Source organism: Benincasa hispida, chromosome 9 (assembly GCF_027475165.1).
Source record: "Benincasa hispida cultivar pf3 chromosome 9, pf3_genome.v1.1, whole genome shotgun sequence".
In the NCBI taxonomy this organism is placed as follows: domain Eukaryota; kingdom Viridiplantae; phylum Streptophyta; class Magnoliopsida; order Cucurbitales; family Cucurbitaceae; genus Benincasa; species Benincasa hispida.
In genome coordinates, this window is record NC_143486.1 from 89,090,569 (window position 1) to 89,162,657 (window position 72,089).

The window sequence follows — 72,089 nt, forward strand, 5'->3', positions numbered from 1 at the left end:
CTTCTTTTTATCTCTCGCTCTCGCTTGGAACAATACCTCTCGTTGTCGCTGTGCACGCCAAGCCAATCGTCTACCAAATCTCACTGTCGCTCACCACCGAATGGTCTTCTACATGAACACGCAGCAAGAAGGACACTACTACTCAGTAACCTCGGTATTCTCAGAGTGAGATTCCAGGAGGTGTGGGCTTTATTGGATTTGGTAGAGGGGAGGAGGAAACTACGATCGTATTCAACGACCAAGCAAGTAGGAGATATTTGGAGTCTATCATATAGATGGGTGCTTGATCGTTTAGAAACAGGTGCACGATCATTTAGTAAATCGAGTCTAATCGTTTAGGTAATATCGCTCTCGCGTGTGATCATTTAGTAAAACATTACACGATTGTTTAGGTCGACTACGCGTGTACACAATTGTTTAGGAAAACTTGAGCTATCCTGTAGGCTTTCGTTAACTATACAATGGGCAGTGTACAAATCTGAAGCGATTGTCCGATCTCTATGCAAAATGAAAACTATTTTCATTTTATCCTTCAGTTATGAAAATTGAATGCAACCTCCCATTTTCACATACGGTTATGGAGAAAACCACCAACAATTATCTCATAATTGTTTAATTATAAATAAATATAATAACTAACTTATCATATTATATTTATAACCTATAGTTTTAATATCACATCATATACAACATATAAACCATAGTCATTTTCTCCTCCACTAGATATAAATCATATTTATATCATTTTCCTCCAATTAATGTATCTCATACATCATGTCAATTATATCATATATAATTGACCAGTTTAATCATATTATATATAATCAAACCCCCTCTTGTCAATTTGAACATTTCAAACAAACCCAAAAACTGATTCTCAACTTGAATCCATTAAGCTACCAAGGGGACCTTATGGACCTGTGGCTTGAAGCTCCAACGGTATGTGAATAGCTGATTAAACTCTTTAGCCACGAGATCCACCATCCGTTAACTACCAAGCACTCCACTAAAGACTGACAGTTGCACTCTTCTCACCACAGATATATTTATGTGTCCATCGGATATAACCAGTCAACAGTATTATAACCCTTCACAGATGCTCCTAAGTACAGTTGGGCCAATTTATTGTTTTGTCCCTGTAGTTATATCTAACTCCTTAAGTACCACTAATCCCTTTAATAAACAATACAACATAGTCCTACTATGTGTGGACACCTCTGGGGCCATGAGAAGGTGTGTGGCACCACATCGTTCAAGCCCTGAAATCAGCCCTTAAGGGAGAAATCTATCTACTTACCCCTGCTCCGCGAAAGGAGTAAATTCCATCTTGTGTAGTTGAGTTCCCAGCTCCTCAATCAGACGAATCCCCAAAGTGGTTGAGTCGGCAATCTGGCCACTCGCACCCATGCAAATCAAAGAACTGCCCTCAAAGGCAGGAGTTCCCAACTCACTCAGGATTAAGTCATGTTACCTATGGTCATCCTAGTGAAGTGAAGTCTCTGTCATGAACAATGTTATATAACGAGACTATAACACTTCGTGGTCCGGTCTTATACAAACTCCTTTGTATAGGACGCCCCCGCTCGCATGTCTTCACATGAATGATCAAGATCAGACCATCTGTAGCAAGTCATAATACTTGTAACTTTTCTACAAAGCGGGCCGCATCTGTAGTGTCACCAGGATAAGGTGTCCCTTCTATATCCATATACTACAGACCATTTTGGTTATCACTTAAGGCATGATCCACCTATATGTCTCCACATACATACTTAATTTACAACGACAACCAGGGATCTTAGTTTATTGGTTTGTGGTAAAGCAAATAAAATATCTCATGTTTCATAGACAACTGTGAAGAAAAATATTATATATTAATACATCACAAGCGTTTGTTCAATATAATGTTTACAAACTACAGGACCCAACGAGAGTTTAGGGCATCATCCCCAACATATTATGTACCTAAAATGAAAAGGAACTTAATCTTTGTATCTTGTTTGCTGGAACATATGTATAAAGTCACTTTTGATATAAATGAAGTGTTCATTACTTCAAAAAGTTTTCAAATGTGTACAGCTAAACTTGAAAATAACTTGTATGTGTTAAAACCAACTGAGGCAGAAACCATTTTAAATATAGAGATGTTCAAAACAACAAAAACTCAAAATAGGAAAAGAAAGATTTCTCCTAATACCTATCTTTGGCACTTAAAACTTGGTCACATAAATCTCAATAGAATTGAGAGATTGATAAAGAATGGTCATCTAAACCAGTTAGAAGACAGATCTTTACCTCCATGTGAATCATGCCTTGAGGGAAAATGACTAAAAGACCTTTTTCAGAAAAAGGTCTCAAAGCTAAAGAACCTCTAGAACTTATGCATTCAAACCTTTGTGGTCTGATGAATGTCAAAGCTCGGGGAGGATCTGAATATTATGCCAGTTTCGTTGATAATTATTCTAGACATGACTATGTTTACCTAATGCATCAAAAGTCTGAAACTCTTGAAAAGTTCAAAGAATATAAGACTGAGGTTGAGAACCTATTAGGTAAAAGGATAAAAACACTTTGATCAGATCGAGGTGGTGAGTATATGGATTTACAATTCCAGAACTATGTAGTAGAACAAGGAGTTCAATTCCAACTCACAGCACCTGGTACACCACAGCAGAATCGTGTAGCAAAAAGGAGAAATCGAACCTTGGTAGACATGGTTCGTTCAATGATGAGTTATGTCCAATTACCTCACTCCTTTTGGGGGTATGCAGTACAAGTTGTTGTACATATATTGAACATGGTTCCCTCAAAAAGTGTTTCAAAAACACCGTATGAGCTATGGAGAAGACGTAAAGGTAGTTTATGTCACTTCAGAATTTGGGGATGCCCAACACGCCTGTTGTTGCAAAACCTTAAGAAGTTGAAACGACATTAAAAAATATGCCTATTTGTAAGATACCCTAAAAAAACAAAAGGTGGGTTATTTTATGATCCTCAAGAAAATAAGGTATTTATATCAACAAATGCTACATTCTTAGAAGAAGATCACATAAAAAAATCATCAACCTCGTAGTAAACTAGTATTAGATGAGATGTCTAGAGAATCTACAGATAATTCAACAAAAGTTGTTGATCAAGCTGGTCCTTCAACAAGAATTGTTGCTCCATCACATCCTTCTCGTGAGATCAGAATGCCTCGACGTAGTGGGAGGATTGTTCAATAGCCTGATCGCTATATGGGTTTAGCAGAAACTCTTGTCTTCATATATGATGATGCCTCAAAGGATCCATTAACCTTTAGATAGGCAATGGAAGATGTAGATAGAGATCGATGGACTAAAGCCATTGACCTAGAAATGGAGTCGATGTACTTCAATTATGTCTGAAAATTTGTAGATCAATCAGATGGGGTTAAACCTATTGGTTGTAAGTGAATTTACAAGAGAAAATGAGGCCAAACTGGTAAGGTGAAAACCTATAAAGCCAGAATCATGGCAAAAGGTTTTACCCAAAGAGATGAGGTAAACTATGAAGAAACCTTGTCCTATTATCATGATTAAATCGATTAGAATACTTTTATCTATTGCTGCCTTCTATGATTATGAAATCTGGCAAATGGATGTCAAGACCACCTTTTTGAATGGTCATCTTGACGAAAGTATTTACATGTCTTAACCAAAAGGGTTTATTGAACAATGTCAAGAGCAAAAGGTTTGCAAGCTTAATATATCCTTTATGGATTGAAACAGGCATCTCGACCCTAGAATATAAGGTTTGACACTGTAATCAAATCTGATGGCTTTGAACAGAATGTTGACGAACCTTGTGTTTACAAGAAAATGGCCAACAAAACTATATCTTTCTTGGTCCTTTATGTTAATGATATCCTGCTCATTGGGAATGAGATAGGATTCCTTGCTAACATAAAGAGATGGCTAGCATCGCAATTTCAAACGAAATATTTGGGAGATGCATAATATGTTCTTGGAATCCAAATTGTTCAGTTGCAGAATAATGGAATGCTAGCACTATCTCAAACATCTTATATTGACAAGATGTTGTCAAGATATAACATGCAAAATTCCAAAAAGAATATGCTACCTTTTAGACACGGAATTCATTTTTCTAAGGAACAGTGTCCTAAGACACCTCAAGAAGTTAAGGAAATGAAAAGAATTCCTTATACATCAACAGTCGGGAGCTTAATGTACGCTATGTTATATATACATCCCGACATATGCTTTGCAGTTGGAATCGTTAGCAGGTTTTAGTCCAACCCTAGATAAAACCATTGGACTGCTATTAAGAACATCCTCAAGTATCTTCGAAGAACGAGGAACTATAAGCTCATGTATGGGCCTAAGGATTTGATCTTTACGAGATATACTGATTCTGATTTTTAGACGGATGTAGATTCTAAGAAATATACTTCAGGATCAGTATTTACTCTTAACGGAGGAGCAATAGTGTGGAGAAACATCAAACAAAGTTGTATTACTGATTCCATGATGGAGGCTGAATATATAGCTGCATGTGAAGCAGCAAAAGAAGCAGTATAGCTCATAAAGTTCCTGATAGATTTGGAAGTAGTTCCAAATATGCATCTGTCGATCACCCTGTATTGTGGTAACAATGGAGCTGTTGCTAACTCAAAGGAACCGAGGAGCCATAAAGCTGGAAACACATCAAGAGAAAGTACCATCTCATCCGGAAGATAGTACATAGAGGAGAAGTGATAGTCACGAAAATAGCCTCTGAAGATAATCATGCTAATCTGTTTATAAAGGCCCTTACGATTAAAGTCTTTTAGGGTCACCTGGTCGGACTAGGACTACGAGCTTTATAAATCTAGAGCAAGTGGGAGAATGTAAAGGGTATATAGATGCCCTAGTTTATTGTATTTTCTCTTTTCTCAATAGTATATATATGTATATATTGTAACCCACTGAAGTTTAAGTCCAAGTTGGAGATTGTTGAGAATGTCCTAAAACTCGTAGTTCGTAATCATGGAAACATATTCTATTTATCAATAAAAGTATTGTTGAAGCATTTATTCAATGAAAGTGTTATAAAATTGCATTATGTAATAAAAATCCAATAAACGAATCCATAGCTATAATATGAATACTGTAACTTTATGTAGACACATAAAAGTGGATCAAGTTATAGTATATAGCCAAAAAGGTCTACAAGTATATGGATGAGATTGGATACCTTGTCCTGAGAAACTATGGATGTGGTCTACTTTGTATATTGATAAAAGTGACGTGATCTTGAAATTGTTCACATGGAGACATGCGAGTAGAGGCATCCTATGCGAAAGAGTTTTGCATAAAATCGGACCACGAAATAGTCACTGTTTCTTTATACAACTGCTTACTGTTAAAACTGACTATTTCAATTTGATGACCTAGGGTAACTAGATCTTAATCCTGAGCTAACCATGAACTCCTATTTATTTCGGATTATCCTTTAATCTGCATATGTGAGAGTAGTTCAACAATGCTGCTCAACAAGCCTCCAATTTTGGGGATAAAACCGGATAGATAGTTGGGGACATAGTCCTGCAAGATGGAATTCACTCCTACCTATTTTAAGGTTAGCAGATAGGTTGTTTTCTTAAGTACTAATTCATGGTCTTGAACAAATGGGCCCCGCCTTCTCATGGTCGAGAGGGACATAGTTTATAAAATGATAATTTTGACCCAGCTATAAATATGAACAACATGTGAAGGATCGACTTACTGATTATGGTTAAATCAAGTGGATAAAAATATATCTACAGTGAGGAAAGTACAACCATCGAGCTATAGTGGTATGTCTTAGTAGTTAACGAATATTGATTAACTCAGATTAAAGAGTTTAACTGATTAATCTCGAATCGTTGGAGCTCATGATCTGTAGGTCCATAAGGTTCTCCACTAGCTCATAAAACATTACACTTTGGATAGAAAATTGAGTGAATTTGAAGTGTTCAAATTCAAAATTAGGGCTTTGAATTTGAAATGTTCAAATTCAATTTTAAGTTTTGGATAATTATATATTCGATATAATTAATGTTTAAATTTATCGAAATTAAACGTAAATTGGAGAGTTGAAAATATTTAAATATTGATTACATAAATAAGATTCATGTCTAAATTAGGTGTTTTATTAATTTAATATTTGATATTAAATTATTATTATTTATTTAAATAAAATTAATTTCAAATTTAATAAATTTAGTTTTAGAAATTGAGTTTATTATATAAATTAATTAATGAAATTTTAATTTTAATTTAGTCAGTGGAATTATCCCATTTTTTTTCACATTTTGACACCTTGAACACTCACTTAGTGCTAGTTGAGGTGTCAATGGCTTAATGTTTGAGTGCTTGCATGTTACAACTTGTTAAATACTTCATCATTCAGAATTTTGAAAGCATGCATTATGAAATTTGATGAAATTTCTTTAAAAATTCTTGAGCTCTAAAACTCTATCCAATCCCTTGCCCAATCTATCTCAATCTTGAGTTTCCACTACTCAATCCAAGGCTGAAAATAGTAGAGAAGACTCTTTTGGTAGTCTACTAGAGTTTTAGAGAACTAATTCATGGAATTCAATAATATTTGAAGTGATTCTACAAAGGTATACTTTCATGAAACCCTCTTTTTGTAAAATTATTTTTAATATGCTTTTGTAACTCAAATTAAGTGTAATTAAAGTGCCTAATGATTCTGTTAGCTTGTGTTTTATGCTTGTTCATGCTATCAGTATCTTGAACATTGATCCCTGTATGTCTCCACATACAATTCAAGATTCATAATGTAACACTCCAAATTTTTATTATTTATGTAATTTCAGTAATTTTTATTAATTGAGGGCATTTTTGGAATTTTTGGACTTACGTGTAATTGTGGGAATTTAATTATTGACGTTGAAATTATTCAATTTGAAAATTAATGGCAGGAATTAATTTCAATTTGGGAAGGAAATGAATTTAATAAAATAAAGTATAATAAGGAAAATAATGAAATACAAGGTTTATTTTATTTCCTTTTAAGTTGTTATTATTATTATTATTATACAAAACAAAACCATTTTCTTCTTTTTCCTCACGTCACCCGAGACCTCAACTCCCTTCTATTTTCATTTTCTCTAGCACCCTCACCGAAGCATTACCTCCAGCCACCGTTGACGCAACTTCGTGACCGCGCCGCTCGCCGTCGCATCGACCCCACCCCCTTCAGCCGATCTTCTCCACACGTCTCGCCTAACGGTTCCGTCCGCGAGCAACGCGTGCCACCAGTCGCCCCAACCGTGCGATCTCTCCCTTCTCAGTCGCATGTTCGTGCCTCTCCTCGTCGCCGACTCTACGCACTAGAGTTTTGCACTCCTCCGCTCACATCGCGTTGGTCGCAGTTGACTCCCAATCATCCGCAGGTTCTAGATTTAAAGTCACGCGCGTCTTTCGCCGTTCATGGGTTATGTGTTGTTGCCAAATCTGTCCAGCCGTCTACTGCCGCTTCTCCGTCTGGCCAGCCGTCGATACGATCTTCGCCGTCATTCCATGGGGTTTTTGCCAGAAACTTGGAATCTGGGGTAAGATCTAAAGTTTGTGTTTTATTGGATGGGTTTGGTCACCTATTGAGTTTAGATTTAATTTACTTATACTGATTATGTTGTGAAACTTAGATTGAAGTTTCAAGGTGTTAAGAACCGCTGTTTAGTAAGATTACAGTTCAGCTTTAGGGAATTTTGGAGCGTGATTGGTAAGTAATGTGAATTTGAAGCTCTTTGGAAGGGGTTAATATGCTGGAAATTTTGTTTTAAATTTCTAATTATGGGTTATGAATAGATTGGTATCTCCGTGCTAAGCTTAGAACAAATTTCTGGATCAACACATATTTTTAGGAAAGTTGTTTGTGGAGTTTGCGGTATTTTTGTATTTGAAATTTAGTCCTAAATGTCGGACTTAATTTTGACTATTGATTCAGGGTGTGATTCAAAAATTTTACTAAGTTAAAGGAGGGTGTGGATTACTTTTTGTTAGACTTGTCATCGAGGTAAGTAATCTTATTACCGGAACTGTCCACGGGCCGACACTAGATGTATGCTAGCATGATAGATGAATATTATGACAGAACCATAGCATGATAGATGGATAGTATAGTATAACCGATGTATGTTCTTGTATGAGGATCTGAAAGATTATTTGTGCATGTAGATACTTGAATGCTAGCATGAGATGATATTTGATTCCATAAGGTTGTATTTGATATGAGGTTATTGAGGCACATATGTATGTTGTAGAGTCATGATATTGAGGTGTATATATATGTTATAAAACCATGTTGTGATACTTGTGATGTTGAGATTGTGATAGTGTCCTCACTGATTAGTTAGATGCCCACTAGATGTTGTGTTTCCTTCGGGATTCACTAGAGGTGGTGTTATCCTTCGGGATTCACTAGAGGCTGTGTTTCCTTTAAGATTCACCAGAGGTTGTGTTTCCTTCGAGATTCACCAGAGGTTGTGTCTCCTTCGGGATTCACCAGAGGTTGTGTCTCCTTCGGGATTCACCAGAGGTTGTGTCTCCTTCGGGATTCACCAGAGATTGTGTCTCCTTCGGGATTCACTAAATGTGGTGTTATCCTTTGAGATTCACCAGAGGTTGTGTTTCCTTTGGGATTCACCAGAGATTGTGTTTCTTCCAGGATTCACTAGAGGTTGTGTTTCCTTTAGGATTCACTAGAGGTGGTGGTTTCCTTCGGGATCCACCAAAGGTTGTGTTTCTTTCGGGATTCACCAAAGGTTGTGGGTCCTACGAGACTTATTAGAGGTAGTGGGCATACTTAACTACAGTAGAATAAGAATTAGTTTTTCATGTATGTATGTGTCTCATGAGGACTAGAGAAGTTTATATGTTTCCACTAGAGGTAGGCATCTAGAGGACATATATGCCTAGCCTGACCCCAATAGTAGGGTTACTTACTGAGTATTTTATACTCATGTTGTTGTTTCAGGTAAAGGTAGAAAAGCACCGGCGATTAACAAGCAGAATCCATGATCGAGCCACTGAGACCAGTTTTATACTTCCGCTCATGATATTTAGATTTCTTTCCCTGTTTTTCAACTTTCAATTTAATGTTTGAAACTTACTATTAAGATTTATGTTCAGACCTATTTATTATCATTTATGGGTACCCTATCGTCTATTTTTAATATTTGAATTTAATGAAGGTCTTTTGAGTTCAACTTATTTATTTAGCATTTATTTCACTATAAAAATGGTGTCGTTTTAAGTTCCATGCATGCATGTGTTTAGTAACGACCTAACTTGAGTGCTAGGGGGTCGGGTCGTTACACATAAGACAGTCTAGGATGTTAGTTTATCGGATTTAGGGTTATTAAGACAAAATAAAATACAACACTGTCAATAAAATTTATTGAAATTGTTGGGTTTATGTCCTAAAACTCATGGTTTGTAAACAATAAAACTTATTCTGAAAATTTAATAAGTGGTTATTGAATATAGGGGTGTTCAAAAAACCCGATGACCCGAAAAAATCAATCAACCCAACTTAATCCGTGCGGTTTGGGTTGGGTTATCAACTCATTTGGGTTTGGTTGGGTTCAAATAAATGAAAATTGTATGGGTTGGGTTGGTTCACGGGTTTATCTAATATAACCCAAACCAACCCGAATTTATTATTAACTTTAAAATATTTTTTTTTAACTTATAACACAATTATTTATACATATATTGATTTTAATTTTATTTAATTCCAATATTTTTTGAATAATTTATTCTTCAACAACTCTTAGAAGTAGTTTCTTTACACTTTAAAAAGAAAATTTTCACTATATAAATTGAAATTGAGTTGTTAATCTTAATTCAATATATGAAAATAATTAAATTAGACTTTTACATATTTATGTTTTGCTTATTTTTAGAATAAAATTTTAAATAAATGACCCGATCAACCCAAAGGTTGGGTTGGGTTGGGTTGGGTTCATTTTTTAATAAAGGTTATTTGGGTTGAAAAAATTTACAACCCGAACAATTGAATTGGGTCTAAAAAACCTTTCAACCCAACCCATGAATACCCCTTCAGACATTATAGTCTTACTTATGGGTTTTGTAGATGTAACATCCTGATTTTTATTTTGTAATTAAGTTTTTTTTTTATTGGCTACTTGGATAAATTATATGAGATTTATGTTTTTTTTTTACCAAGCTAAAATATGATTTAATTGTTTGGAATTAATTGAGTTTTATTTTGGCTTGTATTTTGGGAGATTTGGTTATCTATGGAGATATTTAAATGTGTATATTAGATTTTTTTTTTGGAAAGGAAAATATATATATAAGTATATATATTTTTGGGGAGATAATTAAGGAATTTGTTTTTTTAATGGAAAAGGAAGAGTTTAATTTGGTTATATATATATATTTGTGGAAAGGGTTAAAGGAATGAAAAAAAAAAAAAGAAGAAAAAAAAAGTAAATAAAATTTACTTTTCTCTCTCTCTCCTCAACCCGCATGCACGTTTTTTTCCTTCCTTCTTCTTCTTTTCCTTCCAGCCCTAGCCGCCAACACCGTCCGCCGTCTGCCTTCCAGCCCTCACTTGTCGTTCCGTCGAAGCCGCGAGCAGCGCCGCCAGTCTCACCTTATCGTTCCGTCGATGCCAGCCTTACCTTGTCGTTCCGTCGACGCTGCGAGCAGCGCCATCAGCCTCGCCGTTCCGTCTCCACTGCAAGCACCGCTGTCTCGCCGCTCTCCTCGCCAACGTCAGCCCCGCCGTCTAGTTTTGCTTCTGCCACCGTTCGCCCGCCACTGCCTTTTTTAGATTGGGTAAGATTGGATTGTTTTGGGCAAGGTTTGGTGTTGAGTCTTTTTTTTAAGTGCCTCTTGGTGTTGGAAACGATTTTAGTGTTACCCATTGTGTCGACTTTCAGGATTTGGATTTCGAGGCGTTGCTAACAAAGAAAGGACCATTCTCTTCATCGAAGAGTTTTAGTTTTGGTAAGTTTTGTGTAAACTGGTTGGTCATTCTTTTGGATTGAGAGTAATAGTGGAAAAAAATAAGTTATTGATTTTGGAATTAATTCTTAATCAGATTGGCTACTTGAATCAAGTTTTGGAATTTGTCTTGGATCAAGCCACAACTTTGGGTTGATTCAAGTTTTTCAAAGGTTTTAAAGAATTATTTGCGTGGACTTTTGTGACCAAGTTGAGGTAAGTGATACTATTACTGGTGTCTTCGTGCCAGACGATCTAGATTAGACTTATGAAGTTACTTGGTTGACTCTAGAGCATGATTTTGTTTGATATTATGTTTTGCTAGTTGCATGGTGGTTACAAGTATTATGAGCATGTTAAAATTATAATCAATACTGATATTATGTATGTGATACATGAATAGACCAGTAGAGCAGTTTATTGTCTTGCCTTGACATGTGTTATTACTATGTTTGACGGTGTGCCTATGGGCTGCTAGACATGCGTGAACTGACAGGATAACGTTCATGTTATTATCATGTTTGACGGTGTGCCTACGGGCCGCTAGATATGCATGAATCGACAGGTTTACGTTCATGTTACTTTTATTTTCATGTTTCATGTTTTGACGGTGTGCCTACGGGCCGCTAGACATGCGTTTCAAGGCAAGATAGTACGTCTTTTGGTTTTCCTTTCGTCATCAAAAATCGATGTAACTGTATGAGCCACGGGCTAATTTTATTTTTTCTTTCTTTGCTCATTGATGCATAGTCTGATCCCGGTAATGGGATCACTTACTGAGTAGTTTATACTCAACCTTTATCCTTATTTTTTTTCAGGTAAGGGCAAGGACACTCGGGTGACTAACAAGAGGAATCCGTGAAAGTGCCAAAGGAACCAGAATTCGCTTTCGCATTTGACTGTTTATGTTTTCGCATGTTTTGTTTTTATCCATTCATGGATTTATCATAATTTAATTAAGTAATTTAACTATTTATTTATTCATTTTTTTTTTATAAATTGTTTCTTGTTAAAAGGGATGCACGAGTTGAACAATTTAAGATTTTGAGATATGTTAGAATATTTTTTGTATATACTTAATGTTGTTTAAGATTATGATTATTTTCTTCAATGAGAATATTTATGCATGCATGCAGTAGCGATTCCCTTTTTAATAGTCCTAGAAAGTGGGGTTGTTACAATAGACATTTGAAAATATTGTTGCCTATATTTTGAATTTTGTAGACATTATGGTCTTTCTTGTGAATTTTGGAGACTTGTTTGTTATAATAGATTTTGGATATCGTTCTTGGATTGTGGAATCTTATGTGTTTTTTATTGGTGATTCCAAGTTTTTTTTTTTTAAGGGAACCGATGGAACCAAACTAACCCAACCCATTTTTTATGGGTTGGTTTGGTTCAGGTTCATAATTTAGCAAGGGTTAGTTTGGGTTAGAAAAATATACAAACCAAACCATAGGGTTGGGCCTAAAATATCCCTAAACCCAACCCAACCCAACCCACAAACACCCCTAATTGAATATATGAATTGTTTATTTCATTTTATAAATAAATCCAATAAACTAAAATGACTATTACATGAATACTTGAACTTTATGTGGAGACATAAAAGTGGATCAGGTTCGAGTAAATGGTTAAAATGGTCTATAGTATATGAATAAGGTTGGGTGCCTTATTCTGGTAACACTATCGGATGCGGCCCACTCCGTAGTTTTTACAAAGAGTTGTAAAGTGCTACATACAAAGTGATCCTGATTCGTACATGTCAGACATGAGGAGTGAGGGCGTCCTGTGCAATGAGTTTGCACAAGATCGGACCACGAAATAAGTCACTTTTACTTTATAACTCTGTTTACTATTTAAGACTGACTATTTCAAAGCAATGACTTAGGTAACTTAACCTTAACCCCGAGTTAACTATGAAATCCTGTTTATTCGGGATTATCCTTAGATTTACATAGGTGAGGGTTGGCTCAACAACGCCGGTTCAATAAATCTCCATTTCAGAGGTAAGACCGGGTAGATAGCTGGGGACATAGGGTGCAAGATGAAATTCACTCCTACCTGCTTTTCAGGGATAGTAGAGAGGTTGTTCCTTTAAGTGTTGACTCTGGGTCTTGAACAAGGGGCTCCACCCTCTTGTTGACTCTAGGTCGGTCGGTCTACGATTTTTATATAACAAATTTGGAAAACCGATCGACCGATCGATATATATATGTGTGTATAAAATCAAGCTCACTTCCATCAATCCAAGTCCAAGTCTACTGCCTTTGTATTGATTTATTATTTTCTTTTTTATGTTGGCATAATTTTCAAACTCACTACCTGATTGATTTTAATTTTTTAATAAAAAAGTATTGATCTAAATTTTTTCATAAAAAAATGATTGATTTAAATTTTTAAAAGTTGCAAAGTATGTTAATCCAACGATAATACTTCATAAATTATCTTTCCTTTTCGTTCACTTTGGCTTTACATGAAAAAAACCACAAAACTACACAATTCCAATTTTTTGGTCGGTTTTCGGTGCTAGTTTTCTCCCAATACCGAAACCGACAAACCGTTGTACACTTGTACTACTTGTATCATCAATATCTTTGGAAAAAAGAATTAATATATTTTTTTCTAAATCATAATTTATGTTTAAAACACAAACTCGCGGTCAAAGACAGCTTGCAAAAGGATTGACCGGCGAACGGTGGCTCCGACCGTTGGAGGCCATTATATAACGATCGGCGAATGTGAATTATGCACAATTCCAATTCTAAGGGGTTAATTCCGGAACGTGGTAAATAATTTTTAGCCGCCGAAAACCCCTCTTTCAATCTCTAATCCGTACTCTCAATCAGTTTCCAAACCCTAAAAACTCAATCGAACCCACCGTGATCCGACCACTCCGGTTCCTTTCCCGCTACCAGTATTGGTTTTGGCGCCACCATTCTCCCACCGCTACTTCAAACAACAACCCTAACTGTGAGTAATCTATTTCTCTCTTTTTCTTTAGGCTCTTTAGTGCATTGGATTCTGCATCGTCCATCTAGTTTCCGATAAACAATCGGGCAAAGGGAATGGATTTGAAAAAGAAACGTTTAACGAGGAGGTGGGTTCTTCATAAGTATTGAAATTTGTTTATATTCTTAAAGATAACCGCGGGTTATCTCAAGGAAGTGAAGTCTAGTGGAAGAAAGGATTCGGGTTTGCAGAAGCATCGAGGAGCTAATTGGATTCTCCGCCACTCATTTGATAGGAAACTTATGTCCCTTGGGAATCGGTCTGTCATTGTTCGACCGTGTCCCTCGTCTTGAAATCTCCATCATGCCAATTTTCTGGTTATACGGTATTATTGTGGCTTCTTGGAGATTGTTAATCTTGAGAGTGAAGGGTGCGGTGATATTCTCACTCGTGCCGCATGCGGTCGGTGTATTTCCTCACACCTTGTTATGAAATTTGGAGGTTTAGGATGTATAGGAAACAAGAAGGATGACGGGACGGGATATATGTTCCATTGTTTACTTGCTTCTTCATGAATTTAGACCGTCTAACCGTTGTTCATTTCCATGCCTAACCATACGGGCGTTTGCGTCATAAATGACGTATTGAGACGTTCAGTTGTACGAAAATTTGACATAATTCTAAGTTCTCTTGCCGCCGTCTTTAATACTTTCGTAGGGCACGTTGAATGACATTTTGTGATTTACTGGCATGCAATGTAGATTACTTTAGCCACCCAGTCATGGGTGGAGTATGAAGTTGACAAGTTGGCTAAGATCCGATTCCATCGTCCAGGAAACTACCCTTTGAAAATTGAAATTAGACATTTTTTTTATTGGACATACGTTGGGATCCAATTAGTTATTTATTAGCTAACGTTTCTAAGTTGTTTGCAGTTTCGTCTCTGTTTCTTGCTTTTGGTGGACTTCATCTGGGAGTTAGCAACCTGATCTGTTGGTTTTGTGAACTCTAGTTACCTTTTTTATGCTCAAAGCTTGACGCTCGGTTATGCTCTGAAATGGAAAATCTGTCTCAGTCCTCAGGTGGACAGGTAACAGAACTCTCTCTTAGTTCTCAGTTCTCACTAGGCATCTCTGATTTTAGCTCGTTATATGTATGTATGTGTGTTTATATATAGAAGTACTTGTATACGTTTTATTGCTTACACTTGCTGCCTTGAGATCAAACATTTAGTTCGTTTGTTCAATTATTATCATAATTTTACAAATTCCTGGGACTGTTTCCCTTCCTTCTTGGCATATTAGTGTTTGGCTCTTTTGGTTATTTCCATTGGTGTTCATACTATAAAATTCTAGTTCACTGATTCTTGCCGGGTTTTATTTGGTTTTTTCTATTTGTTATGATATTTGGTGAAGTCTATGTTCTATTTTACGTCTGTAGAGTTGATCTGAGTCTCTGAGATTTTTCTGCTGCAGTATCGACCAATTAACCCTGCACAACCAGGCCAGACATTCATTTCATCATCTGCCCAACAGTTCCAGTTAGCAGGGCAGAATATATCTTCATCAAATGTTGGAGGGCCAGCTGGTCAAGTCCAGCCACATCAATATCCTCAATCAATGCCGCAGTTAGTGCCAAGACCCGGCCATCCTAGCTATGTCACTCCTTCGTCCCAGGCTATACAAATGCCTTATGTTCAGACAAGGCCGCTTACTTCTGTCCCGCCTCAGTCCCAGCAAAATGTGCCTGCACCAAATAATCATATGCATGGCTTGGGTGCTCATGGACTACCTCTTTCTTCACCATATACTGTAATCCTCACTTTCATTACGTTGTCTACTTGCTTTTCTGTTAATTCGAGAAGACAGTATTTTATTTTATTTTCTGTCTAGTATATTCTTTGTCCATTTTTGACTGACACCGAATGATGTTGGTTTCATTTCTCAGTTCCAGCCAATGTCACAAATGCATGCACCTGTTGGTGTTGCTAATAGCCAACCTTGGATGTCTTCTGCAAGCCAGGCTACAAACCTTATCTCACCAATCGATCAAGCTAACCAGCATTCTTCTGTTTCTGCTTTAAACCCAGTATGATCTGCTTTTCCTGTTTACTTTTGTCTGCTTCATTGATTGGAGGGGTGATATAGGTTTTGTATGAAAACATGCAGGAGATGGACTTCAATTTATTGTTTCTATTCTTTTCATTGTAATTTGTAATTGTCATTTCTCTTCTTTTAGCACATTTCAAGTGTTGGCTTATTTATCAGGGCCTTGATAAATGGTCTTAGGAAAGGATGGATGAAGGTAGGGATGTATATGATAAGTTGGGGAAAGTTTTGACCCCGAGTGAGTATTTGTGGAGACAACTAGAGATTGCATGGGCGGAGAAGTGGGGGGGGGGGGGGTGTTGGCCTAATTAATTGGTGCTTAATATGGTTTACACACAACGTGTGTGATTTATGGCTTTTGAGGACTCCGTAGAAACTGCTGAAAATTTGTCTCCCAAAGCTGCATTGCTTTATGAATAGTATCATATGTTTTGGGAGAAGTGAGCCCCATAGTAGATTTCAGGCAGTTTCATAGTGCGCTTGTTTCATTGACTTTTTCATTGCCTTTATTATTTATGCTTGAATTAAACGTATGAAATTTTCAGTAATGATAGGTTTTTGATAGGATGTACATATAAATCTTAGAATCCTCCTTGTTATTCTTTTTGACAACTAGTTGCTTTTCAGTCATTGATACAAAAGAAGGGCTGAAATTCTTTGTTTTAGTGTCATAAAAGCAATTATTTATGGTCTGTGATACGAGAAGGAAAGAGTGAGTGCTTTCGCTAAATTACATTATTCTTCTTGGTGTTCCCCTTCAAAATCTTCATGTAATTACTATAGGTCTGTAATTAGTTCAAAATGGTAGCTCTTTTATAAGCCTGTAAGGCGCACACACTTCTATATGTAACGTCCACATTGGGCAAAAAGTAAAGGTCTATTTTTCTTAAAAGAGGACTAACACAATATTTTTCTTTGAGAAATTAAGACAGATTTCTAATGTTAACTCCTCAGTGCTATTAAGATGCTGATCTCTGAATCCTGATGGGTTTTTTTTCATGCCATTTGTAACATCAGGCTGCCAATGCTCCAGTCTTCAATCAGCAGTCGTCATCTGATTGGCAAGAGCATACATCGACTGATGGAAGAAGGTGATGTTGTATTTATCACCATGGTTATAGCTTTTAGATTTCTTAAAATCCAAGTTTAAGTATTTGTCAACTTGATGTTGTGGCTACACAGTTAATTTATTAATAGTCATTCTGCAGGTTGTATGTATAATTTTTCCACTGTTTCTAGCACTTTGCAATTTTCTTGATTTCTCTTGCGAAAATGATTTTCTATCCAGATATTATTACAACAAAAAAACCAAACAGTCTAGTTGGGAGAAACCATTGGAACTTATGACACCACTTGAGGTAATCGTCATTTTTTTTAATCATCTGTTATTTGTACCTATAATGTTGAAGAAAGGGCTTCTCTAGACAAAATTCACGGTCATAGATATTCTCTTCTAATATTTTCTTTTCATTCATATTCAATATCTTGGGATGTATAGTGGCTCTGTCACTCCGTGGAATAATATTCTTTGGGGTTGGGATGTATAATTTGAAATCATGACTTTTTGGAACTTCTGTTAATCCAGGAATCATGTATGATCTTTCTAGGTATGTGTTTATATCAGTTATTGGTTTAGCTTCTTTCGGTTTATTTCTGTATATATATTCTCTAATAAGGTGTAAAGGTTTTCTTTATTGGATATTTTGTTTGACTATTGTTTTTTATTGTCCTCTTTTGTATTCTATAATTGGTATTATATCTTTACAACTCTGTATTTTCCTAGTCGTACAACTAGCTCAAATATCTTTTCCCAAGAAACTATAACCGTGTTTAAGATTCGAATAATTGTTACAGAGGGCTGATGCATCAACTGTCTGGAAGGAATTTACTGCTCCAGATGGAAGAAAGTGGGTTCTTTTGTCTCTGTCCTCAGCTCCTATATTTCCAGTTTTTCATTAGCATTGTCGCGTTCACATATTCAAGTTTTTTTTGGTGTGTTTCATACTTTGATCTTCATGATTAAGCTTGCACTCAAATTGTTTACCATGGAGTTGGAATAGGTACTATTACAATAAGGTGACGAAGGAATCGAAGTGGACCATGCCAGAAGAATTGAAGGTTGAAACCATGGGTTACAACTTTCATATCTCTTTCTCATTTTTTCTTTCAAAAGGATTTCTTGGCTTTCAATCTAACTTCGTAGATTTGCTCGCAGTTGGCTCGTGAGCAGGCTCAGAAAGAAGCTGCCCAAGGAACACAAACAGATATAGCTGTTACGACACCTCAACCTACACCTGCTGCTGGTCTCTCCCAAGCTGAAATACCAGCAATTTCTTCTGTTAACTCTAGCATTTCTCCAACGGTCCCTGGGGTTGCAATGAGTCCAGTTCCAGTCACTCCTTTTGTTTCTGTATCCAATTCTCCTTCAGTGGCGGTTTCTGGATCATCAGCTATTACCAGCACACCCATTGCTTCATCAACTAGTGTGATTGGAACAGTTTCTTCTCAACCTGTTGCTGCTTCTGGAGGTACTGGTCCTCCTGCTGTGGTCCATGCCAATGCTTCGTCAGTGTATGCACTAGTCTTGCTGATATAGTTTCCACATCCACTCTTCCTTTGGATAGCAGCTTCAAGTGCGAGTATTATACAAATTTAGTTCTGCTCATTGTTGACTGTGTTATTTGTTTTTTTTTTCTTTTTTCTTTTTTTTTTAATAGGCCTCCTTTTGAAAGTCTTGCATCTCAAGATGTCAAAAATAATGTTGATGGGACTTCCACGGAAGACGTTGAGGTAATTTCTAGGAGATTAAAATCTAGAACATCTTGCCTGATAAGTGATATTGATTTATTTTCTTTTCTGAAACTTTATTTTAAGTAAGATCTTTCTACTTCTAAATTTGAATAAATAAGCTAGGTTAAGTTGGTTAGTTCATCTACCAACTATTTTCACCTTCCTGAATTTGGCTCATAGTTGTCTACTAGCTTTCAGTATAATTTTTTGGAGTCATGATAGGAAGCAAGGAAGGGAATGGCAGTTGCAGGAAAAGTTAATGAGACCGTTTTAGAGGAAAAATCTGCTGATGATGAACCGTTAGTATTTGCCAACAAGCAGGTACTTTCTGAAAAACATGTTCTCTTGTCATACTTTTAGATAAACAAAAATTGACTGCCCCGTGGGTGTAATAGTGAAGATGTATTTTTTTTCATTATTAGTGTATTTATTCTCTTAAAAATATATTTTTTAACATTAGGAGGCAAAGAATGCATTTAAAGCTCTTCTGGAATCTGTAAATGTTCAGTCTGATTGGACGTGGGAGCAGGTTTGTTTGGTTTAGACTTCTTTCAAGTTTAATGGTACATTTTTTCAATTTTTATCTTATTGCATGCTAATTCAATCTGATCAGGCTATGCGAGAAATAATTAATGACAAAAGATATGGCGCCTTGAAAACTCTTGGTGAGCGGAAGCAAGCATTCCATGAGGTATTGATATGATTGGACTATAATGAAGTTTTATTGAAATGACTGAGATGAAATAGTGCTCTGGTGCTCTGGTTCACCCTTTTCCCCAGCAGTTTTTCTTTGCAACAAAGGCAGACCATACCTTATGATTATTTTGATGAGTTTTATGTTTTTAGTATTTGGGACATAGGAAAAAATTGGATGCTGAAGAAAGACGCATAAGACAAAAAAAAGCTCGTGAGGAGTTCACTAAGATGTTGGAAGTAAGTTTGTGCATACAATTTCTTCTGTCATGTCCTTTCTATTCTTATATAATATTGTTAAAGATGCTGATTTTTGCTTTCATATTCATTTATCTCTCAGGAGTCCAAGGAACTCACATCGTCTACCAGATGGAGGTTGGTTGCATAGTTATTATTTTTTGTTGTCATTATTTATCTATCTTACTACTTGTAAAGTCTGTTTGACTTTATAGTTTTTCCTTTGAATTTTTTGTGGGACAGCAAAGCTGTTAGTATGTTTGAGAATGATGAGCGGTTCAAAGCTGTTGAACGTTCTAGAGACCGAGAGGATCTTTTCGAAAGCTACATAGTGGAACTTGAGAGGAAGGTAGGAATCATTTAGTTATTCATGCACGTGCATGTGCACCATTCAATGAGAAATTTCCCTTATGTAGGGAGGCTTGTATGTGAGTCGGTGGTAGTGTAGGGAAACTAAAAAGTGACAAAGAATTTTGCTTTTAATAAAAAAAATTGAAATTGTATTGACTGCATGAAGAACTTACCAAAAATGGCGAATAGCTGAACTGGAAAAACATGTTTCTTAGCTTGATAACCTGATACTATAACCTCTTTTACGTAGAAAGTCTATGAAATTACCCTTCTCCAGATAATGGAACATTCACATTGACATTCTCTCTTAAATTCAGGAAAAAGAAAGGGCTGCAGAGGAGCACAAGAAAAATATTGCTGAATATAGGAAATTTCTCGAGTCATGTGATTACATAAAGGTATTTTCCTCAAGGATTTGGGATGTACAAAATTAAATTTACCTGTTCCTTATTATGCGTGTTCTCTTGATTGTCTTCTGGTGTTCAGGTGAGCAGCCAGTGGCGGAAAGTACAAGATCGGTTGGAAGATGACGAAAGATGCTCACGTCTTGAGAAACTTGATCGCTTGCTTATTTTCCAGGTATGTCTTTCTTTTTTATTTGATTTGATTTGCTGGTTGTGTATTCGAACTTAAATTCTATGCCAAATTTGGTTGGGACAGGACTATATACGTGACTTGGAAAAGGAGGAGGAGGAGCAGAAGAAGATACAAAAGGTCTTACTGTACAAGTCATTTTATCATTTATGATAGTTGCGCCCTTGTTAAGTGCATAAGACACTGACATTCATGTTTAACCACTTGAAGGAACGCGTGCGGCGAATTGAAAGAAAAAACCGTGACGAGTTCCGCAAACTCATGGAAGAACACATTACTGCCGGTGTTCTTACAGCTAAAACTTTCTGGCGTGATTACTGTATGAAGGTACAGAACTTCTTAATCTGCTGCAGAGCGTGAAAATTTCGATAGGAATCTTTCCACCCCTTCCTCATTTTTCTTTTCTTTTTTTTGCTAGGTTAAGGAGTTGCCTCAGTATCAAGCCGTTGCATCAAATATATCTGGCTCAACACCAAAGGACTTATTTGAGGATGTTATAGAGGAATTAGAGAATAAGGTTATTATCTTATATTACTGTTTTGCTGTTTTTTCTCCTCCCTTTTCCACACTCAATTTCCTTTGCAACTTTCTTCCATGGAATATATTTTCCAGTATCTAACGCTTATATACAAAAAAATAATTAACATACTGTGTGAGTAAATATACCAGGAAATGCACTGTGAATAAAGGTATTTAGCATGTCTTTTGTCCTCGAGTCTTTTCCCTGGTAGAAATTCTTTTGATGATTGAGAATAACATGAGACCACCAACTTCCTAAAGCCATAGAGCATTTTCCTTTTAGAGGTGTGATTTTCGTCGAAAGGCCTCTGCTGACCTTTTAATGTCTAGTTTCCAACATTTTAACTTGCAGCAACTTTAGCATTCAAGAAGTAACATCTTCGGATCTTCCCATCTAATCAAAACAATGAATGAAAACTTTGGTCTATATAATTGAGTAATGGTGCTTGCTATGCATACATAACTACGTTGTGAAATTGTATCAAATGAAGTTGGCTACAGACTTCTTGGCTGGCAAATTAAATACATTGAATCCAGATTTATGGTAATTCAGTTGTTTTTTTTTTGACAGCAAGTTCCTAGTCTAACTGATCTTAGTTTTCCTCTGATAGAAACGACTGTTCTCATTGATAAAGAATGAAAGGATACAAGCGCATACAAAATAAACTAAGCCCACAAAGACCTCATTAGAGAAAGGGGGACCAACTGTTAAACTTAGCTGATGATAGGAGTTATTGCATTTACAAATTTTGTTGCTCAGTGAATTTTCCTCTGTTCATCAGCTTGAATCCTCTTGAAGGTACATGTTAACCTGAAAAGAATATTCCAAGACCGCCGCATTCTTGTTACTCCCAACAAATAGTTTCAAAGTGCATTGACGGATTTCTCATTTTATTTCCGTAATTTGGCACATCTTTATGTCTTAGTTCAAATGTTTGCGGTTGTATTATTGTTGAATCCTAGTTGGTTTTGAAATTTCACTCTCAAGCTCACATTTACGACCCATCTGTCCAAACTTGCAGTATCATGAAGAAAAAACTCAGATAAAAGATGTGGTGAAGGCAGCGAAGGTAGTATAATCACAATCTTTATTAACAGTTTCTGCTGCTGAATCCATTTGTAATTTTAAGGGAATGCTTTTCAGATAACCATTACTTCATCATGGACATTTGATGACTTTAAGGCTGCCATTGAAGAGGGTGGTTCTCTTGCAGTTTCAGATATAAATTTTAAGGTACCACTTAACCCTTCTATCCACTAACTATACCTCTCTCTCCCTCCGATTATATGGTTTTACTTAAAGATTTACGACATTCTTAACTTTAGCTGTTGTACTAGTGTCATGTATAATATTTTTGTATTGTTTCATTTTTCTATTTTCCTGAAACAAAATTTGCATTCTGATCTCATAAGTTGAGATAACTACGATGCTCATAATATCTGACTAGGATGTCAATATTTGATCCTATAAATATATGGTTGTTTTGTCCCTTTGGAGACATCCGATAAAATTGGAATGATACAGAGAAGATTAGCATGGTCCCTATGCAGGGATGACACGTCCAAAATAAACATCGGGTTGTTTTTAAATTAGTCCTGGAAAGCCGAACGCTGAGTTTGCGTCTGTGAATGCATTCCTACTCCCAAATTCCCGTTGTTGACTCTAGGCCCATAAATCCTCCTCTCTGAAAAACTTCATTGCCTTGTCTGTATCTTTAATTTTGCATCCTTTGGTTTGTATTGGCAATCATCATATAAGTGAACATGATGTGTGTTTTGGGATATTAATAATACCCTTCCTACCGTGTTGAAGCTTGTATATGAGGACTTACTAGAACGAGCCAAAGAGAAGGAGGAGAAAGAAGTCAAAAGGCGCCAACGTCTAGCTGATGACTTCTCAGGACTGCTCCAGTCATTCAAGGTATTTTAAACTGTTGATGAGATGTGAGCCCAATTTTGGCTGATTATTTTCTCTACAGCAAGCTGACCTACAATGGTTGTATTTGTGATGCAGGAGATTACAACTTCTTCCAACTGGGAGGATAGCAAACAGCTTTTTGAAGAGAGTGAAGAGTATAGGTAGCTCTTAAAGATTTCTGTTATTTATTATAATGGCGTTTTTAAGTACTCAAATCTCTGTTCTATTTGGACTTTCTTTTTCTTCTGTTGTGGATTAGATCAATTGGGGAAGAGAGCTTCGCGAAGGAAGTTTTTGAGGAATACATCATGCATTTACAAGAAAAGGCAAAAGAGAAGGAACGTAAGCGTGAGGAGGAGAAGGTGTAGTACATTTCCTCTTATTCTCGATAAGTTTGAAGGTCCTACTTTTGAGTCGTTGGGTGAAGGCTTTTTAGTGTATTTGCTTAGAGATGTCTTTTGGACGATGCCTTTTGGTTTGTATGGTTGTTATAGCTTAGATTTTATTTATTTAATTTTATATAAGAAACCAAGTTTCCTTAAATGAAAGAAATGGTGACCGTTCTTTTTCCTTCGAATAAGTTTCTAACAAAAAAGTTATGACTGTTATTTGGATTGGAATTATTATTATTTTTGAAGTCAAAGTCCTCGGTAATTATTTATTTAAAAAAAAAGAAGTACGTGGTAATCCAATTCCTCTGTTAAAGTAGATGGGTTCTTTGACAACTTTAACAAATGTGTAATGATCAACTGTTTGGAAGTTTTTCTCCTCCTGAGAAGAGAACTATTTTCACAGGCTAAAAAGGAAAAAGAACGAGAGGAAAAGGAGAAGCGGAAGGAAAAAGAGCGGAAGGAGAAGGACAGGGAGCGTGAAAAAGAAAAGGGCCGGGTCAAGAAGGATGAAACAGATAGTGAAAATGTAGATATGAGTGATACTCATGTCTACAGAGAAGACAAGAAAAGGGACAAAGACAAAGATAGGAAACATCGGAAGCGACATCATAGTGCCACTGATGATGGTGCTTCTGATAAAGATGAGAGAGAGGAGTCTAAGAAGTCCCGCAAACATGGCAGTGACCGAAAAAAATCAAGGAAGGCACGTGAATGACCTTGTAGATGCTTGTGACTTTGTTTTTTTTAATGATAACATAAATTAAATCTCTCTATGTTTCTTGGCAGCATGCATATTCACCTGAATCAGACAGTGAGAGTAGGCACAGAAGGCACAAGAGAGATCATCGAGACAGTTCCCGTAGAAATCATGATGAACTTGAAGACGGGGAGCTTGGCGAGGATGGTGAAATTCAATAGTCCTTTGTTCTCGATATCGGGAATTTCCTTCGACGTTTCGGAGGGGTCAGCTGTCCACCGGCATGATCAATGTGATTATAAGAGCCAGTGGTGGTGGTGGTGATAAACTTCCGGAAAAGGATTCTTTTGAAGAGGAGATGAAGGGTGGCCCAGTTATCATTCTTCCATTGTCTGTTAGTGGATACATACTTTTGTAGTTTTCCTTATAGGAGTTAGTGACGTATATGATGAACCAGCCATTTGATTGGAAGCCATTTTATTTATTTTGCGAGCTGGTTTTGTAAGTCAGCATCTTCCCTTAACATCTTTTGTAATTCTGTTAGAGAGTAAATCCATATGCTGCAAATTTGCGGTTCTTTTTACAGACAGAAGTTCGATTATTGAGGCTATCTTAAAGATGATTTTACAGCAGGAATCGTAACCAGAATGAAAACAATAGGAAGAGTGTACTAATTTGTGACATCGTTCGTCAAAATTGTGTTTACAGCACATTGTGGTTGATATAACTTAATACTTTTCTTTTTTTTTTTTTGGTCAGAGTTTCAACCTTTTTTGTCGATAATTTTTAACATTTTGTACCTGTCTGGTCTTTCTAAAAGCAAAAGATGAAAGACAAATGAATTGCTTGATGGATTACTGTACCTGAAATGGACAACGGGAGGAATCACTTTATGCCGACAATCCTATTGAATAGACATCTCAGGTCGTGCAACGTGTCTTCTATTTGAAATGATTTAGTTAATATCTGAATAGGTGGTTTTGTAGTATTCAAGAGATATTAACGAGCTTGTAAAATGGTTTTGGCTTTTTTTTTTTCCGAAAAGCAGTAGGTTCATGAAATGATTTGAGAGATCCAAATTCATTTAAGATTGCCTATTGATTAGTATCTCCTCTCTTCCTAAAGTGTAAATTTCTGTCCCTACGTGGTTGAGTGAAGCTTCTAGGATGTGAGTATACACACGCATATGCATGTGTCAAATGTGTCATGGATATAGATCTCAACTGCTGCATTACATATTGATATCTGATAGCAATCAACAAATCAGTATTTTGGCTAGCAGATGTCATACGCGTCAATCTGAGTTTAGCTTAGTGGATAAGACACTAATTTACCTCATGATTGTTGGACCCAAAATAGATGTTGCCATATACGCTCTCTTCTTTTTTTGGCTAGAACATTGGGAAACTTCTATATACTAAATGATGTAGAATGCTTCTTGTTTTGTCTTTTCTTCTTTTTTGGCATGTTTAATCTGGAGAATATATGCATTGAAATCTTGGTTTAGCTGAAGACAGAGGGTTGTTGGTCATAGATTATCGGTTAGTTCAGTTACAACTTCATTAATGATCTCTTTGAGAATGAATTCTCCAATCTCTGTTCCTATAAGCTGCTTTTGCGGCTTGAAATCCCTCCATTCTGCTGCTGACAAGAAGTAATCTGAGAAGAGTAAATTTGATAAGTTTGCTTCTTTCCCAATGGCTTCCTTCTCACAGATGATCCTCCTAGCTTCTTCAGAACCCATTCGACTGCCTTGCTTGGAATGGGCCTTCACCACTTCCCTTACACAGTTAAAAAGTAGCTGCTTTGTTTGATGTATTACTCTTTTTGATATCAGGAGCTGAGATGCAGGATTGGATGTTACAAGTTCCTGCAGTTCTGCAGTCTCCATGTCACTTGTTTTCTCCGTTGCTGCAGAGTAAAGAAGTAATTCCCAGAGAGTGGCTGACAGAATTGAGTCTTCTGGAACTTTCTTCTGTAGAGGAATGCCATTGCATAATCGATCATCGTTTGGTCTTGCTTGAATTAGACTCCGCTTCCCTGTTTTCATGTCCTAAACAAGTTCAGATCATTCAGTTACAGCTGCTTTTTTTTCTTGGGGAAGGGGGTAATGAGATAATATTGGATGGATTCATGTTCGTTCATTGTTCATTCGTGTTGAAGTATTGAAAGACATTAGAGGCTCTGTATATGTATATAGGGTGGTAACTTCATGGACATGGAAGATGAAAATCATTGTCTAATCCAGGTCTGAGTTGCTTACTTGGTTTCATACTCCTAGATACCAGCTCTTTTCCTGCCGCAGCCTGTTTGGTGTCGTTAGTTCAAATGAAAACTAAATTTCCTCAAGAACTGTAGAAATGTTATATGGTTCATTCATGTTTACAGAAAGTTGTAAATGATAGACTGCTCATTTTGTATTTCTGTTAATGTACATATGATCCAAAAATGCCTCGCAGTTCAAATAGATTTGATGAATTTGGTGTCTTGGACAAGTTGCCATAATTTAATCTGAAAACTATGTGAACAGATTTGGACCGAGACTCAAGGAGAATGGCCGTACCTTCAGTACTTGAAAGTTGCAGGGTTCTGGAGCTTGGAAAGTGTTTGAAGTTGATGAATTAGCATGTTGTCTTCTTGTCGGAGGCGATGTTTCTTCATTATCTTTTTCAGAAACGGAACAGACCATCTTTTGGGAGCTACAGGGAGAAGAAAAGTTGTCTGATTCTGCAACTCTCTTGCAGCCAACACTAAAAATCCAACCATTTTTTCCCAAATCCTTAGTTTGCTGCTTCTTATTGATGGAAACAAGCTTCTTACACGAATTCTTCAGCATCTTATTAATCTCTACAAGTCCCTTTCCAAACCTCATAATGCTGTCCAATTTTCCACCGCTGCAGGCAAAACCACTGCCGCTACTCAAGCTCTTTCTCGAGTAGTAGTCTCTCTCAAAAAGGTAATCCTCCAACTCGAAAGGTTCTTGTTGCTCTTGCAGAAGTTGTCTCAATGGTGATCTTGGTGTCATGGATGCTATGGAAAAGAGAGGTTGAAATGCAAGTGGAGAGTAGAAGAACAACATATAACAATTAGAGAAGGCAATTCACTTTTAGTTGGAAGATAGAATTATGTGGTGCAGATTAATAAATCATGGATAGATCAGAAAAAGCTTATCTGTCAGAATCTGATTTATCAAAACCTTGAAACTGACTAAGAAAAGATTGACCATTAATGATAGCTGATACTGAGGAGCAACTATTACTAGGTAAATATTTCCATTTAACTGCTAAGGACTGCTGCCACCATGTAATGTTATTGCCTTAGCTGTTTTTTTGTAGACATTTTGTTTTCTTGTACATTTTTCTGTCTAATCATTGCTTGCCTTTACCTGTGGGCTTCTCAATCTTTACTCCTTTCATTGTACATGAAAACAGAGATATACGGAAGATCTCATTACAGCAATGCAGGTGCCTCAGCTCCATTTGGTCAATGATTAACTGACCATTTGATCAACTGATATAAGAAAGAAAGAAAGAAAAAGGTACAGTAGTATTAGTTTTTGTAAGAAAGGCTACAGAGAACTTATCTATTTTGTGTCTGGTCCAAAAGCCATTGGTGGATTTTTGAAGTCTGTGTTTCTTCTTGATTATGAGAGTTCTGTTTGAGATTGATAAGTTCTGTCATGCCTATCATGAATCTGAGATTTCTTTCAGGCCATGGTGTTGCCTTTTAGAAGTAAAGCTATTGGGGAATGGAAGAGATATCAAATCTTCAATCTAGCGTTGACATTTGGTTCAGGTAAGGAATCTCATTTAACATGGAAATCTGAAGAAATCTTTTGGTACTCTTAGTTTTTCAAGATAATGAATGGCTATAAGAACAAATTTCCTTTTGTGGTGTAATTTTGAAGTTTAATTTTCAGTTCAGTCATAAAGTGGAAAAGGATGGGAGTTTGTTTCTATCACCACCTCTCCTTCTGGGCCTGACCCCATTTTTGGATTTCTTTTCGACTCTACTAAGATCCTATATTCTGAGACATTATTTTCCTACGAATACAACAAAATTATCTTAGAAGTTACCATTAACTTGAATGGAGAAATAAATACTAAAAGGCAGCATTTCAACATTTTGATTCAGAAAAGACTAAGTAATAACATTTTGTTAGGGAAAAGGATATATATCGAATTAAATACACTAACAAACTGATTACACCTCAATTATTAGAAATAATACACTCAATGTATAATATTCAAACTCCAACAAAAGTCAGATGGTGTGACAATGCTTAGATATGAAAATAACAAAAATCCTAAAATAACCTACAAATCTTTTGAGACTCAAACCGTAGTTGAGACACCCTTGTAATAAGCGTTATCCTGAAAACAATCATTTGTTCTGTACGGGCTGCAAACAGACTATAACGGTCGTCTCAACAGGATACAACAACTAACTTCAATAGAATTGCAACTTCGAACAACACGGATCTGGCAAAACTTTTGGGTACTTACTCCAACTCAACTCAAGAACCGAAGAAAGGAAGGAGAGAACTCTTCACTTTGGAATGAGATGCTATCAATGAAGAACCAAGTTGTTATTTATAGGCTAGCAACTTAATAACTCTAAAAAATACAAAATCAAATCAAATAAATACAAAAATTGAAATATTTGTTAATTTTAACTCAATTGCGTTGTTACTTGACAAAAATCAAATATAACTCATTCAAATTGAAGAAGTTACAAATTTAACTTTTATACATATTAAATTTGTACATAAAACATCATTTTAATTTGAAATTTCAATCCAATTTGAAAGTTCCTAAATAATAAATTTAATCTATACAATTAAATTTATTTTTATATTTTAAAATTTAATGGTTTCACTTTCTTCCACTATATATATCCAACACATTTAAACCAAACAACTATGAAAAATCTAACGAAGTTCGTAAAGGTAGTGAAGATGAATGGTACTAAATTGGATAGTAGTAAGATTTATGAAATAAAATAATGTATAGTTGAATTACACGTCAAATGGTGAATGAAAAGAGCAGTATTATAATACTTAAAATCGAGAAGAAGAGGAAATGATGAGATGAATATCTTGTTCACACTATCAGTGTGTACTTTGAGATGCCTTTTAAGTGTAATATATCTTTTGCATAATCCTTTCTTTTAAAAAAAACACAATTAAGTGCATCATGGAACTTTTTTTTTCGTAGGTCCATAGTGTGTGTATATATTTTCTTTCATCCTGTAAATCTGTCTCATTTAGGTTTTATTTGGTAACTATTTTATTTTGTATTTTTTTTTAAAAAAAATCAAGTTTATAAACATTACTTCCACCTCCAAATTTTTTTCTTTCTTATCAACTTTTCACCCATGGTTTAAAAAATCAAGCAGAGAACTAAAAAAAAAAGTGGCTTTCAAAAAGTCAACATGCTTAATTTTTAGAAATAAAAATTTAAAATTAAATGGTTACCAAACAGGGCTTTAGTTTTTAGTTTTTGTTTTTGAAAATTAAGTCTATAAACACTACTCCCGCCCCCTCCAAATTTCATAATTTGTTATCTACTTTATCGATTGTTTAAAAAACAAGCCAAATTTCAAAACTAAAAATAGTAGTTTTTAAAAATTTATTCTTACTTTTGGAATTTGGCTAAGAATTTAACCATTGTACTTAAGAAAGATGAAAATCATGGTAAGAAATATGGATGAAAAAGGTTTAATTTTCAAAAACCAAAAATAAAAAATGAAATGGTTACCAAACGATGTCTTAATACTATTGATTTCACATCATTCTTAAATTCCATCAGGTGTAGTTGAGAATAAAGGACATGACATATTTGGAATGCTTTTGGAATAATCGAAATCACTTTTGACATGCTTAAAATCATTTTTCTTCTAAATTTGTGATGTTTGGAAATGATAAAAAAGTGATTTTGAAAACATTGAAAATCACTTAGAGGCCCGTTTGTTTTTTTGGGGAATGTAGGTAACCAAAGTCTTTAAATGTCTAAAATTACAAATGTTCGATATCTTAAGACAACAATTTTTGTTTTGCAGAAATATTTTTAAAGATATATGAAAATACATAGATAACATATGTTGAATTTGTAAGATTTATATAATGTTCCAAGAACGTTTTTGTGATAATTAATTTAATATAATTTGAAGTTATATATCATATTTGTTAGAAGAATGAGTGGTTTTCTTTTTTAAAAGACCATTATTTCATATTTAAAAACCATCCTTCTATTCCACTTTATTTTGTCTAACTTTTAGAAAACCTGTATTTTTTAATAAAAAGTTTGTCCACATTTATCTTTATTTCTTCTAATTTTTACCCTCTCCATGATTTTATTTTTTTAAAAGTTTATCTCTAGTTTTATTTTATTTTTTTTAAAAAATTAATCATTTTCCTCACCTTTTTCCTCTCCAATATATATTTTTTAGCTCTATCTAGTTTTTTCTCTACATGTTTGTCTTTTACCCCTTTTTCTTTACCTCTTTCTATGAGTTTTTTCCCTCCATTCTAAGTTTTTTTTCTTTCTTTAAAAAAAATCCTTTTAACCCCTAAATTTTAAGATATATGCATTTTTTTCAATTTGGCCTATTTAAGCTTTTAATTTTGAATTATAGATTTAAAAGATCTCTTTTCATTAATTATATTATTTTTATTATTTTAACCTTTTCTCCAATTAAAAAAATATTTAGGTTAATTCCTACAAAATATGAATAGGAAAATCAATTGCCTACAAAACAATTACTTTATTAGCTAATTTGAATAGGAAAATATGCTATAATTCACTAAAGTAGGGGAGGAAAAACAGAAACTACAAGAAAAACAAAAACGTTTCTCATCATTTTCTCTCTATCAGGGCCATTTTGCTTAAGCCACACCACATTTTTCATTAAAGTTACCAAAGTTTAGTCATTTTCTTTTTGAGGGAATTATCTAAACAATCCATGAATTTCGTATGAATTGGAGATAAATCTAATTTCATTTGAGTTGGTGATAAATCTTGACGATTTCATTTAGATTTGTCTTGGTTGCGATGAATTTAACCATTGCTCCAGTTGTCAACACTAGAATTAACTAAATTGTTTTTTAATTGAAAATGATATTAATAAGATAGGAGAATGAGGAAGAAGAGGACGAGAGAGGGGGAAAAGGTTACGACAATCGGGGCTTGGTTAGGGAGAGGAGAGAGAGAATATTTTTTTTCTTTCTTTTTAATTACTATTTTAATAATTATTATTTCATTTAAAAAATAAAAATAATCTAATTAATGGAAAGATGACATTTTAAACCTATTATTCAAAATTGAGGGATTAAATTGACCCTTTAAAAACCCAGAGACCAAATGCATCTATTTCTTAAAATTGAAGGACTTATATTTTTTCTTTTTTTCTCTCTCTTCAAAGTTATTCTCCATAATTGTTTTCTCATTCCTCCCTACTTTTTTTTATGTCTGTAATTTTATTTCTTTATCTTCAAATTTTCACTCTTTCTGTTAAATTTCTCTCTCTAATTTTTTCCTTAATGTTTAACACTTTTTTCTCTTTGAAACTAGTTTCTAGCTCTCTAGTTTCTCTCTCGAACTTTTACTTTTCAATATATAATTTTCTCTGTCTCTATTTTTTTTTTTCAATCTGAAATCAAATTTTTTTAAAAGATATTTTGATGATTCTAAAACTACCCTTAAAACAAACATTAACCATTTAAAACAAGTTTAATTAAAATTAAATAACATTTACAAGTATGAAACTAAATATTAATGTGATATATCACACTTTTACAAAAACTAATTATAGTTAAATAATCGAGCTCAAATATAATTGTGGTGCTATACACAATACTGTTTAGATGGAGGTTGTGTGTGCTGAGTTAAGATAATATTGCATACCTTCATAATATAATCGAATGGTTATGATATTTATAGAGTTGATTACCTTCTTTTGGCAGATGTCGTACTTGACGTGGTAGCGTAGATCTATGACCAGATTCTTGTGGTGGACGGAAAAATGGAATTGTTGAGAGTCTTTTCCAAACAATTCAAATAAAATTTATGATACCAATCTACACAATTTATGCTAATGAGTAATATAAGTGACAATACCTGGTCGATATGTAGGAAAGTATGAAAATTAGTTTCACAAAGCCAATTATTTAGTGAAAATGATAAATATGGAGTTTGATTTGAAATCGAATTAAGTGAGATAAAATATAAGCAATTGATTCTTCAACTTAACCGATAATACTGTATTAAGTGTCCTAAACTATTAATCAATATATGCATCCTAATTTAAACTATGTACCAACTAATAAGAATGTAATGCATCTCAAAATCAACCAAAAACATGCATTAAGTTTTAGGGTTAAATCATGATGATAGTTAGCGATATTGCCGGTCAACTACTTGATTTATTCTCTAGTTCTAAGCCACTCAAGACAATTATGTGACTCCAAAAATGCCACAAGACCGCACACCCACGAGATGAATCTTGCTACTTTTTGTAACCAACACATAATGATTATGGATTACATGTTAAGTCTAGAGCAATTAACATGCATAAACGATTTGATTTGTCACTCCTAACCATTCAAACAGACTAAAGAATACAAGCAACAAATAGAGATGCTTGTGAAATATAAAAATATGCATTAAACTTAGGATCCTCACATAATTACAAGTGGATTCATCCAAAATTTCTTATACTAAAACATAACTGGCCAAGAATACATATCGAAAGGAAGTAGTCAATACGTGTTGACATTGAGCTGGCATATACAATCAAAGGAATACAATCTGAAACTAAGAAAAGACTGAAAAGAATTAAAAATGACCTAAAGGAGGCTCCATAGCTTGGGTGGAAACTGTTGGGATTGGTGCCTTAGATCTTGTGGGTCTTGTAGTTTGTAAAATTTATACTCGAATTATTTATTTAATAAAATAAGAAGTTATTTTATTCGACACTTAGTTTGCATTAACCCAATCTAATATACTAAGATCCAAGATTATGTTATGTAATTTAAACATGTATGTGGTTGATATATGGGTGGATCATGTTTAAGTAATAACCTAAATGGTTTGTAGTATATGGATAAGGTTGGGTGCCTTATCTTGGTGATACTACGGATACAACCTACTTTGTAACTGTTACAATAATTGTAAAGTGTTACAAATGATGTGATCCTAATCGTTCATGTGGAGACGTGTGAGTGGAGGTATCTTCTACAAAGAGTTTTTATAAGACCGAACCGTGAAATGATTAGTCTCTCTTTATAATATCTTACTTGAAGAGATTAATATTTTAATAGGATGACCATCACCTTAATCCTGAGTGAGTTGTGAACATTTGTCTGTGGGAGCGATCCTTTGATCTGTATGGATGAGAGTGGCCAGATTCTCGATTCAATAAATTTATCATTTTGGGAATTTTTCAGAGTAGGAAGCTGGAAACACAGCTACATAAGATGGAATTCGCTCATTCCCTTCTCTAGGGAAAGTAGATGAGCGCTCCCTTAATAGTTGATTCTGAATCTTGAACAACGAGATCTCACCCTCTCATTGGCCCAATAGGAATTAGTTTATGTTGGACTATAAACTGTTTGTTCATTAGAAGGATCGATAGTACTTAAAAAGTTAGATGAAACTATAAAGGTAATTTGACCTAGCTGTAGTTATGGGCAATTCATGAAGATCGACTTACTATTGATTGGTTATATTCATGGAAACATAAATATATCTACACTGTGAAGAGTGCAACTGTAGGTCTTTAGTGGAGTGACTTGCAGTTAATGAATGTTGATTAATTCAATTAAAGGGTTTAGTTAATTAATCTTGTATCCTCGAAGCTTCTAATCTGTAGGTCCATAGGATCCCCTCACTAGCTCATTAAGTATAAAATAAAGAATAAATTATTTTAGAATAATTTGAATTGTTTAAATTATTTAAGGAAAATAAAGGTATTAATTATATTAATATAATTAATATAAAATATAATGTATGTTGATACACTATAGTATATAGTTAATTATAAATATGATTTATAATTAAAACTATGAAAGTAATATATATGAATGAGATGCGAATATTAATTAGGACTGTTTTTAAATATAGACAAATGAACCAAAATATTTACAAAATATAACAAAATTTTAGAACTATCAATGATAGATGCTGATAGACACTGATAGACTTCTATCAGTGTCTATCAACGTCTATCACTGATAGTTCTAAAATTTTTCTATATTTGACGTATGGACTATTTTGGAATCCTTCTTTTGCCGATTCGTATGCAATATTTGACGTATGGACAAAGATCGAGACTTGCAATATGCATACGAATCGGAAAAAAGAGAATTCCAAAATAGTCCAGAGTCTAAAATTTTTCTAGCAGTTTGTTTTGGACTAAAATGACCTCCACATGCATGCTCGTGACAAAACGACAAAACAAACTCAAACTCTTCATTAGGGACACATCTCCTATTTGATCTGAGCAAATTTTTCACAGATAAGGAGGATCTCATATAAAGTATTTAGAGTCACTTTTGAGTTTAGACCTTCTAGATGAAGAAGACATGTTAAAGGGAAACTTACCTGTCACAAGGTAATGTACCATGTCGGCGTACCATGGTAGGAAAGCAAATATCCTGAAAAGGTGTTCATCAGGAAAGTCTTCTCTAATTGGAATTAACTTTTCTTCTTGCATGATTTGGCTTAAGTGATCGGTCACTGAATTCTCGGATCCTTTTCTGTCTTTGATAGTCAATTTGTTGCAAAAGAAGGATCCATATTACAAATCTGGGCTTGGATTCTTTCTTCATCATGAGGTACCTAAGAGCGACGTGGTCAGTGTAAATAATTATTGGAAAACTAGGAATGTAAGATCTAAATTTATCTAAAGCAAAAATAATGGAAAGAAATTTCTTTTCTATGGTTGAATAATTGATTTAAGATGAATTGCAAGTTCTAGATGCGAAATAGATCACATGGCACTTTTTGTCAACTTTTTTTCCTAATACCGACCCAACTGCTAGGTTCCTAGCATCGCACATGATCTCGAATGGCAAGTCCCATCGAGGTGGTTGAAGAATTTGAGTTGATGTTAACTTCTCTTTAAGTGTGTCAAAGGCTTTCTTGCATTCATTGTTGAAATCAACTGTGGCATCTTTTTGAAGTAGGCTAGAAAAAGGAAGTGCAATTTTTGAAAAGTCTTTTAATGAACCTCCTATAGAATCCTACACTACCAAGAAAAGAGCGCACTCCCCTAATGTTTTTAGGATAGGGAAGGTTAGCAATGATATTTATTTTTCTTTTGTCTACTTCTATGCCTTTTGATGACACAAGATGTCCTAAAAAAATTCTACGAGAAGCCATGAAGTGACATTTTTCATAATTCAAAACTAAATTTGTTTCTATGCATCTTTTTAAAATCAAACTCAAATTATCTAAACAATCTTCAAAAGAATTATCATGCATAGTGAAGTCATCCGTGGAAATTTCTATGCACTTTTCTACATAGTCAGAGAAAATACTTATCATACATCGTTGAAACATATTTGGGGCATTACATAGCTCAAATGGAATTCTCCTAAATGCATATGTACCATAAGTGTATATAAAAGTAGTCTTTTCTTGATCTTCCTGTGCTATTGGTATTTGATAAAATCAAGAGAAATCGTCAAGAAAAACAAAAATATGGTTTCCCGGCGAGCCGTTTAACCATTTGGTCAATGAAAGGTATAGGAAAGTGATCTTTTTTTGTTACCTCGTTGAGTTTTCTGAAATTTATACACATTCTCCAATCGTTTTGTACTCTCATTGGAATCATCTCACCTTCTTCATTTTTTACAATGGTCATTTCGGTTTTCTTCGGTACCACAAGTATCGGACTTACCCATTGGTTATCTGGGACTGGGTATATTATTCCGACTTCAAGGAGCTTGAGGATTTCCTTGTGAACAATTTCTTTCATGGTTGGATTTAGTCTTCTTTGAGGTTGAACGGTTGCCTTGGATCCGTCCTCTAGAACAATTTTGTGCATGCAAAGGGAAGGGTTTATCTCTTTGGTATCATCCAAAGTCCAACCAATTGCTTTCTTGTAGTTCTTCAATGTTTCCACTAGTGAGCATTTTTTAGAAGACGTGAGTTCTCTAGATATGATCATTGGAAAGACTTTCTCTTCTCCTAGGAAAACATACTTGAGGTGTGAAGGGAGAGCCTTAAGCTCGATCCCTTGTACCTGAGATTTAACAACATCATTATTAGAAGAATAATCATTCAAATCAAAATCATTAGAAGTAAACAAAGAGTCAATCGAAGAGTCATCATCATCAAGATCAATGGAGGGCAAATTTTCATCAACAGAAAACAACAATTCATAAAAAATATCACATGTATCTATGGAGCAAAGAGACAAATACTCTTCTGGAAATTTCATGGCATCATATATATTGAATGACTTTACCTCTCCATCAAATTCTACTGATAAAGACCCTTTATCTACATCGATTCTAGTTTTTGTTGTTTTCATGAAGGGTCCACCGAGTAAAATATTAGAAGAAGAAGTAGAGTATGGTTCATCCATTTTCAAAATATAAAAATCAACTGGAAATATTAATTCACCAACTCTTAACAAAACATCCTCTACTATGCCTAGGGGTTGAATATAAAACCTATCAGCTAATTGTATGCAAACATTCATTTTTTGTAGGCCATTCAATTTTAGGTCTTCATAAACATGCAAAGGCATGACATTTATTGAAGCACCTAGATCTAGCATAGCATGAGTAATAATCCTTTCTCCTATCTTGCAAGGTAAAGTAAACATTCTAGGGTCTCTACACTTTTGAGGTATGTCCTTTTTCAATAAAACAGACACATTTTTACTCACAGCGACTCTCTCCTCCTCTTTCCCTTTTCTTTTCTTTGTATACAAATCTTTTAAGAACTTTGCATATCTAGGAATTTGTTGTATAACATTCAGTAAAGGGATATTAATTTTTACCTTCTTAAACATTTCCATTAGTTCTAAATCGGCATCCTCTTCTTAAGCTTAGCTAGTCTACTGGAGAAGGGGGCTTTAGATACATACGGTTCTACCTTAGGGGGAGAATAGTTACATACCTCTGGAAAGATGGAAACTTCCTTAGATTCATTTACCTTGTTTTCATGCTCATTTACCTTTTCTGGCTTCTTGGGAGATGATTGAACTAGGTTAGCACCTTGAGAGGAGGAAGGAATTTTCTTACCACTTCTGAAAGTGATTGCACTTACATTTGCATGCTTCATTTGAGCGGGGAGCTTACCGGATGATTTACTCTCCAATTTTCTTACCACAATTGTAAGTTGTGTGATTTGTGTGCCTAAGTTTGAGAAGCCTTGTCTAGTCTCTTGTTGAAAAGATTTGGTGTCTCATTGAAGTTGCTTTGTTTCTTGTTGAAGTTGGATATTGTCCTTTTGCAAATTATGGAGTTCCTGTTGAAATTTTAAGGAGTGATCAGCAAAGGATTTCACTACGTCTTCTAGAGACATACTTGAGGAGCTTGAAGAAGATTGGTTCCGGTTCTCGTATTGCCTTTGAGATCCCCATTTGAAATTGGGATGATCTTGCCACCCTTGGTTATAAGTTTGCCCATGGGGGTCATACTTTCTCTGAAATCCTCCAATGGCATTGACTTGGGCTTGTGGACAAGCCCTAGATGTATGTTCGGCTAATCCACATGCTCCACATGCTTTGACTTGAGGAAGGCCTCCTTGGGCAACTTGAGTAAAAAGGGAAATTAGATTATATATTTGCATCCTTAGCTCACTTACTTTACTAGATTGAGAAATAATGTTATAAAAACTCCTTGTGCCAAAATTCTGAGAGTTCTCTGTCATGGTTGATATGAGTTGGCTTGCTTCAATCGGCATTTTGTCCGCTAAAGCTCCACTGGTGGCCGCATCAATGTTGCTCTTCTCCAATGGAAGTAAACCTGAGTAAAAACATTGGATTAGATACTGTTCAGATATTTGGTAATATGGAAAAGAAGCACATAATTGTTTGTATCTTTCCCAGTATTCATACAAAGATTCTCCAACATTTTGCTTAATTCCATATATTTCTTTTCTTATGTTATGAGCTTTAGATGTCAGAAAGAATTTTTCTAAAAATTTCTTCTTCAAACCGTTCCAAGCAATGATGGATCTTGCCGGAAAGTAGTACAAGAAATCTTTAGCCATATCCTTCAAAGAGAAGGAAAATTTCCTAAGATTAAGTTGTTCTTGGGTTACCTCATGTGGGCACATTCCATCACATATTAGATGAAACTCCTTCATATGTTTGTGTGGGTCTTCACCGGGTTGCTTTTTGAAAGTAGGTAGGAGATGAACGACCCCCGGTTTGAGCTCAAATGGGATGGTCATCTCCAAATACACTATGCACAGAGGTTGTTGATTATAGTCTGGCTCCTCACAAGGTTTATTCCCTAGCTTCGCCCATGATGTTTGGTTGAGGTTGTTTTTCTTCTTGATGTTGGTTCAACTCTTCAAGTTCTTCTCGTTCTCTTCTTTCTCTTTCCCTTTGTAATCTCCTTTCCTTAAGGATTATATCTACAACAAAATCATAAAGTACACTCCGAGAGGAGTGAGTCATGCACAAAAGGAAATCTTAATCAAACTTACTATTTTTGTGTTTATATTTCTTATTATTTTTTTTCTTAAAAGGAATTCAAAATTCTAAAAGGTCAATTGCATGGTTCTCGGGCAGTGGCACCAATTTTTTCGGTGCTAAAAATATGTGTCATTAATTCTATCTAACCCAAACAAATGAAATTTATAAGACTCAAACTATGGCTAAAACTACCACTAACAATAGTGGAGTAAGAGGTCGATCCAAGGGAACCTCTATAAATTGGCCAAACTTGAACCTTGAATTAAAAAAGATAACAATTGGGGGGGGGGGGGGGGGGGGGGGGTTGTTGTTGTTTGTAAAGAAACTAACAAAAAAGAAAATTTCAACGGGAAAATGAATATTGGGGATTTTTATGTAGATTTAGCAATTTCATCATGGACTTTAATAAAATTCATGCAATTAAGTTGTTCCATAGTTCATTAAGGAAATACCCTAATGCTCTAATTAGCCAATTAAACAATTAACTTTAGTTTAGTTCTTAATTTCTTCCTAAAGACATTCCACAATTAGTCCCTAAATTGCATTAAACCCATGGGTTTTCTCAACTATGACAATTCTTGAAATCAAAAGACTAAAAATTCAAGGTTGATTGTATGAATGTTCTAAATTAGTAGGTTCTTTCAAGAAAATAGGAAAAGAAGTCCAAGTTTTCTATCAAGATTACTAATTTTGCAACCTAATTACAATTTTGTTATAGAACCATGTAATTTTGCATAAAAAAAAATTGATCAAATTTGAGTTGTCAATTTATTTTTAATCATTTTATTCAAAATCTTAGCCAAAACATTCAAGAACAAGTAATTACATGAAGAAATTAAAAGAAAAAATCTCAAGAAAATGCTAATCTACATAATTCTCCATGGTTAAGAAATTACCTACTCATGAATTGGCAAAATCTTGAAGAACTCCATTGAGAATTGCATGATTGGTACAAGGAATGAAGTAATTTTGACAAAATCTCTCTAAAATTTATAAAGAATAGCTCTTAGGGTTCATGGGAATTAAAGATCTCTCTAAAAAAAATAAATTTCTTCTTATTGTTGAAGTCTAAAATTGAAGCTTTTATACTAAAGAGGGTCACAGCGTTGTGACCCTACGAAATTCGAGGTCGACGCTGGCTTGCACAGGCACGCACACGCTTTTTCTTTTCAGTCATTCTCCAGAGTGTTGCAACGTTGCGTAAAGCGTTGTGACGCTACTCTATTTTGCAACAAAATGGTGCTTTCTGTCTTGTAGCATCGAGGCAGCGCTGGACTATGTTGATTTGGGAGCGTTGTAACGCTCTGAGTATTGCTGAAATTGTTGTTTTACTTTGGCTGAGGAGTAGATCGGTAATTTGGCTTTGATCTTCTTCTTGAGTGATTCTTTTGGCTTATTTTGGCTCAATTTAGCTCCAAATTCTTCATGATGACTCCATTGATGTCGAGATCAGATTTTACCTATAAAATAACATTTTATGCAAAGAATTGAACTAGAATTTAGGGAATTAACATATAAATCATGGTTCTTTTCAAGACCTAATAGCGAGTTAGAAGAAAACTCTTTACATGTACGTGAGTCATGCCTTGAAGGCACAATGACAAAAAGGCCTTTAATTGAAAAAGGTTATAGAGGCAAAGAGCCTTAGAACTTCTACATTCAGACCTTTGTGGTTCGATGAATGTTAAGGTAATAGGAGGGCATGAATATTTCATCTCTTTCATAGATGATTATTCAAGATATGAGTATCTTTACCTAATACAATGCAAGTCTGAAGCTCTTGAAAAGTTCAAAGAGTATAAGGCTGGGGTTGAGTATTCATTAGATAAAATCATTAAAACACTTCGATCAGATGTGCCCGCATCACTAAGCCTTAAAATTCCAGATTTCAAACCAGTCATGGGCAGTTCCGTTTTTCACGTTCTATTCAGTTAACCAGCTACAATTTCGCTTGAAAATTGTTGAGAGTTTGAAATCTGACCCTCCCTAACCATTTTTCGTCTATAAAATGGATTAAAGCTCTCCACTTTTTGACATCAACTCTCCATCCCTGCCTTTCCATATATCTCACCGATACAACCATTTTCACAGCAGCCCTTGGGTTTTTCTAATAGTTTCAAGTAGATTCAAAAGCGAAAGTTCCTCTGAGGCGTAGCGACTCTAGGATCTCTCTTCCCACAAAAGGTGTGTTGAGGCACGTTTTCACCTTGAAAAAGGAGGAAATCATCCTAGGGAAAGATTTGAGGCATGAGAACTAACCCTGTTGGGAATGTCTTAGAACTTGTAGTTCGTAATCATGAAAACATATTCTATTTATTTAATAAAAGTATTATTGAAATTAAAATTGCATTATGTTATAAAATCCAATAAACGAATCCATGGCTATAGCATGAATACTATGACTTTATGTAGAGACATAAAAGAGGATCATGTTATAGTATATAGCCAAAAAGATCCATAAGTATATGGATGAGATTGGGTACCTCGTCCTGGGACACTATAGATGTGGCCTACTTTGTATATTGATACAAACGACATAATCCCAAAATTATTCATGTGGAGACATGCGAGTGGGGGCATCCTATGCAAAAGAGTTTTGCATAAGATCGGACCATGAAATAGTCACTTTTCTTTATAATGACTGTTTACTGTTAAAACTAACTATTTCAATGCATAGGTGAGAATAGTTCAACAACACTGCTCAACAAGCCTCCCATTTTGGGATAAGACCGAATAGATAGCTGGGGACATAGTCCTGCAAGATGGAATTCACTCTTACCCATTTTAAGGGTTAGCAGATAGGTTATTCCTTTAAGTACTGATTCCTGGTCTTGAACAAGGGCCCCCACCCTCTCATGGCCAAGAGGGACATGGTTTATTAGTTGGAATGTAAATCAATTGTTCAATAGAGGATCAGTGGGAGCTTAAGAAGCAAGATGTATTTATAGAGGTAAAACGATAATTTTGATCTAGCTATAAAATATTAACGACCTGTGAAAGATCAACTTACTGGTTATGGTTAAATCAAGTGAATAGAAAAATATCTACAGTGAGGAGAGTGCAACTATCGAGCTATAGTGGTGTGTCTCGGTGGTTAATGAATATTGATTAATTCGGGTTAAAGTGTTTAACCGATTAATCTCAAATCGTTGGAGCTCATGATCTATAGGTTCATAAAGTCTCTCTACTTGCTCGTAAAAGATCAAACCTTATATTAGAAAATTGAACGAATTTGAAGTGTTCAAATTCGAAATTAGGGTTTGAAATTTGAAATGTTCAATTTCAATTTTAAGGTTTGAATAATTATATTCGATATAATTAACGTTTAAATTTGTCGAAATTAAACGTAATTGGAGGTTTAAAATATTTAAATATTGATTACATGAATAGGGATTCATGTTTGGATTAGGTGTTTTATTAATTTAATATTTGATATTAAATCATTAATTAATTAATTAATTAAATTTGTTTAACTAATCATTTAAATTAATTCATTTATATTTTAAGAAAATTAATTTTTGGAAATTAATTTTCAGTTTAATTTAATTTAAGTTAAAAATTGAATTAAATTATACTTGAAATTGCAAATAGTGGAATTGTCTAACTTTTGATGGTTTTAATGGATTAATCCCAAAATCAACATCTAGCCCACTATGTTATTGCCTTTTGAAGTATCAAATTTGCTGATAATTTAATGCTTGCATGTGTTTATTGAATAAATAGTTCAATTTCAGAAATTGAACGGGGATGCATGCTGAGTTAATTGAAAATTCTGAGAATTGTGAAATTCTCTCAAACCCTCTCCAATCCCAACTTCTATTAAGCTCAATTGAGAGTTTCCACCACTCAATCCAAAGTTGAGAATAGTAGAAAAACTCCTCTTGGTGGTCTACTAGAGATTTGGAGTTCAATTTCGTGGAGTTCAGCAAAGAATCAACAAGAATTCTACAAAGGTATACACATATGAAACCTTCTTTCTATTAAATATGTTTTAAGCATGCTTTAGAACTCAAATTAAGTGTAATTAGAGTGCTTAATGATTCTATTTTCTTTTGCTTTATGCATGTTTTGAAGGAACTCTAAAACTAAAGAACCAATGAGCGGAAGTGGATCGTTCCAAGTTCCATTGAGAAAGAACACATACATTTACAGTGAAACAAACATAGTTATGCATAGAGAATAAATTATAGCATGCTTTTTAAGTAAATAAAAGGGGGATCGAGTATAATACCTTTGAAGAACTCTTTCTTCATGTATTTTCTTTGATCAAACTCGAACGTGTCCAAACAACATGAATGCAACGATCAACTGGAAGATCCTCGGTCACCAGCGAGTTGAACTCAATCCTCGAATACCAACGAGTAACAAGACACCACCACAAGATTACTTTGGTATTTTCAGTGTGAGAATCCAGGAGTTGTGGGCTCCGTATGATTTTGGATAGAGGAATGGAGGAGGTAAATGATCAAGTATGCGATCAAACGATCGTGTAGAAGAAGAAGCCTATCGTATAGACTTGATACTCGCTCGTGTAGAAGAAGAAGTATATTGCATAGACTTGATACTCGATTGTGCAGTATCTTAAGCTATCGTCTAGTATACTTGGTGCTATCGCATAGACAACCGATTAGGATTCCGATAGCGATTTCTGAGCTCTTTCGACTGGAATTGCACTAACTGATTTGAAAAAAAAAAAATTCTTTTTATCTCACAGTTACCATAAAACTGCAAATAACCACCCACTCAAGTCAGTTATTGAGAAAAAGAAAATTAATTATCATATAATTAATAAATTATAAATAAATATAATAACTAACTTATCATATTATATTTATAACCTATAGTTTTAATATTGCATCATATGCAACATATAAACCATAGTTCTTTTTCTATTTTATGGCATGTAATATAAATCACATTTATATTAATTCCTCAAAATAATGTATCAAATACATTATATCAATTATATCATATATAATTGAATCAATTTAATTATATCATATATAATCAAATTCTCTCTTGTTAATTTGAACACTTCAAACTAACCCAAAATCTGATTCTCAACTTGAACCCATCGAGCTACCAAGGGGACCTTATGGACCTGTAGCTTGAAGCTCCAATGGTACGTGAATAACTGACTAAACTCTTTAATCACGATATCCACCATCCGTTAATTGCCGGACACTTCACTAAAGACCGACAGTTGCACTCTTTGCACTACAGATATATTTCTGTGTTCATTGGATATAACCAATCAACAACGCGATGACCCTTCACAAATCGCTCATAAGTATAACTGAGCCAATTTACCATTCTATCCCTGTAGTTATATCTAAATCCTTAAGTACCACTGATCTCTCTAATGAACAATAAGTCATAATCCAACTATGACTAAATCCTCTCTTCCCAAGAGAGGGTGTGGCCACTATGTTCAAGACCCGGAATCAGACCTTAAGGGAGAAATTTATCCACTTACCCCTACTTCGGGGAAGGAGTGAATTCTGTCTTGTATAACTGAGCTCCCATCTCCCTAATCAAACGAATCCCCAAAATGGTAGATTTGTTGAGTTGGCAATCTGGCCTCTCTCATCCATACAAATCAAAGGACAACCCTCATAGGCAGGAGTTTTCAACTCACTCAGGATTCAGGTCGTGTCACCTATGGTCATCCTAGTGAAATGTAAGTCTCAATTATCAACGACGTTATATAAAAAGACTAATAATTTCATGGTCCAGTCTTATAAAAACTGTATAAGACCCTCGCTCGCATGTGTGCACATGAATTATCAAGATTAGATCATTTGTAGTACTTTACAACACTTGTAACATCTACAAAGCGGGCTGCATTCGTAGTATCACCAGGATAAGGTATCCCTCCTTTATCCATATACTACAGACCATTTAGGTTATCACTTAAGGCACGATCCACTTGTATGTCTCCACATACATGCTTAAGTTACATAAAATAACCACGGATCTTAGTTTATTGGATTGAGTAAATGCTCATAAAATAACACTTATTTTATTAATAACAATATGTTTACAGAGTTTACAAACTACGAGACTACCAAGAGAATTAGGACCCATTCCTTACATGTTTATCCTATCAATTTGTATCAGAGCATGATTTAAGCACTCAATTAACGTTAATTTGAGTTTTGTGGGTGAAATTCTAGCAATGCATGTATGGTGACTGATATGGTTTTTAATTCAACTTTGGCATTAGAATTCTCTTTGATTCATTTGTTAAATTTGTAATTGGCTCTTGGTTGAGGAGCTTTAATGTATACTTAAGGGTCTGTAATTTTATTGGAGTCAATAGAATTGAAAATAGGCTGTAATTAAAGATTCAAGCAAGCAAGGTCAAAAGCAAAAACTGCAGAATTACTGCCTTTGCAGTGTCGTGACGCTGTTCTTAAAGTTTCATGACGCTATTCACTTTGAAGCTCGAGGTGTTGCAATGCTGGGATGAGCGTTACAATGCTGCTCATCCCAACTTGGAAATGCGCATGCAATAGGACCAGTTTGCTAGAGTAGGCCGGTTTGACCGATTTTGGCTGCCAAGGGTCCAGTTCAACCCAAATTGGTCTGGTTCAGACCATTTTGGAGCATTGAAGGGCGATTCAGGTTTGGAATTTGAAGTGTTCAATTTCAATTTTAGGGTTTGGATAATTATATTCGATGTAAGTAATGTTTACATTTGTTGAAATTAAACGTAATTGGAGAGTTTAAAATACTTAAATATTTATTTAAATATTGATTACATGAATAGGAATTTATGTTTGGATTAGGTGTTTTATTAATTTAATATTTGATATTAAATTATTTTTAATTAATTAATTAAATTTATTTGATTAATTTTTTAAATTAATTCATTTCGATTTTAAGAAAATTTTGTTTTGGAAATTTATTTTTAGTTTAATTTAATTTAAGTTAAAAATTGAATTAAATTATAATTGAAATTGAAAATAGTGTAATTATCCAACTTTTGATGGTTTTAATGTATTAACCCCAAAATCAATACCTAGCTCACTATGTTATTGCCTTTTGAAGTGTCAAATTGGCTGATAGCTTAATGCTTGCATGTGTTTATTGAATAAATAGTTCAATTTTAGAAATTGAAAGGGGATGCATGTTGGGTTAATTAAAATTTTTGAGAATTTGTGAAATTCTCTCAAACTCTCTCTAATCCCAACTTCTATTATGCTTAATTGAGAGTTTTGACCACTCATTCCAAGGCTGAGAATAGTAGAGAAACTCCTCTTGGTGGTCTACTAGAGATTTGGAGTTCAATTTTGTGGAGTTTAGACAAGAATCAACAAGAATTCTACAAAGATATGCATATATGAAACCATATTTCTATTAAATATGTTTTAAGCATGCTTTAGAACTCAAATTAAGTGTAATTAGAGTGCTTTATGATTTGGTTTGCTTCTGGTTTATACATGTTTATCCTATCAAACCCAAGTTCATTTGAGTTATAATTGTTTAGCTTAGTTTTCATTTACTTCTTGTAGTTAATTTCTTTCCCATCCGTCTACCAATCGCACTACATTGCTGCAATGATTTTTTATTTAATAAAGATGTTTATTTTGTCATCTATTATGAACTAAATTCCTCTAGGGGTTCAACAATATGGACGGCCAACGGTCTTTATGGCTTAAGTAAAGTTGCACTTCACATCAACTTGATCATAAATTCTCTTTGTTGAATCTGGAGAGTTAGTATTGATAAATTAAATTGGCCACTTAATTTAATAATTAGGTGAAAGCTTTAGTACTGAGAAGGCTAGAGTGTAACCGGAACTTACAGAGAGATATGGGACTGAAAGCCTAGAAATAGGAAGGTCGCACCACCTTAGGAATAAGAGGCACCATAGGATGAAAAACTTGAACTTTAATCAATCTAGGATTCAGCTACCCATGGGAACATTAGGTAGTATCTGCTTAGACCTTCTAAAGGAGTTGTACACCAGATCGAATAGGAGTAGATTTCTGCCCATGTATATTTTACTGTCTTAGTGTGATGCAGCCATATCACTTTTGCTGTAAGGTTTGAAGGGTTGAAGCACAATTGGCCCTTGTTTGATACCGTTGTTTATTGTTTCTTTGCATTTTAACCCATTCACATCACCATTTATTTTTAGTTACCTATGGTTTCATCGAGTTGCAGCCTTGATTAAACTAAAGTTACTTTAGTACTTTACCTCACTCATCTGAAGTACTTTACCTCTCATACATTTGGTCGATAAAAAATAATTGTTAGCTGTCCAATTTCAAATGAAAGATTTGGTTGTGACACAGTTTGTTCTAGGGAACCAGATCATCATGGATCGTAAAAACAAAGTGTTGGCCTTGTCTTAGGCATCGTATATTAACAAGATACTTGTCAGATATTTGATGCAAAATTCAAAGAGTGGTTTATTACCATTCAAGCATGAAATTATATTGTCTAAGGAACAATATCTGATAGGACTTGTAAAGAGCTATGTTTTATATAATAATTTCCTCAATTTTACTTCAATTATTTCCTTAAAATGTCTATTTTGATAGGTAAATTTTAATCCCGATACAAATGGAATTACTTCGAAGAATTTGGAGCTAAATCAAGCCAAATGACACTGAAGAATCACTTAAGAAGAATAGCCAAGACAAATTACCACTTTGCCCCTCAAAAGGAACAAGTTAACACATTTCAGCAATGCTTGGAGCATCGCAATGCTCCCATAACACTAAGCTCGATGTTGGAGAACAAAATGCACCATTTTGTCTGCAAAACAGGGCAGCATTGCAATGCTCCAGAAGTTGACAAAAAAATAGAAGCGCACGTGCGTGCCTGCGTAACGCAGCATTGGACTTCTTCAGCATAGAGTTGCAACACTGCGACCCTCTTCAGAACAACGAGAGAAGGAAAACTCATTATTTTTGTTGATATATAGAGCTTAGATTGAAATTAGAGAGAAAATTTCACAAAATTTGTTCTTGAATTGAGAGATTTCTTGCAAAATTGACAATTCCCTAGTGAATTGCTTCATGGATTTCATCATATCTTCAAAGATTTATTTCAAGACTTCTCATTCCCATGGCTAGATAATTCTATTTCTTGGGAAATCTTAATTCTATGTTTAATTTCTTGAGTTCTTTTGTATATTTTCTTGAATTGTCAGCATTCTTGAATGTTCTTGAATTGTCAGCATTCTTGAATTTAAATAGAAATTAATGGAAGATAATTGACGCTTTGATTCTATTGATTTCATGAATGTAATTCTTGCTTGACATTATTGCATAATGATGAGATAGGGTACAAAAATTAAGTTTTCTTGTGTTAAATAGGAATTTTTGCAAATTTAACTCTTGAATTTCTTAATTTAGAACATTCATTCAATCATTCTCGAAAATTACTTTAATGTGTTTCTTGAATGTTATAATCATGATAACCCATGTCTTTAAAGCAATCTAAGCAAAGAACATGATAAATTCTATATAGAAGTGTTTTTGACTCATATTAGGACTAATTGATATGATTCATGTTAATTGGCTATATGGGTCTTTAAGGGTCTTTCCTTATTGGATTATGGAATATTGAGTTTTCCTTATCATTGTAAGATTAAACCTAGTAACAAGATTTCCAAGAATCTTTTTCTATCAACTCTCTTTTAAAAAATAGTAAGTTGAGTTACAAATTGTTTTCATGCTTCATTCTAGGATTTTTTTTTTTTTTTTTTTTTTTTTTTTTAAAAAAAAAAAACAAACCTTCTCCCCCCTCCAAATTGCTATCTTTTTTAATTCAAAGGTTATTCTCGACCAATTATAGAGGTTCCCTTGGGATCGACCTCCTACTTCCACTTTAATTATGTATTAGTTTTAGTAGTTGTTCGAGCATTATAAATTTCATTTATTTGGGTAAGATAGAATTAACGACATCTATTTTGCATCAATCAGTATCCTAAGAATCCTTAAAAGGTTGAAAAAATGAGACGAATTCCCTATGCATCGGTTGTAGGCAGCCTTATGTATACCATGTGGTATACAAGGCCTGACAATGTAGTAGGGATTGTCAGTAGATATTAGTCCAATCCAAGATTTGATCATTGGACCATAGTTAAGAACGTCCTTGAGTATCTTCAGTGAACGAGGGACAATATGCTTGTGTATGGTACTAAAAATTTGATCCTTACAAGATACACCGATTCTGATTTTCAAATTGATAAGGATTATAGGAAATCCTCATAAGGATCAGTGTTCGTTCTTAACAGAGGAGCTGCAGTCTGAGAAGCACAAAGCAGGCTACATTGATGACTCTCTACCATGGAGGCAGAGTATGTAGCTGCTTGTGAAGCTACTAAGAAAGCTATCTTGCTCAGGAAGTTTTTGACAGACCCTGAAGTTGTTCCTGACATGTCAAAGCCCATCACCCTTTATTGTGATAATAGTGGTGTTGTGGCAAATTTCAGGGAGCCTAGGAGCCACACGAGAGGAAAACACGTAGAATGCAAATACCATCTTATATGGGAGATCATGTATATCGGAGCACAATGTTGCAGATTCTAGGTCTATGGGACATGCATCATCTTGTCTAGGACAAACGGGAGATGTTATAGGGTATAGTGTATACCCTAGTTTATTGTATTATGTACCTTACTTGTTTTATACTTTGTATTGTACATCCCACTAATTTGAGGACAAGTGGAGATTGTTGGGTTTGGTGCCTTAAATCTTATGGATCTCATAGTTTGTAAATTTTATATATGATCTATTTATTTAATGAAATAAGAAATTATTTTATTCGACATTTAATTTGCATTAACCCAATCCAATATACTAAGATCCAAGGTTGTGTTATGTAATGTAAACATGTATGTGGTTGACATACAGGTAGATCATGTTTAAGTAATAACCTAAATAATCTATAGTATATGGATAAGGTTGGGTACCTTATCTTGGTGACACTATGGATACGACCCACTTTGGAATTGTTATAATAGTTGTAAAGTGTTACAAACGATGTGATCCTAATCGTTCACGTGAAAACATGTGAATGGGTTATCCTATACAAAGCGTTTGTATAAGATCGAACCGCGAAATGATTATTTTCTCTTTATAACGCTATTAATTCAATAGATTAATATTTCAATTGAATGACTATAGGTGACGCAATCTTAATCTTGAGTGAGTTGTGAACTTCTATCTATGAGAGTGGTCCTTTGATCTATATGGGTGAGAGTGACCAGATTTGCCAATACAATAAACCTACCATTTTAGGGATTTGTCCAAGTAAAGGGCTAGGAATACAACTGCACAAGATGATATTCACTCCTTCCCGTCTTAGAGAAAGTAGATTAATTGCTTCCTTAACAGCTGATTTCGGGTTTTGAATAATGAGGCCTCACCCTCTACTGGCACGAGAAGGATTAGTTTATAGTTGGACTATAAAGTGTTTGTTCATTAGAGGGATTAGTGGAAGGAGTTAGATATAACTACAAGAGTAAATAGTAATTTGACCCAACTGTGGTTACGGAAATTCGTGAATGGTCGATTTACAGTTGACTGGTTATATCCATGGAAGCACAAATATATCTACAGAGTGCAGCTGTAGGTCTTTAGTGGAGAGACCTGCAGTTAATGAATGTTGATTAATTCAATTAAAGAGTTTAACTAATTAATCTCTATCATCGAAGCTTCTAATCTATAGGTTCATAAGGTCTCTTCGTTGGCTCATTAAGGATAAAACAAGGAATAAATGGTTTTAGAACAATTTGAATTATTCAAATTATTTAAGGAAAATAAAGGTATTAATTATATTTATATGATTAATATAAAGTATGATGTATATTGATACATTATAGTATATAGATAATTATACATGATTTATAATTAAAACTATGAGAGTAATATGTTTGAATGAGATTCGAATATTAATTATATGAATGAGATTCATATATATAGTGTAGGTTTAAAGTTAATGAATGACATTCATATTCAAAATGTAGGTTATAAAAGAGATTTGCATTTTAAGATGATTAAAATGCAGATTAATGGTTAGTTAGTTAATTAATTATTATTTATATTACATTTAATATAATATTAATTTTAACTTCTCATTGTAGGGGAATTAGTATCTACACGGGGTGGGGAGTTATGGTAACTCCCCTCCCTCTTCTTCATCATCTGTTATTCAAAATACAAAGAGAAGGTTGAAGGTAGTGAGAAAAATATTAGATCTCTCTCAAGCAACAAAATTCTCTCAATCTCTCTGAAATTCTCTCTTCTGTTCCAAAACACAAAAATGATCCACCATTTCATTCCTTACCCGAGAATAGTGAAAACTCCAAGTGGTGGTGTCCAAAGAAGTTCACTGTACCTGTGTTCGTGTTCTTGAAGGAAGCTTTGCAATACGAAGAATTCGTGTGCGGAGATCATTTTGTGAGAGTAAATACGTGAAGAAAGATCTACAATGGTACGTCTTTCTCTTTCCCTCTTCCTCTCCATAAAGCATGCAGTATAGTTATAGATGTTCATCCTATGTTTCTCTGTGTTTTAAGTTTTACAAAATTGACTGTCAATAGCACGACATTCACACACTTCCATGAGGAACTCAATTCCTTTAGAAACCTTCCTCCTCTCCTAGTTGTTCAAAACCCTTGAAGAAAACATCACACATATATATAGAAGTCTCACTGGCATCGTGACAACCATAGGGCGACGGTGTGGTTCTATGGGCTTTCCTTCCGCAAAGATATTTTCCTTAATTTCCTGGCACTACTATGCCACATGATAGCACTGCAGCGCCATCCCCTTGCACAATTACTGTTTTCAACGCTTTGCCTAGCGCTGCATCTCGAGATCTTGTAAGGGAAATTTTGTTATTTTGTCCTCTTTCGTGCTCGAATTCTCTATTTCACTCCTAAATTCACCATGTTGGCCCGTATTTGCACTCGAAACATCCCAAAAGTCTATTTTACCCGATTTCCTATATAAACATTAAATTCCTAGAAACTAACCTAATTTAGATCGGAAAAGATAACTCATTTTAGGAGCTATCATCTTGCATCAACAAATGCATCAGTTGATCATCATCTTTAAGCCAAGTAAGACGTGTTAAAAAATCTGGCTCTGGTCTCTCTCGTTGGGAGCTTCATGAGCGTTTAAGAAGCTGGGTCTAGTTTAGTTGGGGGATCCATCTGTGATTGTTTTAGGGGATCAGTTCGTGATGGATCCGATGAGTAGAATGCTGGAAAATCTTAGCCTCATGGATGAAGGAAAAAAGAGGCTTGTAGCGGTTGAAGACAACGACATCGATGTCTTGGATAAATATCTTCAAAATGAAGTTGTTTGCAAAATCCTCACGATTAGGCACATTAATGGTGATATTTTTAAAGGAGTTATGCCAAAGATCTGTGGTCTTGGAGAACATGTCTCCTTTGAGAAAGCGGGAAGAAACCTCCATCTTTGCAAATTCTAGAATGCTAGAGATAAAAGTAGAGTGACTAAAGGAGGACCATGGTGTTTTGACAACGTTTTGCTTCTTTTTGAGCACCCAAGAGGGAACTACACACTAACAAACATAAACTTCAAGTATTGTTCCTTTTGGGTTCACTTCCATAAGCTGTCTCTTGTGTGTTTTAGTAAAAAATAAAAATATGTTATTGCTTTAGCAAATTACATAGGGGCTTTTGAACATGTTAGAAAAAAACGAATTTAGACATTATGGAGTTGAAACTTTGAGGGTCAAAGTGAAAGTTGATGTTCAGCTCTCTCTGAGGCGTGGAACAAACATTAAATTAGGCGTTATGGCAGATAAAACTTAGATTTTAGTCACTTATGAAAAACTCCCCAACTTCTATTACATCTGTGGAAAGCTGGGACATGTGGTCCAAGAATGCAAACAAAAAGACAATGGGAACGAGGAACAGAGGTGTATAAGGGTTGGGTTGGGTTGGGGGGATGTTTTGGACCAACCCGAAGATTGGGGTTGGTCGGGTTGGCTACCCAAATAGAGTCTCCAACTTAACCCAACCCAACCCTTAAAATTCGGGTTGGGTTGGATTGGATTGTCGGGTTATTTTTTCTTTCTTTTATTATTTTATTACATTTTTTTTATTAACTTAAAATACTTAATTTGTATACAACACATACAAATAATTAAAATTCATAAAACTCAAATGTTAAATATCAAAATTTAAGATATCTATTACAACTTCATACAAACAGCATAAAAATATATATGAGTTACAATATTTATAAGTTTTATTTTATATATATATATATATATATATATATATATATATATAATATTAGAAATTCAGTTTGGTTGGATCAACTCGAATTTCTAAAAGTGTAATCCAGACCATACCCAACCCTAAAAAATATAAAAAATTCAATCCAACCACATCGATTTTTTTTTTTAAAAAAAAACCAACTCAACACTTACAATTCGGGTTGGATAATCCAAGTTGTACGGGTTGTCGGATCATTATAACACCCATAATGAGAAAGATCGAAAATTTGGAGTTTGGCTTAGAAATACTTAAAGTAGTAACGGGATTTCCAAAGGATGAAAATAGAAGCCAAGAGATTCAAGTCTTAGGGGAAGAAGGAGAGACAGAGGATCCAGTCTGAATAGAGTTGAATGAGTGATGATGAGAGCTAATGAAGACCATGACTTGAGTGAGTAGAAGTGAAGGGATGATGCAGAAACCCAAATCGAAAAGGAGGGAACTAACAAGGAAGCTAACATGAAAGGACAAACCACAACGAAAGTGAGGGAGAAAGAGGAAGAGATTAAGAATGTAGGTCGGCTGGAGTTTGAGGTTGATGGGATTCGAATCCCGAGCCGAAGCATATGAAAGTCTCACATCCTGCAAATCGATTTTTACATAAATAAAGTCAGTGTACTAAAACAAAAAATAGCATGCTTTAGAGAAAGGAAAGAATCATTCTCACCTTTGTAGATTCCCAAGCTCCTAGAACGATCCTCTCGATATTCCAACGAATGATCCCTCCAACGATCTTGAACATGAACGTCTCCTCGAACAATCTTGAACACAACCACGAGAATAACCTTAGTATTCTTAAGGATTCCAATAGAAGAATAGATGGTATTCAACTATTAGAAGAGGGTGAGGAGAAAAAACCTTTGGGAGAGTAGAGAGAATTTCTTTTTGTGGCTTGGGGAAAAATTTGCACAATAAATGCTTTCCCCAAAAGGGTCACAAGGAAAACTTTATATAAAGAAGGGTCAACCCCCTTCTCCAAGTTCTTTTCCTATTTGCTTGTACACAATTAATTAAATAACACTTATTTAATTAATTAGCACATTAATTAATAACTATTTATACATTGAATTCAATTTAATGTATATATATTCAATTATCATAAACATTGTATGTCTATGTGCAACACTTCTCTATTTATTAGTTAATTCTTTCTGAATCTAATTCACTTGAGTTAATTATTTGAATCTCATTCAAATGTTTCTTTGCAACTTAATTTGAATTAAGATCACATCCATAATCAATTACATATTAAACATATTAATTTACAATTTCCTCAAATTGATTTGAACAATTCAAATCATTCCTCTTTAATATCCTTCAATGAGCTAACAAGGGGACGTGGTGAACCTGTAGACCAGAAGCTCCGACAATATGAGAATAATTAGCTAAACTCATTAACCAAGTTAATCAATATTCGTTAACTGTGGGTACACTCTACTAAAGACCCACCACTGCACTCTTCTCACTACAGATATATTTTTGTGTCCACAGATATAAACCAATAACAACAAGTTAGTCCTTCACGGGTGTTCGTAACTCCAACTGGATAAAATTACCATTTTACCCTTAGGTTACCTCTGATTCCTTAAGTACCAGTGCTCCTCTAATGAACAACCTGTTTATGGTTCAACTAATAAACAAAAACTCCTCTCGGGCCAATGAGAGGGTAGCGCTCTTTGTTCAAGTCCCGGAGATACCGCTTAAGGGAACACTCATCTACTTACCTTGAAGATGGGAGTGAGTGAATTCCATCTTGTAGTATTATATTCCCAGCTCTCGACTCGGTCTTGTCCCTAAAATAGTAGCCTTATTGAGTCGGCAAATTAGCCACTCTCACCCATACGAATCAAATGACAATCCCTTGTGAACATGAGTTCATAATATACTCAAGACTAAAACTAAGTTGCCTAGGTCATCCTAGTGAAATAGAAACCTAACTAGTCAATGGTGTTACTGAAGAACTATGAGGTCTGAAGTGAAAGTGGAATTGTGTCCCAAGTTTGATTTTTCACACAAAAAAAAAAATTACAGAGAAAAAAAATATTCATTTTCAATAAATTTGCAGCAGGCTAAACAGAGGAGAAGAGATTAGGGTTCAAAGATACTAACCCTCGAAGTCCTGATATTTTCACAAAAATCCTTTGTAACTGGTCACAAACTCTTCAATTGAAATTCTTCAACAAAAACCAAAATGGACACCACCAATAGATAATCCTCTGTATTCTCCTTTACAGGTTGAGAATTACAGGAGTGTGTGGGCTTTGTTGATTTTGGAAGTGGGAGAGAATTTAGAAGAGAGTAATTTTTCACCGGGAGAGACCTTCACTGGAATCACAAACCGTCTGTGGCTTTAGGAGGAGGATAATCTATGTAACCTCACATTCTTCATATTTTCTAAAGAGAGAAACAAGGGGAGGGAGTTATAACTCCCTCCTCAATTAAATTCAAAAAATAATTTAATAAATTATTTAATATATATATATATATATATATATGATAACCAACTTATCATATAGTATATATTAAACTATATGTTATATCGAATATAACACATAACCTATAGTTTTCATATTGTATCAAATACAATATAACCTATAGTTTGAATTCTCTCAATAATTTACGGTATTTAATATAAATCAAATTTATATTCAATTTAATTATATGAATCTAATCCATATAATTAATATTTGAATCATATTAAAATATTTATTTCCTCTCGAAATAAACTTTATATTATAATGTATCAAATACATTATATTAACTATATCATATATAATTAATTCCCTTAATTAATTTAAACAGTTCAAATTTATCAAAAATTAATTCTCAATAATCCTAGTAGAGCCACAAAGTGGACCTTATGGATCTGTAGATCGAAGCTCCAATGGTACTTGATCAATTAATTAAACCCTTTTAATTAAATCAATCAATTTCCATTAATTGTCGGTCACTCAACTAAAGATCGAGCCACAACGAAGAGCATTTCTTAACCTAACTCTATTATTCAAAAAGGGAATTTCACTCAACTGCACTCTTCGTACTACAAATATATTTTTGTGTCTATTGAATATAACCAGTCAACAGTACGATGACCTTTCACAAATTGATCGTAAGTATAGTTGGGTCAAAATTACTGTTTTGCCCCTGTAGTTACATCTAATTCCTTAAGTACTATTAATCCCTCTAATGAACAATAAGTCATAGTTCAACTATGACCAAACCTCTCTCGAGCCAAGAGAGTAACGTCACATTGTTCAAGCTCCAGAATCAGCCTTAAAGAAGTAATTTATCTACTTACCCTGACAGTAAGGAAGGAGTGAATTCCATCTTGTGTAGCTGTGTTCCCAGATCCCCAATCAGACGAATCTTCAAAATGATAGGCATATTGAGTCAGCGAACTGGCCATTCTCACCCATGCAAATCAAAGGACCACCTTCAAAACTCAATCAGGATTCAGGTTATGTCACCTATGGTCATCCTGGTAAAATGTAAACGATGTTATATAATGAAACTATTCCTTTTTTGGCCCGGTCTTATACAAACTTCTTTGTATAGAACACTCTCACTCACATGTCTCTATATGAATGATCAAGATTAGATCATTTGTAGAACTTTACAACAATTGTAACATCTATAAAGCGGGTCATGTTCGTAGTGTCACAAGGATAAGGTACTCAGCCTTATCCATCTACTACAGACCCTTTAGGTTATCACTTAAATACAATCCACCTATATGTCTCTACATACATGTTTAAGCTTTAGAAGATAACCTTGGATGTTTGTTTATTGGTTTTGTGGGTTAATGTTTCTAAATGTCGAATAAATACCTCAATTTTATTAAATAAATAAACTATTTGTACAATACAATTAAAAACTACAAGACCCACGATATTTAGGGCATCAACCTCAACAGTTACATCTAGTAGTTACTATTTCGCAGTCCGATCTTATGCAAACTCATTGCATAGGATACCCTCACTCGCATGTCACCTACATGAATATGTTGTATCATTGTGTTTATATTAAATACAAAGTGGGTTGTATCCATAGTGTTACCAGAATAAGATACCTAGTCTTATCCCTATACTATAGTCCCTTTAGATTGTATCTTGAACATTGATCTCTGTATGTCTCCGTACCCAGTCTTATCCCTATACTATAGTCCCTTTAGATTGTATCTTGAACATTGGATATTAGTTCATTGGATTTAGGGTTACTAAGACAAAATAGAAAACAACATAATAACATTTATTGAATTAATATCTATAACTCTTTATTGATGACGGTCAATTAATAACACTTACTATCTACGAGTTTTAAAGCATAAAATCCAACAAACTCCCACTTGAACTAAAACTCTAGTCAGTGGGTTGTACATGATATCATAATTCAAAAGTCGGGATTATGGTAAATAAATATAATAAACTAGTGTATCCATATAACCATTACACATCTCCCACTTGTCCTAGATTATATAATGTACATGTCTTGTAGACCTAGATTCTCTACATGACCCTCGAACACTTTAGCTGAGAGAGCCTTTGAAAATGGATCAACAATGTTGTACTTTAAGGCAATCTTTGTGACGATCACATCTCCTCGTTGCACAATCTTCTGTATCAGATGATACTTCCTTTCAATATGCTTTCCTCATTTGTGACCGTGAGGTACTTTAGAGTTGGCTATCAATCCACTGTTGTCACAGTATAAGGTGATGGGTAAGTTCATATTTGGAACTACTTCCAAATTGCTTAGAAACTTCCTGAGCCAAACTGCTTTCTTTACTACTTCACAAGCAGCTAAATAAGCAGTTTCCATAGTGGAATTTTGCAGTGCATCCTTGCTTGATGCTATACCATACTACAACTCCCCCATTCAGGTTAAATACTGATCCTGACGAAAATTTTCTAAAATCCTTGTTAGTTTGGAAATCAGAGTCGGTGTATCCTGTCAGGATCAAATCTTTAGCTCCATACACCAGCTTGTAGACCCTCATTCTCATAAGATAATTAAGGATCTTCTTAACTGCAGTCCAGTGATATAACCTTAGATTGGACTGGTACCTACTGACTATTCCCACTGTATAACAAATGCCTGGCCTAGTACAGAGCATAACATACATTAAGCTGCCCACAGGTAAGGCATAGGGAATACGTCTCATATCCTCAACTTTTTGAGGTGTCTTAGGACACTGTTCCTCAGACAAGTGAACTCTTTGCCTGAAAGGTAGTAAATCCTTTTTGGAGTTTTGCATTGAATATCGAGTCAACATTTTGTCGATATAAGTTGTTTGGGACATAGCCAACGTTTTATTCTTGCAATCTCTAATGATTTGGATCCCAAGTACATATTATGCCTCTCCTAAATCTTTCATTTGGAATTGGGCTGCCAGCCTTTCTTTAATGTCAGTAAGATACCCACATCATTTCCAATTAGTAGGATATCATCCACATAAAGTACTAAGAAAGCTACTTTATCGTTGATGATTTTCTTGTAGATACAAGATGCAGAAACCTGTGAAGGCCCTGAGCGGAAACAGGGATCGTCCCAGTTTTCAATATTTCACAGAAATGAAAATTAAATATCCAAATTATGCATTCAAAAAAGGTATTTATAACATGCTTAATTCAAGAAGGAAGAAGGAGAAAATAGGACTTACCCTTGAAGCCAAATAATTCTCCATTTAATCCCTCGATCTGATCACGAATGCTTCGATCTCGATCTCCAAGAACTGAGATCCCAAATGGCCACCACCACAAGAGAACCTCCTATATTCTCGGTTAGGGTTTGAGAATAAGTAGGAGTGATGGACTTTGTTGAAATTTTGGGAAGAGGGAGAAGAGCGTAAAATATCTTTGCATCAAATGCAAAAGGAAGACAAAAAATCATAAACCCCACAATGTCACATGTCTTAATTGAGAGAAAAAGGGGAGGGAATTATAACTCCCTCCTTTTATTAAATTCAAAATTTAATAAAAAAAATATATATTATATCATAATCAACTTATCATACAATATATATTAAACTATATGTTATATCAAATATAACATATACCTATAATTTTTATATTGTATCAAATACAATATAACCTATAGTTTATATTTTTCTCAATTAATCATGATAGTATGTATGAACAACATTTATACTAAATTATATGAATCTCATCCATATAATTAGTATTTGAATCACATTCAAATATATTTAATTCCTCTCAAAATAAACTTTATATTATAATGTATCAAATGCTTTATATTAATTATATCACATATAATTAATTTAATTAACTATATCATATATAATTAATTTCCTCAATTAATTTAAACAATTCAAATTAATTAAAAAATTATTCTTCATAATCCTTCGTTGAGTTACATAGGGGACCTTATGGACTTGTAGTTTGAAGCTCCAATGGTACTTGGATAATTAATTAAACACTTTAATTAAATTACCCAACATTCATTAACTATTGGTCACTCAACTAAAGACCGACAGCTGCACTCTTCGCACTATAGATATATTTTTGTATCCATTGGATATAATCAGTCAATAGTGTGATGACCCTTCACAAATTGCTCGTAAGTACAATTGGACTAAAATTACCATTTTGCCCCTATAGTTACATCTAACTCCTTAAGTACCACTAAACTCTCTAATAAACAATAAGTCATAGTCCAACTATGACCAAATCCTTCTCGAGCCAAGAGAGGGTGTGGCCACATTATTCAAGTCCTGGATTCAGCCCTTAAGAGAGAAATTTATCTACTTACCCCGACATCAGGGAAGGAGTGAATTCCATCTTGTGTAGTTGTGTTCCCAGCTCCCCAATCAGACGAATCCTTATAATGGTAGGCATATTGAGTCGGCGATTTGGCCACTCTCAGCCATGCAAATCAAAGGACCGCCTTCATAGGCAGGAATTCACAACTCACTCAGGATTTAGGTCATGTCACATATGGTCATCCTAGTGAAATGTAAGTCTCTACTATTAACGGCGTTATATTATGAGACTAGTCATTTCGTGGTCCAATCTTATACAAACTCCTTACATAGGATACCCCCATTCCAATGTCTCCACATGAATGATGAGGATATGTAGCTATGGATAAGAGAATTCTTATAGACTTAAGTATAGCAATATGGGAAAAAGTTTCCTCATAGTCTAGCTTTGAAGGTATGTACCTTTCCAACTACATCTCTCTTTCTTTTATAGATCCATTTACACCCTATCAGTTTGACCCCTTCAGGTGGATCTATAAGCTCCCATACTGAATTGGAGTACATAGACTTCATTTCAAGGTCCATGACTTTGACTCATTGGTCTTTGTCTACGTCATTCATTGCCTATTTATAGGACAACAGATCCTCAATGTCATCATTTGGTATGACAACCTGAGTTTTAGTTAAACCCAAGTAACAGTCAGGTTGTATCACAATCTTCCCACTGCGTCAAGGCACTCTCAACGATTGAGAATGACGAGACTGACCTGAAGTGTTGACTTCTTAATTAACTATTGATGAAGGACCAGCTGCATCAACAACCTTTGTTGATGCTTCAGTAGCTTCACTTAATACTATTTTGCTACATGGTTTATGATCTCTCGTGTGGTCTTCCTCTAAAAATGTAACATTTGTCAATAAAAACATCTTATTTTCTTAAATCATAGAACATACCACCTCTTGTTTCCTTACATCATAATCTTGCACGAGGTTCCAACTTCTTAGGATTTTTCACTAACACACGTGTAGGATAACCCCAGATTCTAAAGTAACGTAAATCGGTTTATGCCCCCTCCATCGAAAGGTGTTTTAGAAACACTCTTCGAGGGAACATTGTTCAAGATGTGAACAACAGTCTCTACTACATACACCCAAAACGAGTTAGGAAATTGAGCATAGCTCATCATAGAATAAACCATATCTAATAAGGTTTTATTTTTCCTCTCTGATACACCATTCTACTGAGGTGTACCAGGTGCTGAAAGTTGAGATTGAATTCCATGTTCTATCATATAGTCTTGAAATTCTAAATCCATGTACTATCCACCCCGATCAGATCGAAGTGTTTTAATTGTTTTACCTAATAGGTTTTCAACTTCACCCTTATACTTTTTGAACATTTCAAGGGTTTCCGACTTATATTCCATTAGGTATAAGTAACCATGTCTCGAGTAATCATCTATAAAAGAAATGAAGTATTCGTACCCTCCTCTAGCCTTTAAATTCATTGGATCACAAAGATCCAAATTTATGAGCTCTAAGGGCTCTTTGGCACTATAACCTTTTCCACTAAAATATCTTTTAGTCATTTTTCCTTCAAGATAGGATTCACATAGAGGTAATGTCATCTTCTAACTTGTTTAGAAGTCCATTCTTTACCAACCTCTCGATCCTATCGAGATTTATGTGATCTAATCTCAAATGCCAAAGGTACATATCATTATTACTTGGAGAAACTCTTCGCCTTTTTGTTTGAATATTCGCAGTTTTAAATATCTCATCATTTAAAAGTGCTTTTGATTCAGTTGGTTTTAACACATACAAGTTGTCTTCTAGTTTATCTTAACAAATAGTCACACCATTTTTCAAAATGAACGCTTCACTAGAAGAAAAAAAAAAGAAACAAAGTAGGATTTTTCAATTAAAAGGAAATAAAAACAAGGTTCCTCCTCATTTTGGGAACAATGTATAAGTTTTCTAAAAACAGAAATCTACTTCCAAAAAATAACTAAGCAGCTCCCACTGTATGAGTTGAAATGGTGTCTCCTATTCCAATCTTGATCGTCATTTCACCCTCCTCGAGCTGCTGGAAGGAACCAATTCCCTATAAAAAAGAACAAACGTGATTAGTGGCTCCTGAATTAAGTATCCAAGCATCATGGTCATTTTCCACTAAACAAGTTTCCAAAACTAGTAAATCATATTTATCTTCTTTCTCTTTTTTTTTTCTCAGCAAGGTACTTAAGGAAATTGTGTTTCCAGTGACCATCCACATTGCAGTGAAAGTATTTGCCCTTGTCAGCTTTAGCCTTGCCCTTACCCTTCCCAGTAGCGAGATCTTTCCCCTTCATTCCTTTCTTTTTCTGGATCTTCTTAGAACTAGAGTATGAAGGAACAGACTTAGTTCCTGAGGATGAACCCTTGTGGAACTTTCTGGAATAGAAAACATTTGTCTTTTCTTCTAGTGATCCCTTACCTTTCATAAGGGACTTATAAGTTTGTAACTCACTAAAAAGGGTAGTCATAGTGTATTGTATTTTGTTCATAACCGCATTCCTACGGAATTGAAGAAAACTCTTTAGAAGAGATTCTAAAATAAAGGACATCTGACTCTACTCATCGATGACCATTCCATTCATTTCGACAACATTGAACTGGACCATCAGGTCGAGAACATGTTCTCTCACTGATTGATCTTCCTTCATGCACACATTATAAATGTATTTGAGGGCCTCGTGCAGGATCTGAATGGGCGGTTGTCCAAAAATCTTCTGGAAGGACTCCATGATCTGACACGTAGACATCATGACCTCATGCTTCTTGGTAAGAACGTCAGGCAGACTTGCTAAGATATAGACTTAGGCCTTGTCATTGGCCTTTGTCCAACGGTCATAAGCATCATTCAAGGCTTGGGATGCATTGTGAATGACGACTGGAGGACATTCCTTCATCAAGATGAATCGTAGATCATCAATAACCATAATTTTATTTAGGTTAGGTTTTCACATCGCATAGTTTTCACCGGTTAATTTTTCGTTTTTAAGCAAGGAAATGATTGTAGAAGACATGCTGAAACAAATGACAATCAATTGACTGTATTAGTTATATTTGTCTTAACCATTACATAATTATCCAATAAATTTAGCAAAAACACATGTAATCATAGAACCCTAATTAAACTATTGGTTTTAGTTTTTGCAACGATACTTCAGAGGCTTAGAGTAACAACCACCAAAAGGTGATCAGCTACTTTCCCCTAAATTGAGACAATCTCAGTCAATCACTAATATCAGAATAACTCTTATTCCTATAGTTTTTAGCTACCGTTTTTTCGTTCGAGAATTCATTAACTAGTTTAATTCATCCCATAAGTGTGACCCTCTCATTTTCAGATCCCAGAGGTACGCTTCAACGGGCTATTGAAAGGAAAGACAACTGTTAAAGATTAACCTAAAAAACCTTATCCATTGTTGAAGTTTGTGTTGTTCCGACTTCTATGATTAGATCTTCCGAAGGGATGGTCGTTCCAGGATGACACGTTGATAGACCATAGGAATCTTACGGTGCAACATAATGGAGAAGACCATATGATATGTTGACACGTGTCCCTTATCCACTTACTATGAACACCTTCCCTATTCACCTTGTTATTAACCCATGCAAACACTTTTCGAAGGGAGGCCGCACCCAGGGCGACACGAAGCAAAGCATGGATCTCAAGATGTGAACTCCTAGGGACGTGAGAGCTGAAGTTTGATATATCACATATACCAATTTCCTCCCACTAAAGTATTCTAATATTTTTCGGGTTTTATTATATTTAGTTTAAAAAAACCAGCTAATGAATTTATCTAAATCCTTTTAATTTGCTCAATTTAACATTTATATTGAATGATTTATCAATACTTTATTTCATTTATTAAACTCTTAATAAAACCAATCATTTATTGCATGCTTATAAAATATTTGCCCAATTCACCTTTTAGGTCGGTTCCCAGGTGAAAGTGTTCCATTTCCTTCAGCTTAAATACCTACATCTAGACAGAACGTTTCTTAGACAAAGATCCCTTATGGGTAATTATTTTATAAATTTAATCTTGATTAAATTCATTTTAATCCTATTAAAATAAATTAAAAAGATTAACCTATTTCTAATCGCATTAGAAATAACTCCAAAATAAGTCTAGGTTGATCAATTTTAAACAATTTAAAAATTAATTTAGACCTATGTTTGTATGTAACTCTTGATTATAGAATTTAAACTATCTCATTAAACCGTTTTACTTATATTTTAATGTTTTATTAAAACCTATAAATTTGTGTCTAATGACATTGATTAAATACAATAATTATATTTATTTAAGTAATGTCATGCTCAATGCAAATTCCATTTTCATTTGATAAATATAACACTTATATAAACCATACATGAAAATCAAGCATTCACATACATCATTCGCTATGTATTATAAAAATTTTAATATAGCAGGATGCATATATCATGATGTACGAGCATGCTAATTTAATCATGCATCCATAAAATAACCCTTATATTTAATTATGATGCATTTACATGTTTATCCTAAAGTGGGTATTTTGAATCTATATGACATACAATATGTATATGAATTCAAATATTAATTTAAATATGCATCCAATGCATAATTAAATTAATTTAACCAACAAAAATCAGACCAATTTTGGCACCCTAATGCAAAAAAAATTAAATAAATTAATATAACTATTATATCAATTGAATTAATGGATATTAATTAAATAAAAAAGCAAAATTAGGTCAAATGCTTCAGCAGCTGCATCACTCCTCGCGTGCACGCCGCCATGATTCCGTCAAAGTTCGTACTTTCACAACGCCAAGGGGCAACGTCGTGATGATAGCAGCGTTGCAACACTGAAAGGCAGAATGCCTCTGTTTTGCCCATTTTCGTCTCCGAACTTGCCCCAAACACCTCTGTTTCTTTCAATCTCTTTAGCAACAGTTGCTCTATCAATCGATATGGACGTACATACTCGAAAAAAGAACTAAATTTGCCCAAAAATAAAACAACCCCTTATATTTTAGTAATATTAACAGTAATCTAAGTGCAAAAAAAAAAAAAAAATCCAATCTTGCAAACTTTTTTACAAAATGTAGATTTAATAACCCACCTTTAAACTGATTTTTGTTTCAAAAAATACGAAGAACAAAGATTCAAGAAATTGGACTCGTATACCAATTGATGGGATTCAAATCCCAATGGAAGCGTGTGAACGCCTTGCATTCTGCAAATCAATTTTTACATAAACAAAATAAATGTACTAAAACGGAAAATAGCATGCTTTAGTGAAAGGAAAGAACCATTCTCACCTTTGTAGATTTTTAAGCTCCTAAAACGATCCTCTCGATATTCCATCAAACGACTCCTCCAATGATCTTGAACACGAATGTCTCCTCGAAGAATCTTGAACCCAACCACGAGAAATAACCTTGTTATTCTCAAGGATTCTAATAGAAGGATAGATGGTATCCAAATATTGGAAGAGAATGAGGAGAAAAATCCTTTGGGAGAGTGGAGAGGATTTCTTGTTGTGGCTTAAGGAAAATTTTGCACAGTGAATGTTTTCCCTAAAACGACCATAAGGAAGACTCTATATAGAGAAAGGTCAATCTTCTTCTCCAAGTCTTTTTCCAATTTTTCCTTGTGCACAATTAATTAAATAATACTTATTTAATTAATTAGCACATTAATTAAATAACTACATATACGTTTAATCCAATTTAACTTATATATATTTGATTATTATAAACATCGTATGTCTATGTGCAACACCTTTATATTTATTAATTAATTTTTTGTGAATCTAATTCACTTGAATTAATTATTTGAATCTCATTCAATGTTTCTTTCCAACTTAATTTGAATTATAGATCACATCCACAATCAATTACATATTAATCATATTAGTATATAATTTCCTCAAATTGATTTGAACAATTCAAATCATTCCTCTTTAACATCCTTTAGTGAGCTAACAATGGGATGTGGTGGACCTGTAGATTAGAAGCTTCAATGATATAAGATTAATTGACTAAACTTATTAACCAAGTTAATCAATATTCGTTAATTGTGGGTACATTCCACTAAAGATCCACAACTACACTCTTCTCACTACAGATATATTTTGTGTCCATGGATATAGACCAATAACATCAAGTTAGTCCTTCACAAGTGTTCGTAACTCCCATTGAGTCAAATTATCTTTTTTACCTTGGGTTACCTCTGAAGTATCAGTGCTTCTCTAATGAACAACCTGTTTATGGTTCAACCAATAAATAGAAACCCCTCTCGAACCAATGAGATGGTAGGGCCATTTGTTCAAATCCCGAAGACACCACTTAAGGGAACACTCGTCTACTTACCCTGAAGACAGTAAAGAGTGAATTCCATCTTGTATTATTATGTTCCTAGCTCCCCACTCGGTCTTTCCCCAAACTGGTAGGCTTATTGAGTCGACGAACTGGCCACTCTCACCCATACAAGTCAAAGGACAATCCCTCATGAACAAGAGTTCATAATATACTCAGGATTAAGACTAAGTTGACTAGGTCATCCTAGTGAAATAGAAACCTAACTAATCAACGGTGTTATATCTAGTAGTTACTATTTCGTGGTTCGATCTATGCAAACTCATTGCATAAGATACCCTCACTCTCATGTCACCTATACGAATGCGTTGGATCACTGTGTTTGTATCAAATACAAAGTGGGTCGTATCCATAGTGTTACCAGAATAAGGTACCCAACCTTATCCCTATACTATAGACCTTTTAGGCTGTATCTTGAACATTGATCCCTATATGTCTCCACATATAGTTCAAGACTCATAAGGCAGCCTTGAATGTTAATTTATTGGATTTAGAGTTATTAAGACAAAATAGAAAACAATACAATAACATTTATTGAATTAACATCCATAACTCTTTATTGATGATGGTCAATTAATAACACTTACTATCTATGAGTTTTAGAGCATAAAACCCAACAAAAGTTCCACCTTAGCGGCGACCAGAGAAGAAAAAGACAAAGCAAAGTCAATTGGAGCTTATGGGCAGGTTACTGAGGAAGTTGCTTTCTGAGGAGAGGATCGTCAGAGAACACAAAGAACAGAGGGTAAGAGTCTGATGTTCATCGATTTGGGCCCCCCTGTAAAACCCGAACCCTAATTACTTTAATTAATGTGATGTCTTCTAATAAGCTAAATAATGCCATGTCTCAGGAAGGATAGAATATGGAATGCATAATAAGCATATGAATGAGACCATGCCATCTAATGGGGAGTAGTGCTGAAGTAATATTGTAAGTGAAGTTACAAAAGGAAATTTGCTAAATCCTAGCCCTTCATCACCATTAGTGGGCCAGGTGGCATAAGGAGGGTTCATGCTGGATTTTGGGCGGTAATATAAGCAAGAAGGTCGAATTCATTGGGTCGGTTTGGATAGACTAATTAGGCTATTTGTATAATTCTAGTGGCATTCGAAAGCTCTATGTGTTTATTTTCTATGGCTAGGCTGCTGGAATGAAAACTCGCCGGAATAAAGCCAGAGGGGCAAAATAAAGACGAAGGATTCGTTTCTTGGGTGAATCTAGGCCATCAGTGAAAAATTGAAGCTCCAGGACGAATTACAAAGCATTTTGAGCTAAAAATTTGAGGTAATATTGTTAACTCAGTTATAAACAACTTTATAGAATGAAACTTTTTAAGATAAGGCATGGAAATCGAGTTATATAATTTTGAAAGTTGAACTGGAAATTGTTGAACAAGCAGGCAGCTGTTTGAATTGGGGCCAATGATGATGTTTTGAATATCCAATTAAATGACGAAGAATTTTGAGCTGAAATTTTAAGTTAATGTTGCTAACTCAATTCTAAACATGTTTGTAGAAGGAAGTTTCTTCAAAAGAGGGTTGGATTCTGAGTTATGAATTTTTGAAGTTGTAATAGAGGATTTGGGCATAAGCAGACAACTGCTTAGGAGGATTAAGCAAGTAGCTCAAGAGCGAGAGTGAGCGAGAGCGAGAGAGAGTGAGAGTGAGCCAGAGCGAGAGTGAGTGAGAGTGAGAGAGAGCAAGAGGAAGCGAGAGCGAGAGCGAGAGGTGGATCTCACTAGGGACGGAAATCTCGCTGGTTTGCACTGGATCTCGTTGGCTTTGCGCTAAATCTCGCTGGAAAGTGCCAAATCTCGTTGGAAATGGTAAATCTCGCTGGGAATGGTAAATCTCGCTCATAGGGATGATCTCACTCATGTGGGTGATCTCGCTCATGATGAATTTCTCGCTAGTAATACTGATTTTGGTGATAGAAGTTCCATTAGTAAATGAACTATTTTGAGGTATTTTGCTGAGAATTCTAAGTAGTTTAATCGGGAATTATGTTCTTTCAGGAAAAGAAGAGCTAGGAGAGGCGTATAACCCGTTAAGAGGTCAACGAGCTATGAGTGACTATGTGATGACTTATTGTTTTAATGATTTAGAAACTATGATTTCTTGAAGATATTTCTCATGCTAAGTGTTTAAATGAAGTGCCAAGCAACGTATTCGTGAAATGGTTTCTCATGCTAAGTAAAGCATGATTTAAATATGTTATTCTATCCAAATACTTTCAGCATATTTAAGTAACTCCATTTTTATGATGATTTGAGCACTAAGCCTTAGTGTTCAACTAAATATTTATGACTAGTTTTACTTAAAACGTGATACCGAAGGACATTTGAGAAGGTATCCGCCCAACCAGATGCCGAAGGACATTTGAGAAGGTATCTGATCAACTTGGTACCAAAGGACATTCGAGAAAGTACCGAACCAACTTGATATCGAAGGACATTTGAGAAGGTATCTTAGCAGCTCGATACTGAAGGACGTTTGAGAAGGTATCAGAGCAAAAGTACCTAAGGATACTGAAGGACAATGAAAAGGTATCCTCGTCAAGTACCTAAGGATACTGAAGAACAATAAGAAGGTATCCTAGTCAAGTACCTGAGGATACTGAAGGACAATGAGAAGGTATCCTAGTCAGGTACATAAGGTATGACGACACTCAGCTATAACCACGTGTACATAGGTAATACAACGTCGAGGGATTGAGCAAAAGGGGTTCTCCCTGACTAAGATTGACGTTGAGGGTTAGAACTAGTAGTTCACTCTCAACTAAGGATAAAGGCAGTCATATATTCTTCTAGATTAGAAGGATAGTTTGAAATTTCTAATGCTTATGAATGTTTATCAATGCATGATGTTTACTAATGTATGAGTTTTCCAAGTATGTTTTCCATGTCTAACGCATGCTAGTGGTTTTACATGCTAGTTCAATATGTTTTAAGCCAACTTATTTCACAAAGTATGAAACATGCGTTAGGGTTAAAGTTAAGGTTGAATGAAGCTTGACGTACTATGTTTTAAATACCTAAGGTTGCCAAAGTACATGCGTTGGTATTTCTAAACATAATGAATAGGGATACTGAAGGTAGGGAAGGTATCTGAATAAATGTACCTAAGGTGTTGACGGTACATAGCAAACTCCATGTGTATGTAGGTAGGTCTGAACGAGGTATGGGTCTCTTGGCCGATAATAGACATTGGGAGCTAGAGCAGTGTATGCTCGTTCTCAACTAAGGAACAATGATGATTATTGATGTTTACGAGTTGTTATCAACGTTTATGTTTTAAGGATGTTGCTTGAGATGCCATCGGTATATTTAAAGAGACCAACATAGGGATCTCTTCTAGCCATAGTTTAACGTGAACAGGTCGAAGTAGAGGTCTCACCTGGCCATGGCTTGACGATGGAAATTAGAGCAGTGAATGTTCATTCTCAACTAAGATTCAGGTTGTAGATACAATGGTTTAAAAGGTTTTATGTACACGTTTGCTTGGTATATTTTAAGTTCCAGTATTATGTTTTCAAGCTTTCAGTTTAAGCATGAGTTTTATGTTTTATTAAGTCACTCACTAGGCTTCTAGCTCACGTTTTCAAATGTTTTCCTTTCCAGGTAGCGGTCAGTTCCCATAAGACTTTTCTGCTGCTGCTCTGCCACTCAAAGAAACAGGTTAAAGGAAGCGTAATTGAAGATTGGTATTAACTAGTACACATGTGTCTGACTAGTGACTAGTATTCTAGATGGGGCTCACTAAGTTGTAATATTCATGTATGAATAATGCTGCAAAACCCTATAATGTAAATATGTTAAGTTCTTAGTTAATTTGAATGTATTCAGGGTTTTGAGCAATCTTTAACAGGTAAGATAGGCAGTAAGTGCCAGCAAAAGGGTTGATAACTGTTGTAGTCACCAATTTGTCCAGGTTAGGAGGATAATCTGGTGCGGGGTGTGACACCTCCTCTTCTGAATGTTAAAGTAGGGACAAAAAATGTTGGGCCACGAGCTGAGAATATTAGGTCAAAGCAAACCAACCAGCCTAATTGTTTAAATGATCAGAAGTCTACCTTTACAGAGAATGGGCTGGAGAAAATTCATGAAATTGGGCCAGGCTTTAAGACATGACGATAAGGAATATTCTGATTTTTCTACTAGAGCTGGAAAAGCAATTGAGAGAGGGAAATATCATCGAGCCAAAAGGAAAGAACTGGAAGTTCCTTGTGTTGGGGTTGGTATCCTAAATCTCGTAGGGTTCTATAGTTTATAATTGTATTGTACAAACATCTTATTTATCTAATAAAATATGTGATGTTTTATTTGACATTTAGTTACATTAATCCACAAACCAATAAACTAACATCTAAGGTTATCTTGTAGCTTAAACATGTATGTAGAGACATGCGGGTGGATCATGTTTAAGTGATAATCTAAATGGTCTGTAGTAGATGGATAAGGTTGCATACTTTATCCTGGTGACATTACGAGTATGACCTGCTTTGTAGATGTTACAATTATTGTAAAGTGCTACAAATGATTTGATCCTGATCATTTATGTAGAGACAAGTGAGCAGGGGTATTCTATACAAGGAGTTTGTATAAAATCAGACCATGAAATGACTAGTCTCATTATATAACATCGTTCATAATAGAGACTTACATTTCACCAGGATAACCATAGGTGACATGACCTTAATCCTGAGTGAGTTGTGAACTCCTGCCTATGAAGGTCTTCCTTTGATTTGTATGGGCGAGAGTGGTCAGATCGCCAACTCAACAAGCCTACCATTTTGAGGATTCATCTGATTGGGGAGCTGGGAACACAGCTACACAAGAAGGAATTCACTCCTTCTCCAACGTGGGGGTAAGTAAAAAAATTGCTCCCTTAAGAGCTGATTCCGAGGCTTGAACAATGTGGTGCCACGTCGTCTCCTGGCCCCAGAGGGGTTTGGTCATAATTGGACTATGATTTATTATTCATTAGAGGAATCAATGGTACTTAAGGAGTTAGCTGTAACTACAGGGGAAACACGGTAATTTTAGCCCAACTGCACTTACGAGTAATTTGTGAATGGTCATTGTACTGTTGATTGATTATATCTAATGGACACATAAATATATTTGTAATACGAATAGTGCAGCTGTCGATTTTTAGTGGAGTGCCTGATAGTTAATAGATGGTGAATAATTTAATTAAAGAGTTTAATTAATTATTTATGTACTATTGAAGCTTCAAGCTATAGGTCCATGAGGTCTCCTATGTAGCTCAACAGGAATTAATGAGAATCTATTTTTGGATTAATTTGAATTGTTCAAATTAATTTAGGGAATTAATTATATGTGATATAATTAATTTAATTTAATTATATATGATATAATTACTATAATGTATTTGATACATTATAATATAAACTATATATGAGAGAAAATAAATATTTGAATATGATTCAAATATTAATTATGTTAATTTGATTCATATAATAAAATTTAATATAAATGGGATTTGTATTAAATATCGCTATTAAGAGAATTAAACTATAGGTTATATTATATTGGATACAATATTAAACCATAGGTTATATGTTATATTTGATATAACATATAGTTTAATATATATTATATGATAAAGTAGTTATATATATATATATATATATATATATATTAAAGTTTTTATTAAAGTTAATTTTATTTTTTTTTAAGAAATAATTTTTGGAACTCTCTCCCCCATTTTTTCTTTTTACATTGTGATAGTGGG

At 34.7% G+C, this 72,089-nt stretch overlaps 4 protein-coding genes, 2 long non-coding RNA genes and 1 other non-coding gene across 11 annotated transcripts; 5 read left to right on the plus strand and 2 right to left on the minus strand.

The window, feature by feature from the left end:
• The first annotated feature begins 7,068 nt into the window (after positions 1 to 7,068).
• On the plus strand, positions 7,069 to 9,242 carry LOC150034167 (uncharacterized). Its single transcript, XR_016532474.1, has 3 exons — positions 7,069 to 7,582; positions 7,676 to 7,752; positions 9,007 to 9,242. It is a non-coding gene; the product is annotated as an uncharacterized LOC150034167 (long non-coding RNA).
• Positions 9,243 to 10,526: 1,284 nt separating this feature from the next.
• Positions 10,527 to 12,101, plus strand: LOC120086463 (uncharacterized). Its single transcript, XM_090318299.1, has 4 exons — positions 10,527 to 10,838; positions 10,943 to 11,009; positions 11,104 to 11,222; positions 11,825 to 12,101. The coding sequence occupies exons 1-3, from the start codon at positions 10,527 to 10,529 to the stop codon at positions 11,184 to 11,186; spliced, it is 462 nt and encodes a 153-aa protein (XP_090174425.1). The 3' UTR covers positions 11,187 to 11,222; positions 11,825 to 12,101.
• Positions 12,102 to 13,645: 1,544 nt separating this feature from the next.
• PRP40A (pre-mRNA-processing protein 40A) lies at positions 13,646 to 24,842 on the plus strand. Of its 2 annotated transcripts, none has more exons than XM_039041447.2 (28): positions 13,646 to 13,979; positions 14,894 to 15,048; positions 15,434 to 15,769; positions 15,906 to 16,046; positions 17,084 to 17,157; positions 17,355 to 17,424; positions 17,921 to 17,973; positions 18,127 to 18,184; positions 18,282 to 18,637; positions 18,784 to 18,856; positions 19,079 to 19,177; positions 19,317 to 19,385; positions 19,470 to 19,547; positions 19,703 to 19,789; positions 19,890 to 19,924; positions 20,030 to 20,135; positions 20,455 to 20,535; positions 20,624 to 20,716; positions 20,798 to 20,851; positions 20,942 to 21,058; positions 21,150 to 21,248; positions 22,273 to 22,320; positions 22,395 to 22,484; positions 23,064 to 23,171; positions 23,265 to 23,329; positions 23,428 to 23,530; positions 23,964 to 24,263; positions 24,347 to 24,842. In XM_039041447.2, the coding sequence occupies exons 2-28, from the start codon at positions 15,016 to 15,018 to the stop codon at positions 24,476 to 24,478; spliced, it is 2,958 nt and encodes a 985-aa protein (XP_038897375.1). In that variant the 5' UTR covers positions 13,646 to 13,979; positions 14,894 to 15,015; the 3' UTR covers positions 24,479 to 24,842. The 2 variants fall into 2 exon arrangements, with proteins under 2 accessions (XP_038897375.1, XP_090173822.1); XM_090317696.1 differs by having other exon boundaries at positions 13,958 to 14,106.
• On the plus strand, positions 22,737 to 22,838 carry LOC120087443 (U6 spliceosomal RNA). Its single transcript, XR_005484583.1, has one exon. It is a non-coding gene; the product is annotated as a U6 spliceosomal RNA (small nuclear RNA).
• An 856-nt stretch (positions 24,843 to 25,698) lies between the features above and the next one.
• Positions 25,699 to 27,870, minus strand: LOC120085471 (uncharacterized). 3 transcript variants are annotated; one of them, XM_039041449.2, is made up of 4 exons: positions 27,643 to 27,870; positions 26,821 to 27,287; positions 26,521 to 26,563; positions 25,699 to 26,297 (listed from the first exon to the last, which is right to left on the minus strand). In XM_039041449.2, the coding sequence occupies exons 1-4, from the start codon at positions 27,734 to 27,736 to the stop codon at positions 25,786 to 25,788; spliced, it is 1,116 nt and encodes a 371-aa protein (XP_038897377.1). In that variant the 5' UTR covers positions 27,737 to 27,870; the 3' UTR covers positions 25,699 to 25,785. The 3 variants fall into 3 exon arrangements, with proteins under 3 accessions (XP_038897377.1, XP_038897378.1, XP_090173823.1); XM_039041450.2 differs by lacking the exon at positions 26,521 to 26,563 and having other exon boundaries at positions 25,699 to 26,310; XM_090317697.1 differs by lacking the exon at positions 27,643 to 27,870 and having other exon boundaries at positions 26,821 to 27,297.
• LOC150034168 (uncharacterized) lies at positions 27,379 to 32,356 on the plus strand. 2 transcript variants are annotated; one of them, XR_016532043.1, is made up of 4 exons: positions 27,379 to 27,519; positions 27,689 to 27,795; positions 27,968 to 28,052; positions 32,221 to 32,356. It is a non-coding gene; the product is annotated as an uncharacterized LOC150034168 (long non-coding RNA). The 2 variants fall into 2 exon arrangements; XR_016532042.1 differs by lacking the exon at positions 32,221 to 32,356 and having other exon boundaries at positions 27,968 to 28,138.
• A 5,319-nt stretch (positions 32,357 to 37,675) lies between these two features.
• Positions 37,676 to 38,668, minus strand: LOC120084936 (uncharacterized). Its single transcript, XM_039040748.1, has one exon. The coding sequence runs from the start codon at positions 38,666 to 38,668 to the stop codon at positions 37,676 to 37,678; it is 993 nt and encodes a 330-aa protein (XP_038896676.1).
• Positions 38,669 to 72,089: the final 33,421 nt, after the last annotated feature.

Coding starts and splice junctions, on each gene's coding strand:
- LOC120086463 (XM_090318299.1), top strand. CDS start 10,527: ATGCACGTTTTTTTCCTTCCTTCTTCTTCTTTTCCTTCCAGCCCTAGC. Junction 10,839..10,942: donor CACTGCCTTTTTTAGATTGG/GTAAGATTGGAT, acceptor GTCGACTTTCAG/GATTTGGATTTCGAGGCGTT. Junction 11,010..11,103: donor ATCGAAGAGTTTTAGTTTTG/GTAAGTTTTGTG, acceptor ATTCTTAATCAG/ATTGGCTACTTGAATCAAGT.
- PRP40A (XM_039041447.2), top strand. CDS start 15,016: ATGGAAAATCTGTCTCAGTCCTCAGGTGGACAG. Junction 19,925..20,029: donor ACATCGTCTACCAGATGGAG/GTTGGTTGCATA, acceptor TTTGTGGGACAG/CAAAGCTGTTAGTATGTTTG. Junction 20,717..20,797: donor ATCGCTTGCTTATTTTCCAG/GTATGTCTTTCT, acceptor TGGTTGGGACAG/GACTATATACGTGACTTGGA.
- LOC120085471 (XM_039041449.2), bottom strand. CDS start 27,736: ATGGAGCTGAGGCACCTGCATTGCTGTAATGAGATCTTCCGTATATCT. Junction 26,564..26,820: donor GCAACTTTCAAGTACTGAAG/GTACGGCCATTC, acceptor GACACCAAACAG/GCTGCGGCAGGAAAAGAGCT. Junction 26,298..26,520: donor ATCTAGGAGTATGAAACCAA/GTAAGCAACTCA, acceptor ACATGAAAACAG/GGAAGCGGAGTCTAATTCAA.
- LOC120084936 (XM_039040748.1), bottom strand. CDS start 38,668: ATGACCATCCCATTTGAGCTCAAACCGGGGGTCGTTCATCTCCTACCT.